We start from the raw sequence: 72,089 nt of genomic DNA, 5'->3' as shown, positions 1-72,089 counted from the left end.
TCTTTGTACTGCCCCTTTACATAAATTGATTCCATTTAGGTAGTAATCTGCCTTCCTGTTCTTGCCACCAAAGTGGATAACCATACATTTATCCACATTAAACTGCATCTGCCATCCAGGTGTGTGCAGTTCTGGTCTCCAAATTTGAGGAAAGACATTCTGGCTATTGAGGGAGTGCAGCGTAGGTTCACGAGGTCAATTCCTGGAATGGTGGGACTACCTTACACTGAAAGACTGGAGCGACTGGGCTTGTATACCCTTGAGTTTAGAAGACTGAGAGGGGATCTGATTGAGACATATAAGATTATTAAAGGATTGGACACTCTGGAGGCAGGAAACATGTTTCCGCTGATGAGTGAGTGCCGAACCAGAGGACACAGCTTAAAAATACGGGGTAGACCATTTAGGACAGAGATGAGGAGAAACTTCTTCACCCAGAGAGTGGTGGCTGTGTGGAATGCTCCGCCCCAGAGGGCAGTGGAGGCCCAGTCTCTGGATTCATTTAAGAAAGAGTTGGATAGAGCTCTCAAGGATAGTGGAATCAAGGGTTATGGAGATAAGGCAGGAACAGGATACTGATTAAGGATGATCAGCCATGATCATATTGAATGGTGGTGCAGGCTCGAAGGGCAGAATGGCCTACTCCTGCACCTATTGTCTATTGTCTTCAGGAGGTGGAGTGGAGGGAACACCCGGTCTGTATCAATGGGGCTGAGGTGGAGATGGTCAAGAGCATCAAATCCCCATGAGTGTTGATCACCCACAGTCTGTCCTGGTCCAAAGACACTGACGCTAAGTTCAAGAAAGCACAACAACACCTCCACTTCCTAAGGAGGCTAAGGAAATTCAGCATGTCTGTAAAGACTCTGATAGATGCACCATAGAATGTGTTCTATTCTGATGTATCACACCTTCGTACAGCATCTGCTCTGTCCAGGACCGTAAGGAGCACAGCCCAGTCCATCTCTCAAACCAAACTTCCATCCATTGACTCTGTCTACACTCCTCACTACCTTGGAAAGGTAGCCAACAATATCAAAGACCCCTCCCACCCCGATTATAATCTCTTCCAACATCTTCTATCAGGCAGAAGACACAAAAGCTTAAACACATGGACTAACAGATTCAAGAACAGCTTCTTCCCCGCTATTATTAGAATTCTGAACAGACCTCTCAAATTTCAAATCTAATGTTGATCTTGCTTTTTGTGAACCTTTGCAGCTGTAGCTTTGTATCCCTCACTCTGTTCTATCACCCTATGAACTTTGTATGTTATGATTTGCCTGTACTGCACACTAAACAAAACTTTTCACTGTACTCAGGTAAAACAATAAATCAAATCAAATAAAGAGTGACTTAGTGAGGGAATACCGGCTCCTGTGGAGTTATTTCACCCAACGCTCCCCAGCTTTCAGTGTGAGACAGGGCTTGTATGGAAACACTCTCACCTCTCTGCTCTGGGTTCAAATCTGACTCCAGGATATGAACATTGAAAACTGAGCCAGTGCAATAGGTGTGGAAGTGCTGCACTGTCAGAAATGCTGTCTCTCAGATCAGATGATTAATCGGGGCACTGTAACTTCTAATGTGGATGGAAAGGTTATACGTTTGAAGACAGTCCTCTGTAATTTGCTCATCAATATTTATTCCACAAACAACACTGTAATATCGCAGTGATATCACTGTGATATCTCTGTAATATCACTGTGATATTGCTATGTTATAATTGTAATATCACTGTGATATTGCTGTAATATCACTGTGATATTGCTGTAATATCGCTGTGATATCACTGTAATATCACTGTAATATCGCTGTAATATCGGTGTGATATCGGTGTGATATCACTGTAATATTACTGTAATATTGCTGTGATATCACTGTGATATCACTGTAATATTGCTGTGATATCGTTATGATAACACTGTAATATGGCTGTGATATCGCTGTGATATCGGTGTGATATCACTGTAATATTACTGTGATATCACTGTGATATCACTGTAATATTGCTGTGATATCGTTATGATAACACTGTAATATCACTGTGATATGGCTGTGACATCACTGTGATATCACTGTAATATCGCTGTGATATCACTGTGATATCGCTGTGATATCACCGTAATATCGCTGTGATATCGCTGTAATATCATTATGATATCACTGTGTTATTGCTGTGATATTGCTGTAATATCACTGTAATATCGCTGTGATATCGCTGTGATATTGCTGTAATGTCGCTGTGATATCACTGTAATATCGCTGTGAAATTGTTGTGATATCACTGTAATATTGCTGTGATATTGTTGTAATATCACTGTGATATCGCTGTGATATCACTGTAATATCGCTGTAATATCATTATGATATCACTGTAATATTGCTGTGATATTGCTGTAATATCACTAATATCACTGTAATATCGAAGTGATATCACTGTAATATCGCTGTTATATTGTTGTGATATCACTGTAATATCACTGTGATATCGCTGTGATATCACTGTAATATTGCTGTAATATCATTATATCACTGTAATATTGCTGTGATATTGCTGTAATATCACTGTAATATTGCTGTGATATTGCTGTAATATCACTGTGATATCGCTGTGGTATCGCTGTGATATCACTGTAATATCGCTGTAATATCATTCTGATATCACTGTAATATTGCTGTGATATCGCTGTGATATTGCTGTAATGTCGCTGTGATATTGCTGTAATGTCGCTGTGATATCACTGTAATATTGCTGTGATATCGCTGTGATATCACTGTGATATCACTGTGATATCACTGTGATATCACTGTGATATCACTGTAATATCGTTGTGACATCACTAATATTGCTGTAATATCGCTGTGATATCACTGTAATAGCGCTATGATATCACTGTAATATCGCTGTGACATCGCTAATATTGCTGAAATATCGCTGTGATATCACTGAAATAGCGCTATGATATCACTGTAATATCGCTGTGATATCACTGTAATGTCACTGTAATATCGCTCTGACATCACTAATATTGCTGTAATATCGCTGTGATATCACTGTAATAGCACTATGATATCACTGTAATATCGCTGTGATATCGCTGTGATAACAGGTGAGAGTCACCCACTTTACTTAAGGAACACAAGGAGATATTCAAAAAGATACTGCAGGGAGGAGGGAGTTAAAAGATTCCACACAACCAGCATCATTCAGGGATTAATGTTCCTCTGAATGTGTGTGTGAGAGAGAGAGAGAAAAAGAGTTAATGTTACTTGGGACACAAGGAAAGATTTCCTCTGGTCGCTGTGTGTTAGTGACGATGAAGAGTTAACCTTTTCCAAGATTTATAAATGAACTGATAATAATATCCATAAGGGAATCATGGTGTGCTAATGCTTTCCAATTTTTCACCTTTCTGACATATTTCTCAGGGATTTGAGTTAATAGATTGAGCTGATACGAGGGTGTTGGGACTGGCAGATGGAGCCTGCGTATGTTGAAGTGATCAGAAGGAAGTAGAAATGATTAAAAGAGCAGGGCACGGCCCTTTTGTTGATTTGGACAGTCATCGCGATGACTCCACAATTAACACTTTGAAAAATTCAAACTAAAGAATCAGAGAAGCCAATGTTTTGTGAACAAACAGGATTGCTCACGGACAAAGTGCTACCCTGGTGAGTTACTGATAGTATATTATTGGCATATTACCTCATGTGAAAGTATCAGCCTGCGCTCACTGCATGAATAGACAAGCATCACCTCGGCCCTCAATGTCACATCACAGCCCAGCAGGGCAGTCATTTCACCCTCTCTCATTTACCATTTCTGATGTGTGAATATCTATAATCTGTACACAGTCATATGCAGAGAATCAAAAACTAGAGATACACACACACAGAGAAAAAACTTTATACACACACAGAGAAAAAACTTTATACACACACAGAGAAAAAACTTTATACACACACAGACGCACACACACTCTCTCCCTCACACACACTCACACACACTCTCTCTCACACAACACACAGATGCACATACACTCTCTCCCTCACACACACACACTCCCTCCCTCACACACACAGACGCACACACACTCTCTCACACACACACTCTCTCCCTCACACACACACACACACACTCGCTCCCTCACACACACACAGACGCACACACACTCTCTCTCTCTCTCTCACACACACACAGACGCACACTCTCTCTCTCTCACACACACACAGACGCACACACTCTCTCTCTCTCACACACACAGACGCACACACACTCTCCCTCACACACACACACAGACGCACACACACTCTCTCTCTTACACTCACACTCACACACACTCTCTCCCTCACACACACACACTCACACCCTCACACACACACACTCACACACACACACTCACACACACTCTCTCTCACACACACAGACGCACACACACTCTCTCTCACACACACAGACGCACATACTCTCTCACACACACACAGACGCACACACACTCTCTCACAGACACAAACACTCACACTCTCTCTCACACACACACACTCACACACTCACACACACTCTCTCCCTCACACACACACACTCTCTCCCTCACACACACAGACGCACACACACTCTCTCCCTCACACACACACACACACACACTCTCTCCCTCATACACACACACTCTCTCTCACACTCACACACACTGTCTCCCTCACACACACACAGACGCACACACACTCTCTCTCTCGTGCACACACTCTCACGCATTCTCTCTCACACACGCACAGATGCACACACACTCTCTCTCTCACGCACACACTCACACACACTCTCTCACACACACACAGACGCACACACTCTCTCACACACACACAGACGCACGCACACTCTCTCACGCACAAACACACACACACAGACGCACACACTCTCTCTCACGCACACACACTCTCACACACACACAGACGCACGCACACTCTCTCACGCACAAACACACACACACAGACGCACGCACACACTCACACACACTCTCTCCCTCACACACACACAGACGCACACACACTCTCTCTCTCACGCACACACTCACACACACTCTCTCTCTCACACACAGACGCACACACACTCTCTCACACACACACAGACGCGCACACACTCTCTCACACACACACAGACGCACGCACACTCTCTCACGCACAAACACACACACAGACGCACACACACTCTCTCTCTCACACACAGACGCACGCACACACACACACTCTCTCCCTCACACACACACAGACGCACACACACTCTCTCTCACGCGCACACTCTCTCTCTCACACACACAGACGCACACACACTCTCTCTCACACACAGATGCACACACTCTCTCTCTCACACACACACAGCTGCACACACACTGTCTCTCACACACACACTCACTCTCTCACACACACACTCTCTCACACACACACTCTCTCTCACACACACACACACTCACACACACTCTCTCCCTCACACACACAGACGCACACACACTCACACACACTCTCCCTCACACACACACAGACGCACACACACTCTCTCCCTCACACACACACTCTCTCTCTCACACACACACTGATGCGCGCACACTCTCTCCATCCCACACACAGACGCACACACACTCTCTCCCTCACAAACACACACTCACACACACTTTCTCCCTCACACACACTCACACACACTTTCTCCCTCACACACACTCACACACACAGACGCACACACACTCTCTCCCTCACATACACAGACACCCACACACTCACAACACAGACACACACACACTCGCACACACTCTCTCCCTCACACATACACACACACACACGCTCTCCCTCACACACACACACACTCACACACACGCTCTCCCTCACACACACACACTCCCACACTCTCTCCCTCACTCACACACACTCTCTCCCTCACACACACACACTCTCTCCCTCACACACACACACAGGTGCACACACACTCACAACACAGACACACACACACTCTCACACATATTCCCTCCCCCCAACACACACACTCTCTCTTTCACACATATCCCTTCCCCCATACATACAGACACACACACACTCACACTCTCTCTCTCTCACATATTCCGTCCCCCACACACACAGACGCACACACACTCACAACACAGACACACACACACACGCTCACTCTCTCCCACACACACACTCTCACATATTCTCTCTCTCACACACATTCCCACTCCTTCTCTCACAGACACTTTCACACACACTCACTCACACACACTGACGCACACACACTCACACTCTCAGAGAAACTGCAGAAAGAAACTCACACATTCCTCCAAAACTTCTACATGCCCATAAACGCATAGCAGCTGTAAACACACTCGTACAGGACTGTTGAATGGTTTACTGTGACCAATGCTTGGTCAGTGAATACCGAAATTAACTTGTGTGAACTCCCATTGATGCTGAAAGGACACAAACTTCATATTGCTTTTCAGTTTGGATGATTGTGGTGTTCAGCTGAGTGCAACATTTAACTCTGAGTCTCTGAATGGCCAGCAGGAGGACCAATAGCAAATGTGTGTGTATATGTGTGATTGCGTGTACATGTCTGTGTGTGCTTATATGTGAGTGTATGTCTTGTGTATATATATATATGTTGGTTTGTGTGTGTGTGTGTGTACACATGAGTCGGGGGGGGGGTCTGGTGCTTGCCAGATAAGGGATACCGAATTCATTGCACTGAATGTACTGCTAGATGTCTTTAGGGTGAATGATTCTTAGGTGAGGGGGACACAAAGCCTTATCAAAACTTATTATAAGGGTAAAGAGTACAAGAGCAAAGGGGTTAAACAACAAAATAAAACAAAGAACTATAGATGCTAAAGATTTGAAGCAAAACAGAAATTACTGGAGAAACTCAGTAGGTCTAGCAGCATCTGTGGAGAGAGAAAAACAGTTAACATTTTGAGTCCTTCCTCAGAACTCCAACGAGCTTATGACTGACTTGTATATAATGCTGGATTGAGAGTTAGCTGGAAGGTCTGGCTGCTAAACTTCATGTAAGATGCGAAGGTGTTAGAGGGACAGCAGGAGAGATTGGTGAGAATGGTTCCTGGGATGAGGAATTTCAGTGGCATCGATAGATTGGAGAAACTGAGTCTGCATTCCTCAGAAAAGAGAAGGCAAAGAGGAGATATGATCAAGATCATGAGATTCTACACAGAGTAGGTTCAAGAAACTGTTACCATTGGCAGAAGGATTGCAAATCAGAAGGTAGATGGTTAAGGTAATTGGCCAGAGAAGGAGTTTGGAGGCGTGAGGAAGATCTTTTGGAGACATGAGGAAGAGCACAGCGAGTAGTTCAGATCAGGAATGCACTGTTTGAGAGTGTGGTGAAGGCAGAGTCAATCAAGGCTTCCAAAAGGGAATTGGACTATTAACTGAAGAGGAGGAATGTGCAGTGTTACGGGGAGAACACAGGAGAATGGTGCTGAGTAAATGATGGACTCGGCGAGCTGGTGTAGGCAGGATTGACTGAATGTCCCGTGCTGTGCTGGAACAATGCTATGAATCTCCCAGATGCAGTGACTGGAGATTGCCAGGATGAGGAAAGCCATCTTTCTGAGGCTCAGCAATCAAGTACAGTCAGTGGAGTGGGAGTAGCTGGCCAGGATGACCAACTCCTGAAATTCAGACTGACAACCTGACAGCAGACTGCGTAAAACATTCAATGAAATCTTGTGGCTGGTCAAGGTCAGTGAATGCAACTTCAAATAACCATCCTATAGGCGGTACAGTGGCTCAGTTGGGAGTTAGCACTGCTGCCTCACAGCGCCAGGGACCCGGGTTTGATTCAACCCTCGGGCGATTGTCTGTGTGGAGCTTGCACGTTCTTCCCATGTTTCCTCTGGGAGCTTCAGTTTCCTCCCACAGTCCAGGATATGCAGGTTAGGTGGAGTGGCCATGGGAAATGCAGGGTTAAAAGGAGGTGATGGGTCTGGGTGGGATGCGCTTCAGAGGGGCAGTGTGGACTCAATGGGAGGAATGGTCTGCTCCCACACTGTAGGATTCTATGGTTCTATAACCTCTCAAACAACAGCAAAATACTGCAGATGCGAGAAATCCACAAGGAAGTGCTGGAGAAACTCTGCAAGTTTGGTGGCATCTGTGAAGAGAGAAACAATCATATTAGACTGAAGACATTAACTCCGTTTCTCCCTCCACAGATTCTGCCAGACCTGCTGAGTTTCTCCAGCACATTTTCTGTTTTATCCTGGCACCAACTTCTCGTTCTGCTCAGTGAGCCCCTCACAGAGAACCACGCCCCTGACACGGTGCCCAGCGTCAAGCATTCAGAGACACCATCCAATCCTCACACATCTACCAATGATGCCAGCCTCAACCCCTCACCCCTTCCCCCTCTCACTTTCCATTCGCCATTTACCAGCTATAGGAGGCCATAAAGCCAAGACCGTTCAACGCAATCATTAAAACTCTCCCTTATCTCTCACAGGAGAAGGGGGACTAGAACAAGTGAGAGTGGAGCAGGGTCAGGCAAGGGTCATCCACATTGGGAGACACATTGGTCATTTTCCACATCTCCGAACAATGCATCCAGTTTCTAACTGTGCAAGAGTTTATTTACAAAAAGAATATGTCTGAAGCCACAGAATGTCTGCACTCATGGTAATAGAAAAGCTTCTCATAGTTTTGTGGTATTTGTTTACCTTTCTTTGAGTCCTGTTATGAAGATGTTTCATTGTTGATATTATTTGGAGGCTTTTAACTTTTGAAGACTTCATGGATTGATTTTAAGTTTTGTGAAGATACTTGCAGTGGTTTCTTTTCAATAAAATGTCATTGGTGAGTCACTGTCTTTTGTAACAAGACTTCTTTGATTTATTATGACTGGCAACTACTGCTTGCTTTACTGTACTCTCTACTGGGGCTGTTTGAATAGGGACCGTCTCTTAAATGGGCCTTGATTATTTGTTCCTCATTTGAGGAACAAGAACACTGTATGGTTGGGTTGCCCAGCTGATCTATTTTGTTTCTGAAAATAAATTCCTTGTTATGTTTAATGTGAAACCCATGTATTCTTCTGGAAGAGTAACGGAATTTGTCAATATTGTTTTTTTTCCTGAGCAAGCTGTGTCTGCCAAGACTCCAGAGGCAATTCTGGGTGTTTGGTGATTTGACAACACATGCCATAACATTGGAATGACAGACTTGGAAACGGTGGCACCATATCCTTTTTGCCTTAAAGAATAATCATGATGATCAGAAAGTGTTTTTTTAAGTGAATCCCTGCAGACATAAATTCAGTTTTTTTTTGCTTTTTTTCTGAAGAATGTGTGCTTTGGGTTATTTAGAGAGATGACCATTCATACTATTAGTTTACTAGCTATCTGTGTTAACTAATTGTTACATCGTCATGGAGTAGATTAGGTCTTGATAATAAATCAATAATTGCATTTATTAAAGAAAAATGTCAACCCATCCTTTTATTTAAGACCTGATTTAGATCAGCTTTTTAATTATCCATCTCAGTAACTGGGACATATATTTTGATTTTATGTTGTGATATGTGGAGGGGTGGGACCAGAGCAATAATGTATCCTCCATCCCTGGTTATAACAGTTCACTCAGGTTTACTTAAACAAACACAGTGAGCAGAGATTCACATTATCACATTCACTATACAGGTCGTTCTGCTACAACGTGTGTTCCAATTACACAAATTCACTATAACACGATTGATGAATTGGAGACATTGTTTCGAAAGCGCAAAGTTTTTAAATGTGCGTTGGTTGTAACGCAATTACGACGCCAACACTTTAAGCGCTGTTTCTAAAACATGGTTTTTCTATAACGCAAAGTTGCACAAGAACACACCATTGTATTACAAAAGAACTACCTGTACTCACATTATCAAATGTAAAGCAAGTAAAGCATTTGGGGCGGCACGGTGGCTCAGTGGTTAGCACTGTTGCCTCACACTGCCAGGGATCCGGGTTCGATCCCAGCCTCGGGCAACCATCTGTGTGGAGTTTGCATGTTCTCCCCGTATCTGTGTGGGTTTCCTCCCGCAATCCAAAGATGTACAGGTTAGGTGAATTGGCCAGGCTAAATTGACCATAGTGTTCAGGAATATGCAGGCTAGGTGGGTTAGCCATGGGAAATGCAGGGTTATAGGGTAGGAGTTTGAGTCTGGGTTAGATACTCTTCGGAGGGTGCTGGTGTGGACTCAAAGGGCTGAAACCATTGAACATGACATAAATCATGGGCCTCTTGCTTTCCAAACCTGCCCCAGATTCCTCACTCAACCCTCTCCTTCTGATTTTCCATTTTTAGATAGCCAAGAGTTACCATCTAGATAGTCACTGCAGGTGAATGACGAGAGGTGAGAACTACAGCAGAGCTCTGATGAACCGACACCATCACTTGGTCTGGCCACAGCAACCACCAGCAGCTTGGATAATGGCACTGTGCATACTTCAGAGAGCTGCACAGAGTCAGGATTGCCAAGTGGTTACGCATTGGGCATGAGTGGGTAGACGGGAAGGAACTCTTCCCCTTGATGGCGGGTCAAAGACCAGGGTCACAGAGTTAAGGTAAGGGGCAGAAGGTTTAGAGGAAATTTGAGGAAATATTTTTCACTCAGAGGATGGCAGGAATTTGTAACTCACTGCCTGTAACATCGAAGAAGCATTTAGAGGTGCACTTCTATTGCCAAGGCATACACGACGGCTGGAGGAAGAGCGCCTCATCGTCCGCCTAGGAACCCTCCAACCACAAGGGATGAACTCAGATTTCTCCAGTTTCCTCATTTCTCCTCCCCCCACCTTGTCTCAGTCCCAACCCTCGAACTCAGCACCACCTTCCTAACCTGCAATCTTCTTTCTGACCTCTCCGCCCCCACCCCCACTCCAGCCTATCACCCTCACCTTATCACCCTCACCTTAACCTCCTTCCACCTATCGCATTTCCAACACCCTCCCCCAAGTCCCTCATCCCTCCCTTTTATCTTAGCCTGCTTGGTACACTTTCCTCATTCCTGAAGAAGGGCTCATGCCCGAAACTTTGATTCTCCTGCTCCTTGGATGCTGCCTGACCTGCTGTGCTTTTCCAGCAACACATTTTCAGCTCTGATCTCCAGCATCTGCAGTCCTCACTTTCTCAAACAAGGCTATCGGCCGAGTTCAGGAAAATGGGATTAGATTAGTCAGGTGGCTGTTTTTGACTGGTGCAGACATGATAGACTGAAGAGGCTTTTTCTGTGCTGGAGACCTTTATGACTCTAAAACATGGCTTTGCTTCACATATATATGCATATACTGTATATACACACACACACACACACTCTCTTTCTGACTCACACATACATTCAGTGCTGTTTGAAGCTGGTATTTTTAATAATCTGACTTTCATTGCTAATGATGACACGCTGTAAGAAAAATGAGATTTGATGGTGGATTTTCAGAATCATGAGGGACTGGTCAAAGGAGATCGAGAGTCATGTGCCCATTGGCAACAGGGCTAAAAACTACAGAATAACCAGCATTCCATGTGCTGGGATGATTTTTCATTCATGCCTCCATCTGGAAAGTGACCACATCATAGCTCACATGACTATGGCAAGTCGCATTGTTAAAAACAACATATGCACTAAAGTTATTCAGAGTACGTGATCCTTAAAGGAATTTCATCACAATAAAAAAAACTTGATTCTAGTCAGTCCGACTTTTGCCTACCACTGCACATGCATCGCATACATAATATTTAAAGTATTTAGATCTTCTAAAGATACAGATGCAAGTTGTTGTTGACTGTTTGTCTGGTATCTAATCATGGGTGTCCTGAGTGCATCCGCGATTTACTGTCCTTACCACATCACCTTGCAGGGTGACTTCATCACTCACATTGCCAGCACTAGTTGGTTGACATATGAGTGAAGGCTGCTTCATGTTCTGGAGCCCAGTACCACTACACATCCTGTAAGTGAGCTCCACAGACGTTCACATTCTAATGACAGCACTTCACACAGTGGCTTCACACAAATCCAACAAATCAATGCATTGCTTTCACATCGACTGGGTGCTGTATGTTCCACTACAGGTCTCACCTTATCAGAATCCGGGTGAATTCCTTCTGCTGTCAGCCCATTACCTATGTACTTTGTTCATTTTCAATTGCAGATTTTCTTTTGTTTAGCTCCAGGGTAAGGTGAGCTATTTCTAAAAGGCTCACTAGATTCTGATTGAGGTCTGCAATCGTTACTTCCACAGTATTCCATATCCGTAGACCATCAAATCATCCACAAGAGCTTCCACTCCATGAAAATCGTCTACAATAGCTTCCACTCTGGGGAGATTATTTTCTGACCCATGCTGTCAGTCTCGATATTCTCTAGAGCAAAACAGCAGCCATCTGTATCTGCAAAAGAGCATCCAGACTGGAGGAGACTGCTGCTTCCATCCAATGCCAGTATCCATTCCCTGCATCCAGGATCGTAAAGAACGCTCCATTGGCAGGTCCTAGTCTGTAGGAATCACTTGCTTGAATACTCCCCTCTTTTCCAACTCCTCAGGCTCGCCTTGAGGGCAGCTGGATCTCTCCTCAGCTGATGCTGAGTTGGTCTCACTCTCTCATCTACTTCAAGGTGATATTCACCGGGAAGATTTCCAAAACCAGTAAACACGTCTGTAACTTTTTATGAGCAATCAGATGCAGGCATGAATGCAGAAAATCTATTCCATCATATAAAGAGTCATCAGTGTAAACTTTAAACTTGCTTCAGTTGAATTGAGCGGGTTTTGTCCAGTGTTTACTCTCTGTAACAGCAGATGAGACTATAGGACTGCAAGATATAGGAGCAGAGTTACGCCATTTGGTCAATGAAATCTGTTCTGACATTTGATCATGGCTGATGTGCTTCTCAACCCCATGCTCCTTCTCCCTGCAACCTTTGATCCCCTTACTAATCCAGAACTATCCATCTCTGTCTCATACACTCAATGACTTGGCCTCAACTGTCTACTGCAGCAGTGAGTTCCTCAGATTTACCACCCTCTGGCTGAAGAAATTTCTCCTCATCTCATTTCTCCATCCCTTCACTCTTAGGCTGTGCCCTGGGTACTCATCTCTCCTACTAGTGGAAATATCTCCTCCATGTCCACACTATCCAAGTCTCTCAGTATTCTGTAAATTTCAATAAATCCCACCCCTCATCCTTCTAAACTCCATCAAGTACAGACCCAGAGTCCTCAACAACACCTCAAATGATAAGCCCTTCATCCCTGGAATCATTCTTGTACTCCCTCCAAGGCCCCAAAACTGCTCACAATATACCAAACTCCTTTCATCAGCTCCTCTCAAAGTTTAAAGATCTGCCACTCACATTCAACAGGATGAACATTACCTACAAGCCTTTCCCCATTTAGAAAATATTTAATGCCTCTTTTCTTTCTGCCAACATGCGTAGCCTCTCACTTTCCCACGTTGTATTTCAGCTGCCATTTTTTTTCTCATTCTCCTAACCTGTTCAAGTCCTTCTGCAGCTTCCCCACTTCCTCAACACTACCTGCTCCTTCAACTATCTTTGTGTCATCTGCAAACCTTATAATGCCCTCAGTTTTCCATCCAGATTGTCAATGTATGATTTGAATAGTTGTGGCCCCAACACTGACCCCTGTGGAACTTCACTAGTCACTGGTTGCCATCCTAAAAAGACCATTTTATTCTTACTCTCTGCCTGCTGCCAGTCATCCAATCCTCTATCCATGCCAGTACCTTGCCCCTAATACTGGGCTCCTATCTTATTTCGCAATCTCCTGTGCAGCACCTTGTCAAAGATTTTCTGGCAATTGAAGTAGATCACATCCACTGGCTCTCCTTCGTCTAACTTGCTCATTACTTCCTCCAAGAATTACATTGAACAGTACAGCACAGGAACCACCCCTTCAGCCCACCATTTCCATGCCAACCATGATGCCATTCCAAACTAATCCCATCTGCCTGCACATGTCCCATATCCATCTGTTCTCTGCCTGTTGATGTGTCTATCTAAATGCCTCTTAAAGCTTGCAATCATATCTGCTTCTACCACCTTTCCTGGCAGCACTTTCCAGGCACCTACCACCCTCTGTGTAAAAACGTTTCCTTGCATTTCTCCTTTAAACTTTCCCTCTCTCACTTTATACCTTTGTGTCCTAGTATTTGACATTTCCACCACAGGAAAGAGAGTCTAACTATCCACCCTATCCATGCCCTTTCCATAGAATCCCAACAGTGTGGAAACAGGCCATTTGGCCCAGACTGACCCTCTGAAGAGTATTCTACCCAGACCCATTGCCCTACTCTGTCACTCTATGTTTCCCCTAATGCACCTAACCTACACACCTCTGACACCAATGGGCAATTTAGCATGGTCAATTCACCTAACTTTTATACACTTCTATCAGGTTGTCCCTCAGCCTCTGATGCTCCAGTGAAAACAATCCAAGTTTGTCCAACCTCTCCTTGTAGCTAATACACTCCAATCCATGAAACCTCCTGGTAAACCTCTTTTGCACTCTCTCCAAAGCCTCCACATCCTTTTTATGGTGCAGTGACCAGAACTGTACACAATACTACAAAAGTAGCCTAACTAAAGATTTATACACCTGCAACATGCCTTGCCAATTTTTATACTCAGTGCCCCAACCAATGAAGGCAAACATACCATATACCTTAATCACCTTATTGTCTTGCGTTGCCACTTTCAAAGAGCTATGACCTTGGACTCCAAGATCCTTCTGTACATCAATGCTCCGAAGGGTCCTGCCATTTAATGTACACTTCCCTTTTGTACTTAACTTCACAAAATGCATCACCTTACACGTGTCCGGATTAAAATCCATCTGCCGTTTCCCTGACTGGAATTCCATTAGGTGCTGTGGTGGGCTTTGAATCAGTGTGCCCAGACCATTGAGCTGGGGTCCCTGGACACTACGTCAATGAAGCCACCGCTCTTCCACTAGATTAGTAATTCTATCAGATTTGTCAGGCATGACCTCCCCTTGAGGAAGCCATGCTGATTCCGCCCTATTTTCTGTGTGCTTCTAATTACTCCATAATCTCATCCTTAGTAATGCATTCTAAAATCGTACCCCTCCCCCACTCCTGGTCACCTGTCCTGTGTCCTTCCAAAACTGCTTTGATTTTATTGAAATAACTCCACAGAGGCCCGTATGCCATCACCAAGTCATCCTTTATTTAAAGATGCATAGCACATGAGACTGACCCAGTTAGTTCACAGCTGGCTCCGACATTGAGCAGAACCCCTGACACTCCTGTTTATATCTGTCAGCCAGGGCTCCCGCACTGGGCGTTTTAAACTGGTCCAACTGGCTGACCCCATTGCAATCACTATAGTTACAATTTTCTGGTTAAAGCTGTCAGCCAGGGCTCCCTGATTGGAAAAGCAGCCAGGAGAACATGAGGACTGCAGATGCTGGAGAATCAGAGTCAAGAATGTAGTTCTGGAAAAGGACAGCAGGTCAGACAGCATCCGAGGGGCAGGAGAATCGACATTTTGGGCATAACACCTTCATCAAGATTCTTTTCGATCCACATTAACAGTCAGGGAACTCACACTCGAAGATATCCACCCGGCTGATCTCATTTCAATTGTTACAAACATTAGTTGGTTTTTATTAAAGCCTGAACATACAACTTCCTTTAAGTTGGTGATATTCGGGAAAATGGGGCTGAAGCACACAACAGACATGATCTAATGTAATGACGGAACAGCTTGAGGGATTATATGGCCTCCTCCTGTCCCAAGGTAAATAGGAAGAAAATTAAAGAAACAAAATAACAACAACAATTTGTGTAGCCCTTTTACCATTATCAAATATCGCAAGGCATTTCACAACAGCACCTTAGGCTGAGAGCTCATTTACGAGAAACCTACTTCTCATCTTCTTAAACTAATCCTGCTCCATTGCAAGAGAGTTGAAACATAAACGTGTTTGATTGCAAGTTTCTAGATTCTTCTTTCCGGTTTGCAGCAGTCCTTAACTCCAAGGATTTGACCCTTCCCCCATGTCTCAGGCTTCTGTTTCTCAGTCACTCGCAGCCTCTTGATGTTGAGAACCACTTTCCCAGGATAGAAGGTTCCTGAGTTGTGTAAAGTCCTGGGAGCTGTGGCAGTGCACATTCTAATGAAGCAGTGGCAGCTTTTTGGCAAGTTCTCTTGTCAAACGCCTGCTTCATTTTTATCATTTTCATCGTGGGGTATTGGCACATTTCCTCATGCTGTTCGTTGAGATGTTTTTTTTCTGTAACACTGATGGTTGGCTGTGCCAACACTGCCTGTGGTTAAGCCCTCTGCCAGTTATAATCACACCCAAAATCACAAAACAATTTGCAAAAGGAAAAATATGATCACAAACTCCTCACTTTGATTTTTTTTTCAATGTAAAAGTTAGTCTGTCGCTGTTAGCTCATTGTGTAAATATGTGAACCAGCCCTGGCACAGGGAGGGCTTGAGAATTTGACGAACTAGGCCGTGTTTCCATTGACCCCTCATTCCACTCTGACAGACACGGGGTTCATGCGTAGACCTTGGGCCAGGTTTGGACAAGCTGAGATCGATGATGCTCCTTTTCCCATTCCGCAGTCGGATTGGGAAACACGCTGTCAGTTTAAATGCTATGTGCTGTCTTTACAAACCTCAAGAAGGTCAGGCCTACCTGACTGAGGCAGTGATCAGTTTGGAAAAGGTGGCTTTGACATGAGAAAAAAATAAAGACTTGGAATTAAGTAGCTCCTTTAACGACAAAACATCGCCAATCATTTCCTGCCAGTAAAGTATTTTTTAAAGTGTTGTCAATATCATGATGAAGGAAGCACAGCAGCCATTTTGTGTCCAGCAAGATCCCACAAACAAAAAGATTGACCACGATGCCTGTAGGGATGTTGACGAGGGATAAATATTATTGGGGTGATGGTAAGGATAACTCCTCCCATCTCATTTGAAGTTGTGGCTGTGGCAGCTTTTGTATTCACGTGAGATTCAGTTTAGCACTTCATTGCGGAAGGCAGTATCTGTGACCGTGCAGCACTTGCTCAGCACTGCACTGGGAAACGTCAGCCCTGATGTTGTGCTGTGCACTTGGACTAAAACCCAGAATGCCTGACTCACAGGCCAGCTACTGAGTCAAAGCTGACACCTCCACAAATTAGGCACAGCGTGCTCAAAGTAAACAGACAATTCAGAAGGTTGTGGGTTCAACTCCCACTCCAAGATGTGAACATGAACTCCAGGCTGATACTCCAGTGCCAAGGAGTGCTGCTCTGTCATAGGTGTCATCTTTCTAATGAGGCATGAAACCAAGGTCCAGCTCCAAGACAACGTGAAAGATCCCAATGCAGAGGAGCAAGGGTGTACTCTCCAGTATCTTAGTTAATAATTAACCCTCAATCAACATCACAGAAACAGATTATTTGATCATTGCAGCATTGCTATTTGTGAGAAGTCACTGACCCAGAATGGCCATCACAATTACTTCTTTACAATAGTAAATATGAGGTCTCCATAATCCTACCAGACCTTAGAGAGTAACGACTGGTGGTGGTTTAACCCAAGGCTCCCACACCTCAGAGTTTGAGAAGGAAAGCCTGTCATGGTCACTTCAGTCAGTACCGCACAGTTGGCATTACTCTGCTTAGCAAACCAGCTGGCCTGCCAACTGAACTAACCAACACTATCCCACCTCCTCCGCAGGTAAGAGTGTGGGTTGAATTCCCACACCGGCTGAAGTTACTGGGAAATACTCTCCTTCTCAACCTCTCTCCTCGCCTGAGGCATGGTGACCCCTCAGGCTAAACCACCAACAGCCATCTCTCACTAATGAGAGAACTGCCCTATTACAACAGTAACTGCACTTCAAAGAAACTCACTCTGACTGTGATGTGTATTCGGATGTCTTGGGGCTGTGGAAGGCACCATCTAAATGTTGCCTCCAAATTACACAATTCAAAACTGGCACAAATCCTCCATGAGGGAGTAAGAGAGCATGAGGGTGATGCTTACAACAACAACTGGCATTTTTATGTTGCCTTTATATGAGTAAAACCTCTCAATAAGTTTCACAGATATGATTACCAAACATATGTTGACACAATGGGAACGTTCTGGACAGCTGACCAAGAACTTGGTGCAAGTGGGAAGATTTAAGAAACAAATCATTGCAGGCAAAGAGATTTAAGGAAGGGAATTTAAAAACTTAAGACCCCAGCAGTTGAAAGTATTGTCACCAATGTTGAGCAATTAGAATCAGATTTGGAGGATCTCAGTGATTTGGATAGGGGTGGTGGAGGGGGTGTGACTGACTGAGATTTTCAGTCAAACTTCACCCTGCCCCCAGTCAAATAGAGGCCATTAAAATTGACTTTACTGCAATAAATGATTTATTGAAAATTCATTAAGATGTACTGTTTCTTTCAGTTGTAAATACTCTGCCAACAGAAAACTGCAAGTTTGACAATTTGATTTATAAATATGTTCAGGAATTAGAAATCTATTTATAATCAATCGCAGTTTCAGCCCTGTCAGGTCGAAAGCTTTGACGTGGGAGCTGTTATTCAGCTGTCTGCTGCCAGAGAATGAGAGACTCGTCAAACTGGCTCTTGCTAGCTCAGTGGTCATAGAATAGACACCTCTGCTTCCAAAATACCAACCCACAGGGTGAATAAATCTCAAATATCAGGGGGCAACAAATGAAAGGATAAGTGGGAAAGGAAAGAGAACATCAGAGAAAGGCAGGTAGTTTTGTACAAAATAAGGAAATTGAGGAAAACGTTATTGATTGGATAGATTTGGGTAGATTGTTCATAAATAACAAAAAATCAGGAGTGAGTTACAGACTGGAATTTAACTGAAGCATTCTAGGGGTGTTTTATATATAGGAAAGCTAATTCCCAGGAGTGAGTTACAGACTGGAATCTAATTGAAGAGTCCCAGGAGGTTTATATATTCCAGACCCGAGGGCACAGTTTTAAAGTGTTTTGCAAAAGAAGCAAATGTGAGATGAAAAACAACTTTTTCACCCAGCAAGTAGCTCATGTTTGCAAATCCCTGCCTGAAGGTTTGCTAGTAAAGGTGAATTCAGATGTTCAAAAGGGGAATTAGATGATTATTTAAATACAAACATTGTGCAGGGTCATGGGGAAAGGCAGGAAATTTGCACAAAGTCAAAATGCTCTCAAAGCTGGTGCAGAAACAATAGAGTGAATGGCTTCCTTTGGTCTTATACCAGTTCAGTGATATAAAATAATAGTGAGTGAGTTACAGATTGGAATCTTATAGAAGGGATTTATACATAGAATAACAGATACCCACGAGTGAGTTACAGACTGGAATCTAATTGAAAACCTCAGTATTGGAGACTGGGAATTACAGTATATGCAGAATAACATACTCTGAGTGAGTTACAGACTGTAATCTAATCAAAGAGCTTTAGAGGTTTATATGTAGAATAACAGATACCTGGGAAAGAGTTACAAACTGTAATGTAATCAAGGGCTTTGGTGGGATTTATGTATAGAATGACTGATCCCTGGTAGTGATCTAATTGAGGGGGTTGATATTCAGAATAACAGATACCCAGGACTGAGTTACAGACTGGAATCTAATCAAAGGGTTCAGGGTGGTTTATATACAGAATAACAGATACCCAGGACTGAGTTACTGACTGAAATCTAATCAAGGAGTTAAGGGGTTTATACATGGAATAACAGATACCTAAGAGTTAGTGAAAGATTGAAATCTAATCAAGGGGTTCAGGGGGTTTATATATGGAATAACAGATACCCAAGAGTTACTTACAGGCTAGAATCTAATTCAGGTGCTCAGGGACTATAGCAGAGGAGATTCACAAGGATGTTGCCTGTGATGGAGCAGCTTAGCTATGAAGACAAGCTGGATAAGCTTGGGTTATTTTCTTTAGAAAGTTGGGGGGGATCCCGACACAGGCTCATAAGATGATGAGGGGCATGGACAGGGTGAATAGAAAGCAGCTGTTCCCCTTAATTGAAGGGTCAATAACAAAGGGGTATGCTTTTAAGGTGAAAGGGAGGAGGTTTAGAGGGGAGTTTTTTTTAGATTGGATTCCGTACAGTGTGGAAACAGGCCCTGGCCCAACAAGTCCACACCGACCTGCTGAAGTGCAACCCACCCCTACATTTATTCCTTAACCTAACACTACAGGCAATTTAGCATGGCTAATTCACCTGACCTGCACATCTTTGGACTGTGGGAGGAAACCAGAGCACCCGGAGGAAACCCACACAGACACAGGGAGAATGTGCAAACTCAGCACAGTCAGTCGCCTGAGTTGAGGGTTTTGTTTTCACCCAGAGGCTAATGAAATCACTGCCTGGAAGGGTAATGATGCAGGAAACTTCACAACCTTTAAAAAGCACTTGGATGAGCACTTGAGGTGTCATAACATTCAAGGCTATGGGCCAAGTGGAACTAGCATATATTTAATTTAGTTTTGGCAGTGCACACTCAATGGGCCAAAGTCCTTTTCTGTGCTGTCTACTGCAATGATTAACAGATACCCAGGAGTGAGTTACAGAGTGGACTCTAACTGGGGAAGTGGTGAAGTCATAAGGTGGGGGTTGGGGGTTGTATTATCGAAAAATGATACACTCAGCTATCTGGAATCTAATTTTACCAGTTGTGGAAACACAGTAAATTCTCCATTTCCTCATAGCCTTGAGGCAGCCAGACATTGTCACTGCAGATGCTCTCCAGGACAAAAGAATTGCCACGGTTTAGTTGAGAAGCAAGAATTCTATATTTCGTGTGGTCTGGATTAGTAGCATCCAGATGTTAGGTGTTAAATTAGATTGACGTTCGATCCACTGACACCAAGCTGCTGGGGTGAGCACCACAACAGGTGCTGCCGCTGAAGCCCTTTTGTCAGTTTAATAACTGTCTGGGTCCCAATATCTCTCCCCTTTTGTCCTTTCTCACGTTTCTGGCTCAGCCAGCAGACTAAACAAGGTCAAATGTTACTCCCGTGGTCATGAGGGATCATGCAGGACACAGCTCAAGGGTCACAAATGCCAGAGGTGGAAGATGAAAGGTCACCGTCTCACCATCCCCCCTCAGCCCTCACCCAGTAAACTTGCAACGTGTCAAATGGAAAGCGCCTCTTGACACTGATGTTATAATTATTGGATTAGGCAGCGACAGTCTTTAACCCTTCACGTGAGATTCGGTTTGCTTTCATTTTATAGAAAAGCAAGATTCCTCTCCCATTTCCTTGCCGGGGATTAGGGCTTCCTGACGCCTTCTCCCGAATAATCGTTCAGAAGGCAATGGTCCCGTGAGCCTATTCAACTGGGGCGGGCGGCATCGCAATCAGATCTGACCTTCTCTTCAGCTCCTTCAGGGATGCAAGGGCTGCACTGGATAGACATCAGAAGCTGAATGCCACTTTATTTTGAATGACTCCCTCCCTTCCCCAAGATAAAGCCCTGCCCTAGCAAAGATCGCAAAACCCTCTTCCAAAGTGGTCATCACAGTGAGACTTGCTGAATGCAAAAAAAAGGGGGGTTTCCTCCCTCGTTAAGAGGAGTTCTGATAAGGACATATTCCCTCCCACTCTAGATAAGAACAGAGTGATAGAGATGTACAACATGGAAACAGACCCTACGGCCCAACACGTCCATGCCAACCTGCTATCCTGAATTAATCTAGTCCCATTTGCCAGCACTTGGCCCCTCTCCCTCTAAATCTTTCCTATTCATATACCCATCCAGATGCTTTTTAAATGTTGTAACTGTACCAGTCTCCTCCTCAGGCAGCTCATTCCATACATGCACCACCCTCTGCACGAAATAGTCGCTCCCCTACCACATCCCCCCTCCCCCCCCTTAGGTCCCTTTTAAATATTTCCCCTCTCACCCTAAACCTGTGCACTCTGCTTCCTAATCTTCACAAGGAGTCCTAATGTTTTTGACCTGTCCCCTCCCCATGTAGAAGTGGTCTGTGCCTTTAAGAGGTCCACTTGCTGGCCCCTGTAACTTTAAAATAACAAAGCACTCTCCATAAAGGAGTTTAAAAATCACATAACACCACGTTACAGTCCAACAGGTTTAATTGGAAGCACTAGCTTTTGGAGCACCACTCCTTCATCAAGTGGAGCAGTGTTCCGAAAGCTAGTGCTTCCAATGAAACCTGTTGGACTATAACCTGGTGTTGTGTGATTTGTAACTTTGTCCACCCCAGTCCAACACCGGCCTCTCCAAATCATCCATGAAGGAGGTTCTATAATGAGCAGAATCCCTGCAATGAAAAAGGGCCCAAGTTGATAAACCCTCATTTAAAAAAGGGGATGTATGTGTTACACTTTCAAGCCCCCGAAGTGATTTCAGATGTTTGAGATGCTGTTTAGAGTGTTTGAATTGCAAGTACAGACTCTCTCGCCCAGCCCAGTGCATTTGACTGTTGCCAGCTCCTCAGCAGTTTGATTGGCACGCAGTCTTTCCCAATCTCTCTCTCTCTGTTTTGATTGCTCTGTGAACCTCCCAGTGTTGGGAACTGATCTCTCTCCACCTTATTAATCATTCGTTAGGACCGCACCAGTTTGAACAGACTACATTGATCCATTAGACCAGCCCCTCAGGAGGTGAGTTTACTCTGGTCCTCTCACAGCGCAGATCATCTTCCCAATAAGGTCCCTCACACACTTTGATCATTGAAGCTTCCCGGAAACTTGCAGCCAAAGCATTTCGTCCTTTATCTCCTTCTGTTAATGTGCCCCATCTTCACTGGGGTACCCTTTTTTCACCCCTGGAGGTAAATCAAGAGTTAATGCTCCATGTACCGTGACCCTGCTTCAGAACAGGATTGTTCAGTAATTTTTGTTTCAAATTTCCAGCAGCATTTTTTTTTGGGGTATTTTGTTTGTTTTTCACCCCCACGTCTGTGCCCCTACGCCACATCACCAACCAGTAACAAACCCCCTGCCCCCAATACTATCTTTATTTTCCTAGTTTAAAATATGAAAGACTTTAATATTAACTATTGCCTTTATCTTTATTTTTCTACTTTTCTGTGAAGTAATTAATGCTTTAATTCTCATTTATCGTATTACTTTGTACCTAAGTCTTTTTGCAGCTGGGTACCTTACACCCAAGATGGCACCACATGTGGCAACATTATACACTTTTCACTGTACTTCTGTACTTGAGTACATATGACAATAAAACTGAAATCTAAATCTAGAATCTACTTCACTATAAGTTACTGCTTCGTCACTCACAGTAAATTCTGAAGTTCTGCCCCTGTACACTTTATTATTCCCTGTGTTCAATGTAAATGGATATGCAGGTTAGGTGGATTGGCCGTGGGAAATTCAGGATTATGGGGATAGGATAGGGATATGGGTTTGAGTGGGATGCTCTTCGGAAGGTCAGAGTAACTCAATGGGCCAAATGGCCTACTTCCACGCTGTAGGGATTCCAGGATAAGTTGGTCTGGCGACAACACGATTGGAACATTTTCTTTTTATATTTAAATCCTACCCTCTCTCCATCATGCTGTTACTATCTACCATTTTTCCTTAACTTCCTCCAGCCCCATTGGTTCCCTCCACCAGCCTCCCCCAATTCCAAGTTCCTGTGCAACTCTGATTTTTCATTGCTCTATCATTGGCATTCAGCTGCCTGGGCCATGACCTCTGAAATCCCCCTGCCAAATTTGTCCACCTATCAAACTACCGTGCCCTGTCCCCCTCCCCACCCCACCTCCCCCCACCCCTTTCCCCCTTTGAAACCGGGCTTAAATTCCAACTCTTTGACTGAGCCCTGCTGTCCTCATCTCGCCTTGTTTGGTTCGGTGCCAAATTTTGATTGATATTGTCTCCCTGGAGAACTTTCTGGAGTTTTATCACATAACTGTTACTATATAAATTTATGTTGTTGTTGTTCTTTCCTGATGGTTTCACTCAGTTGAGCAGAGTCATGATCCCAGTGGATGGCAGTACTGGACAATTCAGAATGGAGAGTGAGGGGGCTCCTGTGATACAGTGGAAGTGTCCCTCCCGCTGAGCCAAGTGTATTGGGTTCAAGTCCTACCTGCTTTATGGGTGTGTCATAACATTGCTGAACCGGTTGTTTTAAAAATAAACTGGAGCAACTCCTTAACATCTTGACAGACCACCACTCTGACTTTTGCTGACCCTGGAACTCAGTCACTGAAAATATTCACAAGAGGCTGCCAATGTACTTTTAACAAAATAATAAAACTTTTATGGAACAAAAGAAAAAAAGCTTGAATCCTATTACACTGTACAAGAAATAGTGGAACAAGCTCATTACAAATATCAAAATGAAAGATTCAATTAATTCACGCCCAGCAATAACATTCCATACATTTAAACATTAGTGAAGGGTCATTCCTATCTCCGCACTACAGCTTTTTGCCCACTGACATGGCTGAAAGCAGTTACCCTTTCAGCAAGTTTATAAACATTCCCATTTTCTGCAATTAATGTTTTTCCTTAAGTCCTTTAAAAAAGCTGCTGACTCAGCTCACTATTACTGCTTAATAGAGATTCCTAAAATGAGAAAGTGAGGACTGCAGATGCTGGAGATCAGAGTCAAAACGTGTGGTGCTCAAAAAGCTCCTGGGCTCAATGTCAATTTCACCAGTTTCCTCATCTCCCCTCCCCCACCTTATCCCAGATCTAAGTGGGCGGCACAGTGGCACAGTGGTTAGCACTGCTGCCTCGCAGCGCCAGAAACCCGGGTTCAATTCCCGCCTCAGGTGACTGACTGTGTGGAGTTTGCACATTCTCCCCGTGTCTGCGTGGATTTCCTCCGGGTGCTCCGGTTTCCTCCCACAGTCCAAAGATGTGCAGGTCAGGTGAACTGGCCATGTTAAATTGTCCGTAGTGTTAGGTAAGGGTTAAATGTAGGGGTATGGGTGGTTTGCGCTTCGACGGGTTGGTGTGGACTTGTTGGGCCGAAGGGCCTGTTTCCACACTGTAAAGTAATCTAATCAAAATCTAATCTAATCTAACCCTCCAACACGGCACCACCCTCTTGACCTGTACGCTCTACCCTCCGCCCCGACCTATCACAATCACCCCCAACTTCATCAACCTATCACATTCCCAGCCCCAACCGCCTCGCATTTATCTCTCAGCCCCCTTGGGCTCCCCCCCCCCCCCCCCCCCCCCACCACATTCCTGATGAAGAGCTTATACTTGAAACGTCGACACTCCTGCTCCTCGGATGCTGTCTGACCTGCTGTGCTTTTCCAGCACCACACTTTTTGACCATAGTTCCCTAAAACTCATGTCTTCAACAGCCTTGCTCTCCACAGCATTCTGCTTCCAGACATTTCTTTTTCAGCAAGAGGCAATTTCTTTAAGATTAGATTAGATCAGATTCCCTACAGTGTGGAAACAGGCCCTTCGGCCCAACAAGTCCACACCAACCCTCCGAAGAGTAACCCACCCAGACCCATTTCCCTCTGACTAATGCACCTAACACGATGGGCAATTTAGCATGGCCAATTCACTTGACCTGCACATCTTTGGATTGTGGGAGTAAACCAGAGCACCCGGAGAAAACCCACGCAGACATGGGAAGAATATGCAAACTCCACACAAACAGTCACCCAAGGTGGAAATCGAACCCAGGTCCCTGGCACTGTGAGGCAGCAGTGCTAACTACTGAGCCACCATGCCACCCAATCTGGCTCTTTGGAAACCACTACTAACAGAACATCTGCTGCCGGCTTCTCTTTGAATGAGCCCGTTTCAACTCCTCCTCCCCCATTTTGCATCTCCTCTACCCTCTCACTCTGGGTTGATAACTTCCAATCAGCAAATGCCATAGTAATTCGCTGAAATCACATAGAGTCATAGAGATGTACAGCATGGAAACAGACCCTTCGGTCCAACCCATCCATGCCGACCAGATATCCCAACCCAATCTAGTCTCACCTACCAGCACCCGGCCCATATCCCTCCAAACCCTTCCTATTCATATACCCATCCAAATGCCTCTTAAATGTTGCAATTGTACCAGCCTCCACCACATCCTCTGGCAGCTCATTCCATACACGTACCACCCTGTGTGTGAAAACGTTGCCCCGTAGGTCTCTTTTATATCTTTCCCCTCTCATCCTAAACCTATGCCCTCGAGTTCTGGACTCCCTGACCCCAGGGAAAAGACCTTGCCTATTTACCCTATCCAAAGATATTCTGACCCTTTTAAAAAGAACAAGGTTGGCCATCACAGAACTGAAAATTAAAATCCATTTTTCATCCATTTTAGAATCTAAGTTCTCAAATAATAATGAAATATTATGAACTTTTATCACAGAAGTTTTCATGGGAATGTCACTAGGTAGGCCCTTAAAATGCCTGTGAGTTCCTGCCCCCATTCATATAAACTTATATTAACCAACTAAAGTCAATAATTACCAAAATTGTGGGGCACAGATTACAGAATCAGCACATATTGCAGCACAGAAGGAGGCCATTTGGCCCTTTATGTCTCTGCTAGCTCTTTTAAAAAGTGACGCAATTACAGACACTTTCTCAAAGATTCCCCAGGACCTTGCAAAACATTTTTCTAAGATTGTCAATCAAAGACATCTCAGAAATGACTGCCAGACTACTCAGACCTCTTGGCATCATGGTAACCCACCAATAAAACAGCAGCTAATGAACTTGAAAGACCCTGTAGAGACAACAAGCAAAACTAATGTCATCTACAAAATACTTTGCAAGAACTGTAACAAACGCTACATTGGACAAACAGGCAGAAAACTAGCCACCAGGATACATGAACATCAACTAATCACAAAACAACATGACCCACTCTCACTAGTATCCTTACATACGGATAAGGAAGGACACCACTACGACTGGGACAACACATCCATCTTAGGACAAGCCAAACAGAGACACACATAGGAATTCCTAGAAGCATGGCATTCCAACCAGAACTCTATCAACAAACACATTGACTTGGATCCCATTTACCACCCCTGAGAAAAAGAAAAGGAAATGACGTCACCACAGAAAATGATGTCACCACAGGAAATGACATAACCAGCTAAAGGAAACTCAAATATATAAATAGAAAGCAGGAATCATCAACAGTGCTTCGTCCGGAGACTCACTGAAGATTTACCTAGTATGGTGACGAAATGTCTGAAAACGAACCTTCCAGCTCAACGAGCAAACATACATTCAGAGACTCAACCTGAGCTACAAATCTTCTCAAAACTCGCTAATTGTCAATTAAAGCCTCACTAATTTTAAATTTGCTATCTGACTGGCAAACAGAGTTGAAATTCTCTTCTGAAATATCATTTGCTTTGCAAAGACGAGTAGAAAGTTCTCCCAACAGAACCTCACTGAGGCCTCGTTGTCAACCAGTGTGATCAAGCGGTCATCTGAATGAGCTTTTCTGTGGGATTTGCAGCTATCAGTATTAAAGGCATCAATGCACTGCCCAATGCATCACTTTATAGAGTCATACAGCATGGAAACAGACCCTTCGGCCCAACTTGTCAATGCCGACCAAGTTTCCTAAACTGATATAGTCGATTTTGCCTGCATTCGGCCCATATCCCTCTATACCTTTCCTTTTCCATGTACTTGTCCAAATGTCTCTTATATATTGTATCTGTACCCACCTCAACCACTTCCTCTGGCAGTTCATTCCATATACGCACCACCCTCTGTGTGAAATAGTTGCCCCTTAGGTCCCTTTTAAATAAAGAACAAAGAACAAAGAAAATTTACAGCCCAGGAACAGGCCCTTCGGCCCTCCAAGCCTGAGCCGATCCAAATGTACTGTCTAAACCTGTCGGTCAATTCTTAAACATCTGTATCCCTCTGCTCCCCACCTACTCATGCATTTGTCCAGACGCATCTTAAATGAATCTAGTGTGCCTGCCCCTCTTTCCCCTCTCACCTTAAACCTACGCCCTCTAATTTTGGACTTCCCCACCCTGGGGTGAAGACCTTGGCGATCCATTGCCCTCATGATTTTCTTACCTCTATAAGGTCACCCCTCAGCCTCCTCTGCTCCAGGGAAAAAAGATCCCAGTTTATAAGGCCTCTCCTTATAACTCATCCTCCAGTCTCGGTAACATCCTTTCACAATTGTTCCAGTTTAATAACATCCTTCCTGTAGCAGGGCAACCAGAATTGTACGCAGTACTCCAGAAGTGGCCTCACCAATATCTTGTTCAGCTGCAACATGGCATCCCAACTCCTGTACTCAATGCAATGTCTGATGAAGTCAAGCGTACCAAATGCCTTCTTCACCACCCTGTCTGCCTGTGATACCACTTTTAAGGAACTATTCACCCCCGGTGTCTCTGTATGATAACACTCCCCAGGGCCCGACCATGAACTGTGTAAGTCCTGTCTTACCAAAATGCAACACCTCACATTTAGATGAATTAAACTCTGCCTGCCATTCCTTGGCCCACTGGTCACTTTTGCCCAGAACAGGCATTAATATCCTGGCCACCATTCATCCTTTTTTGAGCTCATGACAGATACATTCATCCACAGACTCTTCATTAACTTGGCAGCCGCCTCAATCATTCAGACATTGAAACAACTGGGCCTCATCCATCTGCAGCACTGGATCCCATGTGTCTCCAGCAGCTACAGCCAGTGATCAAAAAATAACTTCAAACTCCATCCGAACTTTTCAATTTCAAACCCAGTGGTTTTCATGTTTGCAGACTGCAACATACATGCCCTGTACCTTTAAGTGATATCATTTTTCAAGTTGTGAATATTAGTTTTAAAATTACATTTTTATCGTATTATTCAGAAGTCACACATCACAACAGGTTATACTTCAACAAATCACAAGTTTTCGGAGTGAACTGCTCCTTTGTCAGGTGAAGTGTGACCTGGAGAAGGGGCAAAGCTTTAGAAGCTTGTGATTTCAAATAAACCTGCTGAGTTAGAACCTGGTGGGGTGTGACTTCTGAGCATATCCATCCCGGTCCAACCCCGGTACCTCCACATTCACCATGTTGGTTTGCAGTCAAACATATGCCTTTGAAATGTAATCATTGCTGTAATGCAGAAAAATGTGTAACTTTCCATTTTGGCAGGAAGAATTTTATTTAAACTGTCTTATCTCAATGGTGAGAGACTGCAGGGCTCTGAGATGCAGAATTATCCTGTTGTCTGAGTACATGCCTCACAAAAGACTAGTATGTAGTCCAAGCAGGTAATTAGGAAAACCAATAGAATGTTATTGTTTATCGTGAGGGGAATTGAATAAAATAGGAATGTTATTTTCCAGGTACACAGGGTATTGGTGAGGCCACATCTCAAGTATTATGTACAATAGTAATCTCCTCATTTACGGAAAGATGTAAATCTGTTGGAAATAGATCAGAGAAGGTATTACTAGACATGCAATGGGTAAGATTTGACAGTCTAGGTTTGTCCCCACTGGAATTTAAAAGATATCAGAAGTCACACAACACCAGGTTATAGTCCAACAGGTTTATTTGAAATCACAGGCTTTTGGTGCGCTGCTCCTTCATCACGTCACACTTCACTTTCAAATTTCAGATAAACCTGTCGGACTATATCCTGGTGTCGTGCAACTTCTGACTTTGTCCACCCCAGTCCAACACTGGCACCTCCACCTCGAGTTTAAAAGAATTGGAGATACCTTGATAGAAACAGGTTGGCAGGGATTTGGAAAGGATGTTTCCTCTTGCGGGAGAATCTAGAATGAGAGGACGCCGTTTAAAAATCAAGAATCACCCATTTAAGGCAGATTAAGGAGATTTTTATAGAGAGGATGAGCCTTTGGAATTCTCTTCCTCAAAAAGTGGTGGAAGCAAATTCTTTAGACTTATTTTCAAGGCAAAATTAGTCAGACTCTTAACTAACAAGGGGATGAAAGGCTATCGGGGGAAATGTGGAATAATAAGATCAGCCATGATTTTATTGAACGGCAGAGCGGGCTCAAGAGGCCAGATGGCTTACTCCCTCTCTTACCTCACATAATCACATATATGTGGACTGATACCCCAGAACCCCAGCATAAAGATCTGGGAACATGGGTTCAAATCCCATAAAGGCAGATGATGAAAATTCAATTCAGTAAAATTTGGAATGAAAAGCATGTCTCGTGGTGACCATGTAACACAGTCAATTGTAAAAAAAACCCATTTGATTCACTCCCTTGAAGGACGGAAATCTGCTGTCCTTACCCAGTCTGGCCTACTTGTGACTCGAGATCCATAGTGATGTCGTTGGCTCTTAACTGTCCTCTGAAATAGGACAACTGCAGATGCTGGAGATCAGAGTCCATAAATGTGGCACTGGAAAAGTACAGCAGGTCAGGCAGCATCCCAGGAGCCAGGGAGATGACGTTTCAAGCATAAGCCCTTCATCATGACATTCCTGATGAAGAGCTTATGCTTGAAACATTGACGCTCCTGCTCTTCAGATGCCGCCTGACTGGCTGTGCTTTTCCAGCACCACACTCTTTGACTCTGTCCTCTCAAATAGCCTAGAGAGCCAATCAGTTCATGAGAAAGACAAAGAAAAAACTGCAGATGCTGGAATCAAAGGTAGACAGGCAAGTGGTTGGAAGAACACAGCAAGCCAGGCAGCATCAGGAGATGGAGAAGGGTTATATCTGAAATGTCAACTTCCCCAGACTCCTGATGCTGCCTGGCTTGCTGTGTTCTTCCAGCCTCCTGTCTGTCTACCAATCAGTTCATGAGAAACAAAGAATGTGTTAACCCATTCCAGAATAAAACAGAGATTGTACTATAGGAAACAGGGCAGCCATTGTATGCTCAGCAAGATCCCATGTGATCAGGACCTGATGTTTATTGAAGGAGAAGTGTCTAGGACATCAGGAAGAACTTGCCTTTAAAACAGAGATGGTTTCCTCCCTTCGAGGAAGAGAAACAAGGCAGACAAATAGGACTGAGGTAAGAAATCAGCTGTGGCCTGGGACCCGGAGGGTGGAGATGACCGAGGCTTGCTGGCCAATCAGAGTTAGCAGCTGTTTTGAATGGAGGTGGTTTAGAATGGATCACAAAGACGGATCAGCGGTAACTAGGGAAACCATTTTGGGCTTTCAACAGACAGGAGCAGCTGAAAGGTCTCCAATGAACCCCAAACAAACCCCAGTAACACAAACTTTAATTAGCCATAAATAAACTTAAATACTAAATTATCCTAATGCTAGTAAACCTAAATAATCCTCACCCCAACAAACCCCAAAATCACCCTAACCCTAATGAACCCGGAATCTAGTTAAATCCCACCAGCTTTAATCTGAATTAACTCCAGTAACCCTGAACTAAAACAATTCTAACCCCAACAAACTCAAAATAACCCTCACCCTAAATAAATCTAACCGTAAACCCCACAAAACCCAAACCCTGATTAATCCCAGTAACATGAACCCAAAAATAGTCCTAATCCTAATGAACCAAACCTTAACGGAGCCTAGTCACCCCTAATTAACTACAGTAACCCTATCCCTAGATAATGCCAATTCCAATGAAGTAGGGAATCTTAACTAAACCTGAAATAACCCTAATCCTAAATAATCCCAACGCTAAACATCTGAGCCCCAATTAGCCTGAGTAACATTAACTCTAACCGTAATGAACCATAGTAACCATAAACCTAAATAAAGTGGAAGTGAGGACTGCAGATGCTGGAGATCAGAGTCAAGATTAGAGTGGTGCTGGAAAAGCACAACAAGTCAGGCAGCATCCGAGGAGCAGGAAAATCGATGTTTCGGGCAGAAACTCATCAGGAATGGCTGATGAATTCCTGATGAAGGACTTTTGCCGGAAACATCGATTTTCCTGCTCCTCGGATGCTGCCTGACCTGCTGTGCTTTTCCAGCACCACTCTAATCGTGGTATAAACCAAAATAATCCCACCCTCAATGAACTGGAAATAACCTTAATCCTAAATAATCTTCCACCTCGGAATGCTTCAACCCTAGGGCATCAATGTGGACTTCACCAGTTTCCTCATTCTTCCGCCCCCCCCATATTAACCCAGTTCCAACCTTCCAGCTCAGCACTGCCCTCATGACCTGTCCTACCTGCCAATCTTCCTTCCCACTAAACCACTCCACCCTCCTCTCCCACCTATCACTTTCGTCCCCACTCCCATCCACCTATTGTATTCTTTGCTACTTTCTCCACAGCCCCATTCCCCTCCCATTTATCTCTCCACCCTCATTCCTGATGAAGAGCTTCTGCCCGAAATGTCGATTTTCCTGCTCCTCAGATGCTGCCTGACCTGCTGTGCTTTTCTGGCACCACTCTAATTTCCAGCATCTGCCGTCCTCACTTTTGCTTAATCCTAAATAACCCCAACACTAAAATTCTGAGCCCTTAATAGCCCTATTAACCCTAACCCTAATGAACCATACTAACCAAACCACTAAATTATCCTAACCTCAACGAACTAGAAATTACCCTAATCCTAAATACCTCTAATTTTAACAAACCCTATTAACTCAAACCCCAGTGGTATCCAGTGTCAAACCGCCTCTGTACCTCCCCCTGGAGGAAGTGGGTACCTTCAGGACAATCCAGGAACCAAAGCAAAATCCGCAAAGTATGTTTTTTTTTCGCTGACAATTATCTTGGAAGTTGCAAATGGTCTATGTAGCCTCTGCTTCCTGTCTGTCTGTGTGTGTGTGTGGTCACGATTTCTATCCTCTTCTATTGTGGTCGCCAGAAATCTCACCCACTCATTTTTTTTGTCTCATTTTGAACTCTCTGTTGCTATGGCTCTGCTATCTATTCAAAGTGACTTTTGTAAAGTTTGTGCAATCATTCTTTCTTCCTCTCTTTCCCCCCCCCCCCCCGTCCCCTGGTGAGGGGGGGGGGGGGGGGGGTGGTGAACAAGGCGTGCACGCCTTTACTTGGAGAGCAGAAGTGGAACTCTATTGTATACAAGCAACATTTCCCACTCTTGGCTCCCTGACACCAAGCTCCTTTTAAGGCAGTCGTTTCCCTGGTAACCGCCCAGTTTCAATCGCACTGTCAAATCGCTACACACGCAGTCACTGACTCCCAGCTCTTTTCCATTCACCCAAATCGCCCTCATAACCTCTTGTAGACCTCTCCTCTCCCTCCGCCCTCCCTCTCTCCAACTCCCACCCTGATGTTACCTTTTATTCCACACACTGCCCCCCCCTCCCCAACTCCCTGGCAGTAACTTTTGCCGAGTCGTTCAACCACCGTCTCCCTCCCATCCTAAAGCTAGGATTTTTACCCTTTATTCCAATCCCTCCCTACTCTGTGTCAGTAACTTTTGCTGAATCTTCGCCCTCTTTCTCCCTCCCTTATTCCCATCCTCCAGTTTAGAATTTTTCAATTTATCCCCCCCCCCCCCCCTAGTAACTTTTGCCTAGTCTTTTCCTTCTTCAGCCACCCTCTCCCTCCCCCCCCCCCCCCATACAATCCCAGTCGCCCAGGTTGGATTTTTTTTGTCTGGAGAGGGGAGGATTTTCCCTTCTGAGGAATCGGAAAGGTGAGGGGTTTTAGGGAAGGAGGGAAGAGAGAGAGAGAGAGGAGGAGAAAAAAGGAATATCTTTACTAAAAGGTGTGGGGTGAGGAGTTTTAAGGAAGGGGAAGAGAGAGGAGGGGGAGAAGGAACATCTTTATGAAAAGTTGGGGGGTTAAGGAAAGAGTGAAAGAGGGAGGAAAAGGAAAATTTTTACGAAAGGTGGAGAGGTGGGGTGTTTAAGGAAGGGGGGGGAGAGAGGGAAGGGGGGGGGAGAGAGGGAAGACGGACAAAATCTTTACAAAAAGGCGGAGGGTTAAGGAAGAGGGAGAGAGAAGGGGAGAAAGAAATTCTCTACGAAAAGGTGGGGGAGTTTTAAGGAAGGGAGAAGAGACCGAAGAAAAATCTTTACGAAAAAGTGGGGATTGGGGGTTTTAAGGAACAGAGGGGGGAGAGAGGGAGAGGAGGGGGAGAAGGAAATCCCACCAAAACAAACTTTGGGAGTTTGGCGGAGTGTATTTTTGTCTGAGTGTATTGTCCGTCCCTCTAGTCCCCCGGGGCCGGGAGAGATGGGCAGGGGAGCCGGGCCGGGTTTGGTTGCGAAGTGATTGCGGTCGGTTGAGTCCCGGGGGTAGGTAGGGAGGTGGGGAGGTAGGGAGGGAGAGCCCTCGGGGCCGGGAAGCGAACCCCCGGGAGCCGGCGGCTGGTCGCTCGCTCTGGAGCCGGGATCACGATGCGCAGGAAGGGGAGGCCGAGAGGAGAGGAGAGGCTCCCGCTGCCGGCGCTGAGCCACTGACCAGGGGAGGGCCTGGGCGACCTCCTCATACTGTCCCCCTCCTCCCCAAAGCGCTCCCCCTTCCCTCCCGGTGCACCTCCTCCCTCCAGACCCCCAGCTTTTTTGACTCTATTTCCTTTTCACAAACTCTTTTCCCGATCCCTTTCTCCCCGGTGAAGGAGGGGAGGGAGGGAGGGGGGTCATGGCGATGGCCTCCAGCGACTGGGGAGAATCCCGGGACGAACCCAAACTGTACCCCCACAACGGGGGCGGGGGCGGCGAGGAATCCTCCGAGAGCCCGGCTCCATCCTCCTCACAGACCGGGGGCAGTGAGCCGGAGCTGGGGGACCAGGCGGTCCAGGTGGACTGTGTGGTGTGCGGGGACCGAGCCAGCGGCAAACACTACGGCCAGTTCACCTGCGAGGGATGCAAGAGCTTCTTCAAGAGGAGTATCCGGAGGAACCTCTCCTACACCTGCAGGTCAAACCGGGACTGTCAGATTGACCAGCACCACAGGAACCAGTGCCAGTACTGCCGCCTCCGAAAGTGCTTCAAAGTGGGCATGAAGCGAGAAGGTAAGCGCCCGCTCCTCTCACAGGGAGAGCCACAGGACACCCCGGAGGGGGGTGTGGGCCTGTGGGGAGTGAGCTCTTTGTCAAACTAGGGTCCGACTTCAGTAACCTCATACTAGTATGCCATTATGTCTGCGTGTAAGCAACTGGGTGCATTTAAATGTGTGTTTGACCAGTATTTGTATCTGTGTAAGTTCAGGTGTGTGTGTAACTGTGCATCCGCGTGTGTTTGTGTGTGTGCATCTGTGCGTATGTATAAGTGCGTGTAATTTAGGTGGGTGTGTAATTGTGTGCATCTGTGTATGTGTTTGTTGTGAGTGTGCATCTGTATGTTTGTGTGAGTGCATGTGTATTTAGTTGTGGGTAATTGTATGCATCTTAGTATTGTAAGCGTGTACATCTGCGTTTGTTGTGAGTGTGTACATCTGTGTGTTTATGTGAATCTGTGTAAATGTTTATGTGTCTATTCATACATTCGAGTGTGTTTATACAAGTGTGTGCTTTTGGGTTCTTGTGTGAGGGCACGTGTCTACATGTGTGAGCACTTGTGTGTGTTGGGGGGGGGGGAGATGGTATTGTTGTAGAGAGAGGAGGGATCCTGGACAATAATCGCCTGTCGTTTGTGTTCCACTGCCAGTTCTGTCTGCTCACCAGGCTTTGGAGACAGTCAGGGAAGAGACAGTCACCTGCAGTTTACCAACCACAAGAAACTCTCTCTCTCTCTCTCTCTGTCTCTTCAGGCTGATTTACAGTGAAGAGACCCCATGGTGGAGGAGAAGCTCCCTCTGCTACTGGGACTGGAAAGGGATAAAAGGGGAAATTAGAGTGTGCATGGGGAGGCTGGCTGAAGTATAGATAATATAACAGGGGAGATGGTGCATGAGGAGTCACTCAGAGTACACACATCTCCAACAAGCCAAATTTTGCAGGTGCTGTGGACAAAGTGTCACATAGCAAACATAAAATCAGAAACTGCTGGAAATACTCAACAGGTCAGTTAGCTTCTGTGGAGTGAAACAATTAACATTTAACTCGATAGCCTTTCATCTTAAAATTCAGATGAAAGGTCACCATTGACTCGAAACATGAATTGTTTTTTTTTTCTCCAACAGTTGCTTGATTTGCTGAGTATTTCCAACATTTTGTTTTTATTTTTTTCTTGTTTCTAGGATCTGTAGTATTTTGCATTTCTCACACAGTAAGTGAGCCCTTGTCCCCCTCTCACAGGCTTGACCGAGTCCACAAAGCTCATGCAAACACTTGGTACAAGTGGTAACCTGTCTCTGCAAGACATAGATACATCAGTGGAGATATCAGAGTTGTTGGGGCCTTTACAAAGTGAATTGGTAGCAGAGAGGGAGCAGCTAAGACCAAATCAAACATGGAGTGGACAAATCCTGATTGTTCATAAAGAAGAACTTTCACAATCATATAATTTAAAGGAGGACTGAAGTTGGATATGTTTAGAGTGCTCGGTAAAATTGTTGAACATAGTTAGTTGCTGTGTCACATCATTTTGACTTTAGCATCACTCTCCTGATTGTTAATATTTCTATCAAATCACTCAATGTCAAAGCTATCTGCCGATTATATATTTATGTATAATGTTTGGATATATTTGATAGGGGAGAAAGGAACATCTTCCAAGATATTAAAGTAAGTGAGTCAATAAATATTGCATGGATAACAGGATATCCATAAATTACATATAATGTAAAACACACAATAGCTTTGATGCAAAGTTACAAACAGTTGCTTGGTTTTAGGTTTGGATTGTGCAGGATTAATTTGGCTGAGCTACTTCTTTCCATCAAACTTGATCATTGGCGTCAGTAAAAATCAAATATTACAGTTTTGGTGCATGCGTGTGTCATTGCATACGTGTTAATGTCCGTGTGGATCTGCGTGTGCCTGTATATCCGTATGCTTCTTGTAACTGTGTATCTGTGTGTCTGTGGGCAGTGGGTGAAGTAAGTCCCTGCTTCACTGTGAAGACACTCCCCATTAAATGTCACATCAACATTTTTGCTGAGAAGGATTGCCAGTTGGACAAGGAAGTGGAGGGCAATTCTCCAAGAAATAACCTACAAATAAGATCCCAACATTCTATATTGATGTTAGATTAGAGGCTTGTTGTGTATTTTGACCTTTACTGCAAGAGAACTTTTCTTTAATAATTACTTAAATATTATTATCAACAGTATCTTAAAGTTCAGCTCATTGGGTGGAGTAAACAGTTCAGCAGTAATCCACTCCCGGACCTGTGCTCATCTTGTGGTTTGCTTTTGTCCTCAACGAGTTGGGACATGGTTTACTTTTCACAATGTGACACTGTTGGCCCCGCTCTCTTCACACCCTCATTCAGAAATCTCTCAGTCTCTGTCGTCTCTCCCCCCTTTCTCTCTTCAGCATACTCTCCTCTGTATTTTATCTGTATTGACCATCAAAACCTTCCCCTGTCTTGTCCTTCTCATTCCTCTCTTTCCTTATAAATCTAATTTTGTTTCTTTCTTGCCTTTGTCTCTCCTGTTTTTTATTGGGATATCAGCAGTCTTGAGGAAGTGTATTATCAGTCTGAATATTTTACTCATTCCTGTGTCTGTTCTTTGTTTCTGGATTTCTTCCAGATCTACTTCTTAATTTCTCCGACTCTGTCTGCTTCTGTTACATCTTTGCTTCTTCCAGGCTGCATTAGCCCATCATTAGATATTTCACTTTTTCTCCAAGTTCCATTAAAATGTTTTTCTTTCCCTCTGATCATTCCTGCTAATTCAAAGCTACAAAAGGCCCCTCTGATTGAAGTTACTTAAAAAAATGGAAAATTAATTGCCCCTTTCACACAGAAGCTGACTTGTACTGGGCCGCCTTCCATGACATACACTGACACACACTCAACTACATGCACTGCCACGCTCATACTCACACTCAATCACACGCATGAGACACACATACTCAATCACACTCACTGAGAGACACACACTCAATCACGCGCTGAGACACACACACACACACACTGAGACACACACTCACACTCACACTCAATCACAAGCATTTATGCACACCCACACAGGAGCACACACTTAATCACAACCATTTACACACAGACATACAATCAGATGCATTGACACACTCACACTCAATTACATGCACTAATGCATACACTCAATCACAAACATTTACACACAGTCACATACTGACACTCCATCACACTCACTACACACACTCAGTTGCACACACTCAATCAGGCACACTGACACACACTCAATCACACTCTCAAAGATGCACTCACCCACATGCACACTCGATCGCACACATACATGCGTGAATTCAATCACTCAGACTTGTACTCAATCATGCATACACAAGCAGATTCATTCACGCAATCAGTCACATAAACACAAATATAGAATCACATACACAGACACGCTCAATGACACAAACATCACACAACAGACACACACATTCTCTCTCAGTCACTCACAAACTGTGTTGTAACACTGGGTGCATTCACGCCTGCAAAGCTTGATTGTCAGTCTTCCCTGGGGCCTTCAGCTCTCACAGGGGTCAATGTGCCATTGACCTCAGAGCAGCCTGTACCCGCCCCTCCACCCACAGTCTCCTGACCAAAATCCAGCCACTAATCTATCGGCCACATGCTTTCTGCAGGAGTGTAAATTACAGAAAAATTCCTAAGTCCATGCTTCACACAGAGTGGTCTGTGTCACAGGATGTGACCCCTTTCTGTTTAAACTTATTTAAGATGTGGGATTTAGGTTGGATATTAAGTCTGTTATACCATTACTTACGATGAGTAAAGGGGAGAGATTGTTCAGCTTGCTCTCGGGAGTTAGCATATTTTAAAGGGGTACGAGTCCAAATGTCATAGGTCACCACATCACTGCTTCCTTTCTTTCTTTATGTCTCTCACTTTCTCTTTTACTTTTATTTCTTTCTCTCCTTTATGTTCTCTCTTTCACTTTCATTCTCTCTCTTACCATTGTATTCTTTTTCTTTCCGCTGCCACAGTTTTTGTTTTAACATTTTAACCTGTTTTTATTCTTTCTGTTCTCCCTTTTATTGTTGGATTCCTCTCTCAGCTCCCACTTCTCTCACAGGATATAGAAACCTGATACCAACTCACCATTCCAGTCACAGGGCATGAGGCTGCTATTTTGACCTTAAGAGGATTATTATAAATTCTCACATCACTGCTGGAGTTTTATATTACATGGGTTTTATGTACGTGAACTTTGCTCCGACAGAATTAGGAATTACTGACACCTGGAAGGATCAATCTGAAGATTTTTAGGTTCTTCCATTCTGCAATTGCTCCCCCTTCTTTATGAAACTGTTGGGGAACATTGCTGAAAATGTGTTGCTGGAAAAGCGCAGCTGGCCAGGCAGCATTCAAGGAGCAGGAGAATCGACGTTTCGGGCATGAGCCGAAGAAGGGCTCATGCCCGAAACGTCGATTCTCCTGCTCCTTGGATGCTGCCTGACCTGCTGCGCTTTTCTAGCAACACATTTTTCAGCTCTGATCTCCAGCATCTGCAGTCCTCACTGTCTCCTGTTGGGGAACATTCACTCACATTGTACATATTTTTTGGGTGCTTTCTGTATGGTAGCTCGGGGGTTAGCACCACTGCCTCACAGCAGCGGGTGCTCTGATTCAATTCTAACCTCAAGTGACTCTGTGTGGAGTTTGCTCATTCTCCCCATTTCTGCGTGGGTTTCCTCCGGGTGCTCCGGTTTCCTCCCATGGTCCAAAGATGTGCAGGTTAGGGTGGATCGGCCATGTGACCAGGGATGTGTGGGTTAGGTGGATTGGTCATGGGAAATCTGAGGTTGTGGAGATGGTGGATGCGGGTAAGGATGGGATGGTACATTCTCAATGGGCCAAATGGCCACTATCTGTACTGTAGAGATTCTATAATTCTTGGTGAGGCCAATAACTCAGTGTGCTGGTGGGCTGTACAAGAAGGGAGCTAAAGTAGAGATATCAACCGAGGAATCAGATGAGTTGTAGCTGCCCAGGGACAGTGCAGCAGAGCTTTACTTTCACTTCAAAAGAGTAGAGAAAGCTTTCGTCTGTATCTAACCCTGTGCTGTCCCTGTCCTGGGAGTGTTTGATGGGGGACAGTGTAGAGTGAGCTTTCCTTTGTATCTAACCCTGTTCTGTCCCTGTCCTGGGAATGTTTGATAGGCACAGTGTAGAGGAAGTTGTACTCTCTATCTAATCATTGCTGGTACCTGACCTGGGGATACATGTTGCTGACACAAAGTATAACAATTAGACACTCTTGGCTGGCCTCAATATTTTAAAAAATAAATTAAATATTTGACAATCCGACAGGATTGAAAATAAATCCATAAACTTTTTAACAGAAATTTGAATTCAATTTGTTTTCATTTCCAAACGGAAAGCCTGAGAGTGAGATTCAATAAAGTAAACTAACACTCTGCCTGTACTGAGGCCATTGGCTTTCAGGTTGGTGTAACCTCTGAAAGGAAATTAAATACTTTTGAAAGCGAATGAAGTTAATTATTAATTTGATCAAAGGTGAAGAGGGGTCAAGCTTTGTTTTACTTTGAAGAACCTTTTAAATTTTTACATAACCTGATTCAGTTGAATGCTTCTTAAAAGAAAGCTGCCTTAAAAACAAAGTTAAATATTCTCTTTGATTAATTGCCACTACTACTTTCCCAAATAAGATGTTCCGTTTGCGAGATTTTGTTCTGGGCAGTTCTTCTTCTGCTTAGCATCATACCCCCTCAGAGGATTGTGGGGTAACTCACTCCATCTCCTGGCTACTCTCTTCCTATTTTCAACTTTTGTACTTTCTCAGCTTTTTAACCTATTTTCCTAATCAACCTGTTCAGAGATGTTATTTCAGACCTTTGGAGCTGATGGGACTTGAACCCAGATCTCTTGGTTCAGGCGTAGTGACACTACCTCTGCACCACACTAGGGCCCAACCTATTGGTTGTGGGACAGCAGAAGGAAGTGCTTTCTAATCCAAGTCTACCCAAGAAAGGACCATGCATCGAATTGGCCCACAGTCATCAGGGCCATAGAATATAAAGCAGGAGTAGCCATTCAGCCCATCAAGCCTGCTACACCATTCAAGCAGACATCCACCTCAACCACATTTTCTCCACTATCCCCATATCCTCATTATCACAAAATCTAGAGATCTAGTCATGTGGTGGTAGAGAGCCTGTATATCACTGAAAAAAGACACATTTTGTCAAAGCTTTTTGTTTTGCACTCATCAGAAATTTCACAAGAATACTGATCGATAGGGGAACATTTAGTACTGAGGGCAGAGTGTGTTAATTTGTTGGCAGTTGTTCTGATTGGTAGAATTGTTGCCGTGGTGAATGGAGCAGTTGGACGATGACTGACAGTGAACTGCCAATGTTTATTTCAATTTAAACCAGACAAGTTGGTTCTGATTGGTCAAGACATTTCCCTGCATAATGATCCAGAGAATGGCCATTGCCCATTTTGTTAAATTGAAACAGACACAGGGTGTACGTGTTCTTGCTATCTGCAATGAACAGTGCCCTGTGTTAATATACATAGCTCCCAGTGTACACAAATGCTATGCATTGCAAGTGAGTTGCCAAATGTATTCTTCACACACTCAGGATTATTTAGCAACTGTTGTCAAATCGGCGTCACATCTAATGTTGGACACCCTGTCTTCAGTTTGTTAAGCTAGATACAGTCAGTACCTTAGCTGTTGCAAACAGCTGAAGGTACGTATTATTTGATACAATTCCCCAAACTGCCTACAAACCTGGCATTACACCCACACTGAAATTCATATCCCACATGACCTATTTGTATGATAGGCAAACCATTGGATAGCAGCGTGTGGTTAGTTGTGAACATCACCACTAGTGTTCAAGTAGCAGCATGAAACAGCTAACTTCACCTGTCGCTCTAAGCATCGAGATACCTTACCCTTCCAGGGCACTCTGAGGTAGACTAGGCAGTTTTCAGGGCTTTAGGATCTTTGATGAGTTTACATGATACAGCAAGAATTGATCGGATCTGGGTAACATCATCCTGCAGTATGTGCCCTATTTCAACGTCAAGTTTGCACAGTGACTGGATATACATCCAAATAGATGGTACTGCCGTGGGTTCCTATTGAGGCTAAGATCTATATCAGTTTCCACAAGAAACGGATCTCCGACGGAGGGATGCCTAATCTATGAGCCTGAACATTTTCCATTGCATAGATAATGCTTTGCTATCTTTTAACGCACAGGCTGCATGTAAGAATATCTTTATGCATCTTAATGAACTCCATACAACACTCAAATTTGCCTTTTAAAGAGAGCAGTCAAGTGTGCTAAATGAGAAATTGGCCAAGGGTTCTTTACTGCTGTCTCCAACAATCCTTCTTCTACTGCTCAATATACATTTCCACTCTAATACACACAATAAACTTCCAGGAAACTTCATAAGTAAGGCTCATGTACAAACCTGGAGAGAGTGAGGCCTGCAGAGGTTTACGTTGATCCTCCTTCTCGGACGCTGCCTGACCTGCTGTGCTTTTCCAGAGCCTTTTTCAACTCGTGCAAATCTGATGCTGAAGTAGGCAATGTCCAAACCATCCTGTGAGATAATAGTGACCCTGGTCAGTTCATTTCTTGCTGTACATCTTACAAATTCACAAGTATTGAAAGTGCACAGCCTACAACAGAGTGCCCTGGAAGGGTAAGGTATCTCAAACCTTTGAGCAACAGGTAAAACTAGTTGTCTCATGCTGCTGCTGTGTTGGAGCAACAAGAGTGGAGTTTGTCATGAACAGAACATCGCCATTAAACATTTTCTTCCTGTCACACACATGTGGTATATCAGTTTCACTGCTTGTGTGTTGCAGGTTTTGTAGTCTGTACGTCCCAAAGACGAGGAGCTTTCATCAAACAGCAAGCCCTTTTGTCAGTTCGCAATAAGCATGATAGTAGTTGTATCGAACCAGCCTGTGTTTACAAAACTGAAAATACAGTGTCCAACATTAGGTGTCATTCTGAGATTGGACAATATTAGCTAAATAGTCCTGAGTATGCTAAGAATTAAGGTGACAAATAATTTAAGATTGTCAGTCACACTCAAAGCCTGAGGAGAAATACTAGGAAAACACATGAACATGAGTGGAATTAAGAAGTTAGCTCAAAAAGTAAAACAAAAGATCATATGGATTAGTCTCTGAATTGTTTATCAAGTGCTCTGTGGCTATTATGGGTTATTCTGGTCATTAGCAGTTAAATTTTTGATCTTGATTTTATAGGCTGGTTGAAGTTATTTTGTCCTGATTCCATTTTAACTAGTTTGTAGAGCACTCGGCATAAGAGTGTGAGATCTTTGCTTTACCTGCAGTGCATGAGTGCTTTCTGATTGTTATCAGGGTGTGACTTCCACAGCAGCATGCTAGACACATCTGGTCCACCGCAATCTATTAACATTGCCAAAGCTGCCTTATAACTTCTTTATTTTGTGTATAATCCAGGAAGGGGAAACCCTAAAAATGCCTGCATTAGATGTCTGATGAGGGGAGGGAGATGGATAACCAGCCACCTCATTATCTCAAGTCACTGTCTCTCTCACATTTCTGTGACATCGCCAATTTTACATTCCTCAGCACTTGCGACTGAATTTACACCTGCAGACATTTTGGCTCTGTGAAATTTATCTTTTTAAGACATATTTTTGATTAAGGGCTATGTACAGCCCTAGTATTTTAAGATTTTGACCCAATGATGATTTTTCCTGGATGTGCACCAACGTCTAAAGCCATCTGGAATTGAGAATTTCAAAAGTCTAGCACATTGAGTGAAGAAATTCCTCCTCATCTCCATCTGTGTCAATCTGTGGCATTCTCTGCCCAGTGAAACAGTCGAGGCTTTTTTGTTTTTGGACAAAGATGGATAGATTTTTGAACAATAAAGGAATTAAGGGTTATGGTGAGTGGGCAGGTAACTGGAGCTGAGTCTATGAAAAGATCAGCCATGATCTTATTGAATAGTCAAGCAGGCTCGATGGGCCAGATTGGCCTACTCCTGCTCCTGGTTCTTACATTAATCTTTAGTGGGCTTGCCCCTTTTTCTGAGTGCAGCTTCATCCTAACATTGAGGTTGAGAGCAAATAGTCTCTGTTACCACTGATCAGCAGAGTGTTGGGATTTCCTGTACAGTACAGGAGGGGAAATTGAGGTTAGAGACCTTTGCCTTTCCCAATCCCAACCTCATTAATACCCACTTTATATCCGCAGTCTTGTGTACTGCAGGAAACCTGAGATGGGTTATTGAGGATGGAGATCTGGAGTAATGACTTTTAATTCACATCCCCTCATCGCTGTTCTTGCATTCCCCGGATTCAACCCAAGGTGATGAGAGTCACACTGACGCTTGTTTGTTGATAATAAACTCTCACAAGCCATTCCCAAAATGTGTCTGCTTCTCTAACGCTTCCTCCTCTTTTAAGACACACCTTACAACCTGCCTCACTGACCAAGCTCTTGGTGATTTGGCTGAACATCTCCTTACGTGGCCGAAGGAGGAGAGCGAGGGATGGAGGCTCATACATTTTGGAAGAGCCTTGCAGAGCTTTGCACGAACAAACAGTTGCCTCTTGTCAACCTGGTTCAATCCGACCAGCCCAAGCACAGTCACATTGAAAAAGTTGAGTCAAATTTTGTTTGATAACACTCCCGTGGAGTTTTATTTATTTTAGCAAGGGTGTCACTGACTAGACCTGCCATTTGTTGCCCATCTGTGTTTGCCCTTGAACTGAGTGGCTTGTTCAGCCATTTCAGAGAGCGGTTAAGAGTCAGCTGCATTGCCAAATGTAGAGCAGATGTTTCCCCTTGTGGGCCAATCTGGAATAAGGCATCTCGGTTTTAAAATATGGGTTGGCAGATTTAAAACAGAAATAAGGAGGAACTACTTCTCTCTGTGAAATTCACCCCCCCCACCACCCCACCCCACCCCACCGAGTGCAGTCTACACTTGGACACTGAATAATTTCAAGGAGATCCAGAAAAACTTTTTTTTTCCCCTGTCCTCCATCGTGGATTACCCAGAATCCTGAACTAGACAGCACAGGTTTAAGGTGATACGAGAAAGATTTAAAAGGGACCTAAGGGGCAACCTTTTCTTGCACAGGGTGGTACGTGTATGGAATGAGCTGCCAGAGGAAGTGGTGGAGGCTGGTACAATGACAATGCTGAAAAGGCATCTGGATGGGTACATAAATAGGAAGAATTTAGAGGGATATGGGCCGCGTGCTGGCAAATGGGACGAGATGAGTTTTGGATATCCGATTTGAATGGATGTGTTGGACTGAAAGGTCTGTTTCCGTGTTGTCCATCTCTGAGATGGACAGATTTTTAATTAGTTAAGAGTTAGTGATGTTGAGACTGAAATGAGATCAGCCATGATGTATTAAATGGTGGAGCAGACTCAATGGGGTTAATGACCTCATCCTGCTCCTGGTTCTTATGGAGTTTTGTGTTGGCCAGACCAGTTAAGGATGGCAGATGTCTTTCCCTAAAGGACACTAGTGAACCAGGTGGATTTTCACTACATTCAACAGTGGTTTCATGGTCACCATTAGGTTAGCACTTAATATCAGGTTTTATTGCAGAAGTTATTATTGGACATGTTTATTTCCAGTCAAGAATCTGGCTTGATAAATCATGTTTTTATTTTGAAGAAAGTGATCTGTTGCTGAGACATTGCCTGCATCGTTGTGCATTTTGCTTTAACAATAAAGTGAAGTTTATTACAAAAGGAGTGAAGATAAAAGAGAATAATCCAAACTACCTAATTACAATACAAAGATTTTAAACACAGTAAAACTATAAACCCATTAATTACAAAACATTCTGTTTTAAATCGAAAAGAAACAAACAGCTTTTGTGCAGTACCCTGAACACCGGTCCTGATACAGCACCCAAATACCACGTGTATAATACTCACACCAGAATCAACGTTCCCTCCTCACTGCACACGTGCGGCTGCTCCAATGTTCCGTGACTGATAACTGGCATGATCCAGAAGTTGTAAGCAGTTCAATGCCATGTGCAGGCCTCAGAGGTCTGTACAACCATTAAGAAAATTAGAGGGGTCCCTATCTACTGCCTTGGTAGGTTTGAATCACTTGTGACTTCAACTTCAAAACTAGAACTGGGGATAGCTTTAAACAAAAGACTGACAATTCAAGAAACACCTGGACACATACATGAATAGGAAGGGAATAAAGGAATAAGGATCCTGTAAGTGAAAACAGTTTTAGTAAGGAAGGGTAAAACATAAGCATGTGCGTAGGTTTAGAGGGCCAAAGGGCCTGTTTCTGTACTATATTGTTCTTTGTTCTTTTGTTCTTTCTATCACACACCTGACCTTCAGTGTACTGAATTTTCTGTTTTAAGGTTTTAATCCTAACTGTTCTGATAGAAAGATGTACAGCATGGAAACAGACCCTCCGGTCCAACTCATCCATGCCAACCAGATATTCCAACCCAATCTAGTCCCATTTTTCAGCACTTGGCCCATTTCCCTGTAAACCCTTCCTATTCATGTACCCACCCACATTTCTTTTAAATGTTGCAATTGTACCAGCCTCTACCACTTCCTCTGGCAGCTCATTCCATACACACACCACTCTCTATGTGAAAACGTCGGCCTTAAATCCCTTTTATATCTTTCCTGTTTCACCCTAAACCTATACCTTCTAGTTCTGGACTCCCCCCACCCCAGGGAAAAGACCTCGTCTACTTACCCTGTCCATGCCCCTCATGATTTTATAAACCTCTATACGGTAACCCCTCAGCCTCTGACGCTCCAGGGAAAACAGCCCCAGCCTATTCAGCCTCTCCCTATAGTTCAAACCCTCTAACCCTGACAACATCCTTGTAAATCTTGTCTGAACTCTTTCAAGTTTCCCAACATCTTCCCAATAGGATGGAGACCAGAATTGCACGCAATATTCCTGGTCTGGGACTAACACACACTCTTCATTCCAAGTGTAGACTAATTCATCATCTCTACCATTCCCTTCCTTCGAGCACTCCTTTATATCCCATCCTGTCTCAGAGTCAAAACTGAACTGAAAAGTTTCTTTTCAGCTAAGAACAGTTCCTTTAAGCTGAGGAAGAAAATATTCCAGACATTCTACGCCGGTCACAAACAATCTAAAATAACCAAAAATCTGAGAGTTCACTCTACAGTCAGGCTTTGAACACAATTTTTAAAAGAAATTGCCGTTGTTACAGAAATATTTAAAAGCTAATTACCAACTTCAGATACAGAGAAAACTCTACTGATTGCTAACTCAAAACCTGAAATCCAAGCTTACAACAAGTACCAAAAATATTATACACATAAATCCCACAGTTTGCATCATGTTTACCTTTAATTATCCCAGATACAAGCACATGACAAATAAAAGGGACAAAAACATTAGATTTCTCTCTGCAGAATCCACTCTGGAAGATCATGCTAAGTTCTTGACAGAAACAAAAGTATAGAGACAGAATGTTCAGACGGCTATTGGTCTGACACTGTGGCATGCTCAGACATGGCAGTTGTCTCAGAGGTCTTGATAGACACAGCTTGCTCAGGAAACACAGTACTGAGAAGTCTTCCTGCCACACTTTGGGAAGATTGTCAAGTTTCACACTGGATTCACCACAAAGGTGCTTCAGAAATTGGAAAGATGAGCTGTGCAATCTATTCTTCAGTTGCTTCCCCCAACTGAAATAAAATATGTTCTGACTGTCTGTAGCCATCAACCCAGTCATGTGACCTCAAGCAAACTGGTCCAAGCATGAGCTGAAATCACATGGTTTCCATGCCTTGTCTTTCTTTTATTCTGGTTGACCAGGGTATTTTGTCGATCTTTTTATCAACTTAACATCATCTCAGCAGTCAAGGAATGGCATCACGCAACAAACATTGTGATTGTTTCTATAGCAAAGGTAAACACATGTTATGGTCCCAGCTGATGGTAGTACTAGATAAGTCAGATCCCAGGGTGAGGCCTGGTTTGATATGCCATGCAATTACAGAACATATTCACAACAGTCTGTCAATGTACTTTTAACAAAAAACAAATTATTACACATACAAAAAAGCTAAAATTACAAAGTCTTAAATATCATCAGTTTGGAATGATTTCATTAGAAACAGCAAAAATAGAGTTTTGACCATATTCCCAGCAGAGTTCTTTACGGACACTCAGTCCCAGTGAGGTATCCCTCCTAAATTCACCTTGTAATTTCTTACTTCACAAACAATGTCACAAGTGTTTTCCTTTCAGTGCCTTTTGCAAATTCACCAGATGTAATTCTCCCTATCCCTTCCTGAGACACCTAGAGACATGCTAACTCATTAACATATCTCACTGAACTTTAAGGAAAATCATTAAGCTTGCTAAAAGAGATTAAGACTTCTTCCCCTCACTAATGACCTGAATGCTGTCAAAACTCAATTGCCCTTCTGTTGGCTGAGTGACTTTCTTTGGTAGTGCAACTCCCCTCTGGTTCCTGGCCTCTCAGTTTTGGAGATCATTGAGAAAAACCTCCACTGAGCAGACAATTCTGAAATATCTCTCCAGCTGGCTTTTCTCATCGTCCAGCTTAAATCACGTGTTTTCTTGGAAATGCTGTTTGATCTTGCTGTTCAAATGTCAATTCTGACATTTTCAAGAATAAAAAAAATCACAGGACTAAAACCAAAAACTTACTTTCATTTTTAAATACCTTTTTGTTCAAATAATGACCATACAAAGGTATTATTCAGTACTTCACCCCAGTGCACAGACACCCTAAATTTGGCTGCATTATCAGATTTTTTGGAATCATTGACAACAAAGAAGAAAGCTATTTGGTGCATCTACTGTAAGAGTAGTTTATCTTGTTCCACTCCTCTGCCTTTCTGTTTAACCTTGTAGACTTCTCTCTCTCTGCAGATACTGGTCCAATTCCCTTTTCAATTTGCTTTCAGCTTCCAGCTCGTTGCTGTACGACAGTGATGTTGCTTTTGCCTCTTCTGAGAATGTAAAAAAAATTGATGCCCTTGGCTTCTCGTTCCTTCCACTGACAGAAGTTATTGCTCTCTACTTGGTCTGTGCGGATCCCTCCTGATTCCGAATGCCTGTGTCCAGTCTCCTCTGAACTTTCTCGAACAAAAGCAGCCCGTGCTTCTCCAGTCTGTCCTCACAACTGAAGTTCCTCTCAGCCGGATCCATTCCCTTTCGTACACCATTCCTAAAGTTAGATGCCCACAATTGGATGCAATATTGCCGTATGGCATGAGATTGGCTGGTGATTGGTGATATATTTCCAAGGCAGGCTGGTGCGTGGTTTGGAAGGGAACGAAGGGCTCATGCCTGAAATGTCGATTTTCCTGCTCCTTGGTTGCTGCCTGACCTGCTGTGCTTTTTCAGCACCTCTCTAATCTCGACTCTAACCTCCAGCATCTGCAGTAGCCACTTTTGCCTTGGAAGGGAATTTGCAGAGGGTGGTGTTCCTATGTATCTGCTGTCCTGGTCCTTCCAGGTGATACAGGGCACAGGTCTGCAAGGTGATATTGAAGAAGCATTGGTGAACTTTGGCAGTGCATCTTGAAGATGGCACACACTGCTGCAACTGTGCATTGGTAATGAATGCAGTGAATACTGATGGTATTGAATGAAGTGTCAGTTGAATGGGCTATTTAGTGTTGTTGGAAGTGTACCCATCCGGGCAAGTGGGGAGTAATCCACAACACTCCTGACTTGTGCCTTGTAGATGGTGGAAAGGCTTTGGGAGTTGGGTGGTGGGTAACTGTACTATCAGGACAATATGAAAGAACTTGCATTTCTTTATCACCTTTTAAAGCTCGAGGAATAGGAGAGAACTGAACTCACTGTTGTAGGAAATCTGGAAGTCAATTTGTACACAGCAAGCTCCAAAAAGCTCTGATACAACAACATTCAGATGAACTAACTTTTTGTGATATTGGCTGAGCAGTAACCATTGGTCAGACCACAGTCATCACAATATTTACACAGCTATTTCTGTGTTTCTCTCTGGCCATTGGTCACTTCTCCATCACTTGATTCTAATTGATTTCTTGTGTTTTGTGTCCATTAGCAGTCCAACGAGGCAGGATTCCACCAGCGCAGGCCAGCCCCGGGGAGCTCTCGCTGTCTGGGGGAGACCACCTGAATGGAGGCAATATCTCGGGACTTATCTCCCTGCTGCTGAGAGCAGAGCCGTACCCCACATCTCGCTTCAGTACCCAGTGCAGCCAGTACAACCTCATGAGCATTGACAACATCTGTGAGCTGGCAGCCAGGCTGCTGTTCAGCGCCGTGGAGTGGGCCAGGAACGTCCCGTTCTTCCATGAGCTACAGATCTCCGACCAGGTGGCACTGCTGCGGCTGAGCTGGAGTGAGCTGTTTGTGCTGAATGCCGCCCAGTCGTCCCTTCCTCTTCACATGGCTCCCCTCCTGGCAGCCGCTGGCCTCCACTCCACGCAGATGTCTGCGGATCGAGTGGTTAGCTTCATGGACCAGATCCGAATCTTCCAGGACCAGGTGGAAAAGCTCAAGGTTTTGCAGGTCGACTCTGCTGAGTACAGTTGCCTGAAGGCCATTGCCCTGTACACGCCAGGTTAGTTTCAATCTGAGGGACTGCTGTGCTGTTGTGACACTCCAGATTCTATGTGAGCCACTTAGAGATGGTTAAAAACCACATAACACCAGGTTACAGTCCAATCACCTGATGGAGGAGCGGCGCTCCGAAAGCTAGTGTGCTTCCAATTAAACCTGTTGGACTATAATCTGGTGTTGTGTGATTTTTATCTTTGTACACCCCAGTACAACACCGGCTCATCCACATCATCCCTTAGATATCGTGAGAGTTCACAATCCTTCATGACAGGATTGACTTTTAATGTGGAGACATGTAAGCAATAAGAAACTGGCTTCAATAATTGCCATTAAATACTGCATTTTTCATCTTATTCATTCCTGGGCGGTGGACATCATTAACAAGACCAAACCTGTATTAGCAATTCTTAACTGGCCTTGAGAAGGTGTTGGTGAGTCACCTGCTTAAATACAATTGAACGGACTGCGGGACCATTTCCAAGAAAAACTCACATTGCTGAGGGTCTGGAGGGTAAACAGGGAAAGGACAGCACATTTTATTCTGTAACTGAGGGTAAACAGGGAAAGGACAGCACATTTTATTCTGTAACTGAGGGTAAACAGGGAAAGGACAGCACATTTTATTCTGTAACTGACCTACAACAGTCCACAAGTTCCACATTTGTTGTTACTGACACTAGCTTTATTTAGATTAGATTAGATTACTTACAGTGTGGAAACAGGCCCTTCAGCCCAACAAGTCCACACTGCCCCGCCAAAGCGCAACCCACCCATACCCCTACATTTACCCCTTACCTAAGGTTACGGGCAATTTAGCATGGCCAATTCACCTGACCTGCACATCTTTGGACTGTGGGAGGAAACCGGAGCACCCGGAGGAAACCCACGCAGACACTGGGAGAACGTGCAAACTCCACACAGTCAGTCGCCTGAGGCGGGAATTGAACCCGGGTCTCTGGCGCTGCGAGGCAGCAGTGCTAACCACTGTGCCACCGTGCCGCCCACTAATTAATTCACTGAGTTTGACTTCCTCAGCTGCTGTGCTCAAATCTGAAATCGGTACCAGTTTCAAACAAAAGCAAAACGCAGCAGATGTAATAAAACAAAGGACATGCTGGATATGCTGGTGATCTGAAACAAACAGAAACAGTAATTGCTAGAGAAACTCAACAGATCTGGCAGCATCTATGGAGGGAGAAAAAGAGTTAATATCTCAAGTCCTGAGACCCTTCTTCAGAACTGTGAGTAGCAAGGAGGAGTGGTATTGATGCTGGTGATGGGAGACAGAAGGTTGGTAATGGAGTGAGTGGACAGCTGGAGGTGGAGCCCAGATAGGGAGAGAAGGGGAGGCAGACAGAATACTGCAGGTGCTGGAAATGTGAAATCTGAAGAAATGTTAACTCTGTTTCTCTCTCCACAGATGCTGCCAGACCTGTTGAGTTTCTCCAACTCTTTCTGCTTATTTTTTTTTTACACCAGGTGGTTTCAGCTCCCTGAATTGTTGGTCCAGGAACATAGTCCCCGTTATTTCATCTCTTTCAGTGAGTTCGCGACTCGGAGCCCAACAACAGTGTCCTCATTTATTGAGTTTCAGTTGATAAGTCCACCACTCCATCTGTAGAGAGGAACTCTCAGCAGGAAGGTGCAATTACTGATTGTGTCCCTCCACAAGTGCATAAGGACAAGGTGATAGCCTAGAGGTATTATCATTGGACTGTTAATCCAGAGGTGCAGGTAATGTTCTGGGGACCCAAGTCTGAATCCTGCCATGGTAGAATTTCAATTCAGTTTTTAAAAATCTGGAATGAAGAGTCTGATGATGACCATGAATCCATTGCCAATTGTCGGAAAAACCCATCTGGTTCACTCATGTCTTGAACTGAATTGAATTTATTGTCACGTGTACCGAGGCAGAGTGAAAAGCTTTGAGTTACAAGCAATACAGGCAGATAACAGAGCATAGATAGCATAGATAAGCAAATAATGGGTAAATAATGACAAAAACAAAAGCACAGGTATAGGCAAATGCTAAGAGTTTGAGTCCATTCAGTATTCTAACAACAGTAAGGTAGAAACTGTTTCGAAATCGGCTGGTGTGTGTGTTCAGGCTTCTGGTGTGTGTGTGTACCTTCTCCCCGATGGTAGAGGTTGTAGAAAAGCATTGCCAGGGTGGAATGGATCTTTGAGAATGGTGGTGGCCTTTCCTGGACAGTGGGCCTGGTAGATGGATTCTATAGATGGGAGGTTGGCCTTTGTGACTGTCTGGGCTGAGTTCACCACTTTATGTAACAGTCTCCGATCTTGAATGGTACAGTTGGCATACCAGGTAGTGATACATCCAGAGAGAATGCTCTCGATGGTGCACCTATAAAAGTTGGCAAGAGTATTCGCCATCATGTCAAATGTCCTCAGCTGCCTGAGGAAGAAGAGACGTTGTTGGGCTTTTGTAACCAGTGTGTCCACATGAAGAGTCCAAGAAAGCTTGTTGTGGATGACCACTCCCAGGAGCTTGACACTCTCCACTCGTTCCACCTCTGCACTGTTAATGTCGGGGGGCATGAGTAACATCCTGCCGACAATCAACAATGAGTTACTTGGTTTTGCAAGTATTGAGAGCTAGTTTGTTCTCAGTCCACCATTTTTTCAGGTCTTGCATCTCCCGTCTGTAGTCTGTTTCATCGCCATCTGAGTTTTGACAGACTATGGTGGTGTCATCAGCGAACTTATAATTAGCATTAGTCTGGTATTTGACGATGCAGTCATGGGTATACAGTGAGTATATTAGGGGGTTGAGTACACACCCCTGGGGCGGGGGGACTCCAGTGTTGAGTATGAAATATTGTCCCCAACCTTCACTGATTGTGGCCTGTGGGTCAGGAAACTGAGGATCAGTTGCAGAGAGTGGGGCTTAGTCCGAGATCACTAGGTTTAGTAATCAGTCTCGAGGGGATAATAGTGTTGAAGACGGAACTGTAGTCAATGAGTAGGGTTCTTACGTAGCCGTTCTTGGTGTCAAGATGTTCTAAGGAGGAGTGAAGGGCAAGTGATATGCCATCTGATGTGGATCTCTTGGTCCAATAGGCAAGTTGGAGTGGGTCAAGAGTAGTGGGGAGGCTGAAGTTGATTAATGACCAGCTTTTCAAAGCACTTCATGACCACTGAGGTTAGGGCCACTGGGTAGTAGTCATTGAGACATGCTGCATGCACAGGGATGACGTTGGCCTCTTGAAACAGGCCGGGACAGCGGCCTGCTGCAGGGAGAGGTTGAAGATGTCTGAGAAGACCTCTGCCAGTTGATCTACACATGCCCTGAGTGCACGGCCTGGTACTCCGTCTGGTCCCATCGCTTTCCTTGAATTCACATGAAGGAAAACTGATCTGACCTCTGATGCAGTGACTGCTGGGATCAGTTCGTCAGGACTTGTCGGAATAGGTGTTACCTCTCCGCCGAAATTCTGCTCAAAGCGAGCATAGAAGGAATTGAGATGATCTGGGAGAGAGGAAACTGCTATCCTTACCTGGTCTGGCCTACATGTAACACCGGACCCACAGCAATGTGGTTGACCCTTAACTACCCTCTGGGCAATTAGGATTGGGCAATAAATGCTGGCCTCGCCCTGATTCCATGCATGAATTCTTAAAAGATTTGTACTGAGGGCCCAGGGGTGGAGGTTAATGGGCCCTGGCTGGTCCTGAACCTCTTTAGCACAGACCAGCCTTACCGAGGTTGTTCAGCCCTCAACATCTTTTGCTCCATACAGGGCACTGAGCTTCAAGGTGAGCAATTGAACAGATCATCGTGAGGTGCAACACAGACCGTTTCCACCCAGCTTGTATGTTTTGGTCAGTCAGCAGAGGTGCAGGACACTGCGTATGGCTCTGACAGAGGAAGGAGAGGTATTAGAATCCTTAAAGACAGCAGCAAAGCGGTGATATTGTGAGGTTCCCCTGATCCAGATGTAACTGTATAGTGTCACTACCAGGTTGGCACTGTGCAGCATGGTGCAATTTGAATTCATTCCAGTGGATCACCAATCTTTCGGCCTCTGTAATACAACTGCTAATCCTCATATGATTCTGATTCATTTATGGACTCACTACGTGGTCAGGCCAACAAGTCACTCCAGTCTTGGGAATGGCCTGGAGGCAGAACCCAGCACTTAAAGCCTGACCCCCTAGCCAATCAAATCCTAATCCGAACCATGGCTGAGGGAACATCCCAAAGAAAAAAGCATCAAGACATTCAGGAAAATTGCTTTATAATTTCCACTGAATCGTTCTGTTTATTTGTTATCCAACTATGGGGAAGAAATACCAACAGTCAGGAAATGACTGGAAGTTCTACTCACTCCCTAATTGGCTGTCATCATAAAGATAGATATACAGGTTGACCAATAGCAGGGCAGTGGGACTGAGGTCAGGAGTCGGGGGCCCGGGGGGGGGGGGGGGGGAGAGGCCGGGAGTTGGGGCCCTGGGGGAGGGGGGGGTGAGGCCGGGAGTCCGAGTCCATGCTAAGCAACCCTTTTCTAGCTTTGGTTGATTCTTCGCAGCACTGGGGAATGTCTGAGTGAACCAGTTCTGATGTAAAGCCAATTGAAAAAATGATTGTCAGCTGTGAGCAGCTGGGAATGTCGGCTGTGTCAACATCACACCCATCCTGAGAATAAATGATCGCCTCGTGACCCACCAATACATATGTCACAACTTTCTTCAAAAGCAAAGTCTGTGATCATTTTTAAGGCAATGACGGATACATTCTTAATAAACAAGGAGTGAACAGTTATCGGGATAGGCCAGAATGTGGAGTAATCAGATCAGTTATGATCATGTTGAATGGTACAGTGGGCCCGGGGGCTAAGTGGCCTGATTCCTATGCCTGTATGGAGGGGGGAGGGAGTTGGTTAGCTGAGTCAATTGGATGGCTGGTTTGTGATGCAGAGTGGGCCAGCAAAGATTCAAATCCTGCACCTTGAGGTCACCATGAAGGACCCTCCTTCTCAACCTCTCCTCTTGCCTGAGGTGCGGTGACCCTCGGGTTAAATCACCACCAGGCATCTGTTTGTAATGAAAGAGCAGCCCAATGGTCTGGTAAAATTGTGGCAACTTTTCCGGGTGGCGATTGAGCCAGCTCATTGTTCCAGAATTTACTGAATTCAAGTTTCACCATCTGCTCAGATGGGATTTGAACCCATTTTCCCAGAACATTGGCCAGGAGTCTTGGAATGCCAATGGTCACCATTACACCACTGCCATCCTTAAATGACAAAAGGTTTTATGGTGCAAGGCCCAAATGGAATGGTAATGAGACAAGGAAAGGAACATGCTATGTTTTTGTTGTAAGTTGTGGCCCCAAACACTGGGAGCTTGTAGCTTGTTTTAAAATTTGTTCACATGATGAGGGTGTTGCTGGCTAGGTCAGCATTTATTGCCCAGAGGGCAGTTAAGAGTCAACCACATTGTTGTGGGTCTGGAGTCACATGTAGGCCAGACCAAGTACAGATGGCAGATTTATTTCCCTAAAGGACATTAGTGAACCAGATGGGTTTTTTCAACAACGATTATCAGATTCCAGTTTGTTTATTTCCTCATAAACTGAATTCAAATCCCACCATGGTGGGAATTGAACCTGGGCCCCCAAGGCATTGCTGAGTGTCTGGATTAATAGTCTAGTGATAATACCACTGGTATTGCTTCCCTATTGGGTAGGGAGTTGCCACTAATCTCTCTTCTTCTATATTAAATACAACCAATTAAAAGTAAATCAAGATTGATAGCCCCTGACAAATGTCAAAATGGCAATGGGAATTGAGAATAAGATGTGGTTTTGAGAGGGGATGATGGCTCCCCATCCATTGTGGAAGGCCAAACACCGCATGCGCTGTCTCCAACAACATTCAGGGGCAGATTGCACTCAGCACCACGGATTGGAGATGAGCAGTTATCAGGACCTATCTATCACCACCTTGGCCAGGCCTTTGTGGAAACTCAGGATGCCCATCTTCACCCCTGTGCTGGGTTCCCAAAGATCAGGCGCATGGGACTGAAGCGTCTTCATTGGTGGTACCTGGCAGACGAGGATGATTCTCTCCCACTCAGGATGAGTCCGTAGGTGGCTGTACAGACTGATATGGCTGCTGCAGGCTCTGTTACACTGGGAGCAGAAGGTGGTCATGGGAAGGGGTGGGTGGGAGTTGGTGTGGCAGCGTGTTCCTTTCACTGTTTTGCCCGACTTAGAGTCTCGAGGTTCTCAACACCTTCCTGGATGCTCCTCCTGCACATCTTGGGCCAGTGATTCCCAGCTGTCTCTGGAAGTGCTGCATTTCACCAATGAGTGCTTGAGGGTATCACTGAAGTTTAATCAATCTTTCAAAAGTGGTCCCTTTCTTATAACAAAAGTCTAATCAGGGGCTGTAAAATAATCACAAATAAACATGGAAAACAGTCTCCTGCAACCCACAAAATCACCTGTGACCTGGCACAAAGTGGAAGGATGTAAGTGAAACATGGAACCTAAAGGCTGAATCTAACTGTGTCATCATCCCAGTCAATGACAAAGCCATTGGTTAACCTTCAGTAGCAGCTTTAACGTTAACCCTTTCAGCACCATTACATTTATCAACAGTGTCTGGAGAAGGTGTGAATGGCACATCTGTCATCCAAAAGCACAGGCAATGTGGTGTCTCAGTGGTTAGCACCGCTGCCTCTCAGTGCCAGGGACCTGGGTAAAATTCCAACCTCAGGCAGCTACCTATGTTGGGTTTGCACATTCTCCCCAGGTCTGTGTGGGTTTCCTCCCACAGTCCGCAAGTGTGCAGGTTAGGTGGATTAGCCATGATAAATTGCCCGTAATGTCTAGGGCTGTGCAGGCTAGGTGGGTTAGCTATGGGAAAATGCAGGGGTACGGTTGGGTCTGGTGGAATGTCCTTCAGAGGGCCAGAGTGTACTCAACAGGCTGCTTCTGCGCTGTGGGGATTCTATGAAATTGAAAGCACAAAGAGAGGAATTTGTGAAATGCTTACCTACCCTCCACCCTATCACAGACTCCACTGTTTGTTCATTTTGTGATGTAGAAAACTGTTTTTGAACTCAAACATGTCTCTTTCTCCTCTTTTCTCTGCCAGACGCCTCTGGTCTCTCCGAACCTGCACACATTGAGAGCTTGCAGGAGAAGGTTCAGGAGTCACTGGCTGAGTATGTACGATGTCAGTACCCTCCACAGCCCCAGCGCTTTGGTAAGCTGCTCTTACGACTCCCTGCATTACGGGCAGTGCCGGCCTCCCTCATTGGACAACTCTTCTTTATGAGGCTGGTGGGCAAGACACCCATCGAGACCCTAATCAGAGACATGCTCCTGTCTGGAGGTTCCTTCAACTGGCCTTACATGCCAACTCAATGACGAGCCTGATTCCTAACGGGTTCCAACTAGACTGTTACTGGGCACTGCCAAGTATGCCATCTAGCATACGTGAGATTAAACTGTTATCAATTGACTTCAGGCACTAACTAGATCCTGGGATGCAGTATTTAAATGAGTACTTTGCTTTTTTTTGTTTGCGAAAAGACATTACGCCAAAATGTGATAATGTTTCATGGAATAGCCGCTGTTCCTGGATGATGCGATGTTACAGGCAGAGATGCTTGTGAATTGTATGCCCCCTCCCCCGTCCGCCACACACCCACACCAACCCCAGGTTGGGATGAGGGAAATATTCAGCCTAATGACTGTCCTCTGGCTTCAGGAGAAGGTATCCAGGCCCAATTGAGTGTAGGATTGACCCCAGCGCTGTCTACCCAATTCACCGTCTTCCTTCACTCATGAGGATTGGCTGAGTGGACAGAGGTCCCTGGAGGCTCCTGATCCAAAATGAGAGAACCCACTGGGAAGGTAGAGGCATCAGATTTCATGCAGCGATTTGATTTAACAAATGGGCAAGCCTCACCTTCAGTGGAATCACATAATTAAGAAGTTTTGGCTGCATGATAAAGAAGTGGGCAGTGTTTGGTTGTGCACATGTTTGGTGACGTTTGAGAGCAGTGTTGGAAGGGGACTAGATTACTCAGTCTTTAATTCATAACGCAGTCCAAGTAGAGGATGTCACATTGTCACACCCCTCCTCATTGTCCCAACATGCTCTGCCCCTGCCAACCTTGAGGAGCACTTCACAATTCCCACGTACGGGAGGTTTTCACACCCAGACATTAGAAGAAGGAAACAAAGGATTGAGATTGCAGCATTGTTTAAAAAGCAATTGGAGAAGTATTTCAAAATGAAAGCGATGCTAAGGAAAAAGCAATGAAATAGAATCACATTAAGACCCCATACTAGCCAATTGAGGTGGGAAGGATGCCTATTTTTCCTGTGCTGTAATATTTCAGAATTCTGGTCAAATTGCTTGCATCTCCTATAGCTCACATCCTCCTGGAGCTCCTTTCAGAGTCACCTTTCAAAATCTAGTCCTGATATTGAACAATAGCATCATATTCATTGTGAGTGTATCCTTTAACTGTACCTTCTAGTTTGTGTGACATAGCCTCCTGATTTAATTGACTGTCTTGTTGCAATAAAATATTTTGAATCTTTTGACTTGCCCAATTCTATTTGTCAGGGCCAGGAGAGCGAGAAAGAGAATGGATTTTTATGTGTGTGCAGCTAACAGCTGTCAGCAGAAACAGTTCCTGACATCTGGGGGAGGTGGTAACATAATGGGGTAATCAAGCAGCCCAGACAGATACTCCAGGGACACAGGTTAAAATCCCACTGTGGTACCTGGTGGTATTTAAATTAAATTAATAAGTCTGGAATTAAAAGTTAAGGTGGTTGCCATGAAGCTATTGTCAATTGGTGTAAACACCCATAAGGTTCATTTTGTAGGAAGGAAATCTCACCTCTCCAAGTGGGATCTACAGACTCACAGCAATATAGTTAACCCTTAACTACCCTCTGAAAAGGAAGTCACCTACTTCTAAGACAATTGGAGAGGAGCAATAAATGTTAGCCATGCCCTGCGATGTACGTATTGAGTGGAAGAATTCAAAAATCTCAATACTGTCAACTGGAGGGAGGTGGATGCAAGGAGATAACCACTTCCTGCCATTAAAAAGCCTCATCAGGAAGCACTGACCTGGAATCTACAGTCCGTGATGGTGGAAATGTTAATCTGCCTCATCTTTACTTGATCAAAAGTGATGGTGCAAGAATAATGATTGCCTCACATTGACCAATGATTTAATCACAGAATGTTAGTAGGCAGATGCACAAAGTTGTTAGGAAAACAAGTGGATTGTTTCTTGCAAAGGGAATAGAAAAATATGAACATGGAGTAGTTTAACTGCAGCTGTATAGGCATTGATGAGACCACATTTGGAATATTGTGTACAGCCTGTATCCTTATTTGAAAAAAAAAGGATATGATCATGTTAGAAAGAGTTCAGAGAAGGTTCTTTCAACACATTGCTGGAATGCAGGGCTTATGAAGAAATTGTTTATGCCTATAGCCCTTGGACTTTGGCAAAATAAGAGATTATCTTGTTGAAATGTGCAAGATCCTGAGGGGTCTTGATACTATGGGTAACAGGAGGATGTTTCCTCTTGTGAGGGAGACTGGAATTAGCAGTCACAGTTTAAGCACAAGAGATCTCCCTTTTTAATATGAAGCTGCCATATTTTTTCTCTGAGGGTGTTGTTACTATTTGGAATTACTTCCCCAGAAGCAGCGGAAGTTGGCTATTGAATTTCCTGACAAAGGGCTTACCCCCAAAATGTTGATTCTCCTGCTCCTCGGATGCTGCCTGACCTGCTGTGCTTTTCCAGCACCACATTCCCGACTCTGACCTCCAGCATCTGCAGTCCTCACTTTCTCCTATTGAATTTATTGGAGGAGAAAGTGAGGTCTGCAGATGCTGGAGATCAAAGTTGAAACTTTATTGCTGGAACAGCACAGCAGGTCAGGCAGCATCCAGGGAACAGGAGATTCGACGTTTCGGGCACAGGCCCTTCTTCAGGAATTTATTAACAGGTAAAAGATAGATTTTTGAAGGAGTCGAGAAATATTGAGGGGCAGACAGGGAAATGAAGTTGACACCCTGTCCATGTAGCCAAGGTCTTTATTGAATGGTAAAGCAGTCTGATAGGACTGTGCAGCTCATCCCTGCTCCTAATTCCTACTCTCCTAAAATATCAAAAACAAATTCTGCTGCCAGTGATTCTGTGCTTCTCCAGAGGGGGCACTGTTGAGGCATTCTAATTAGATTCCCTACAGTGTGGAAACAGGCCCTTCGGCCCAACCAGTCCACACCGACCCTCCGAAAAGTAACCCACACAGACCCATTTCCCTCTGACTAATGCACCTAACACAATGGGCAATTTAGCATGGCCAATTCACCTAACTTGCACATCTTTGGACTGTGGGAGGAAACCGGAGCACCCGGAGGAAACCCACACAGACACAGGGAGAATGTGCAAACTCCACACAGACAGTCACCCGAGACTGGGTGGGCTCGGGCGACTGTCAATGGGCTATTTTCTGAACTGATGAAAATTTCCATTTTTATTTTAGTGTTGGTCTCACTGCAAAAGCTCTTAAATTACACCTTGCTGAATGGTTTCTTTCAAATCTCATATTAACATTTTAATTATTATTCATGACCAAGTAACAGGAGTAGTCCATTCAGCCCATCAAGCCTCCTCATAATTTAATGCAATAAGATGCAAATGCCATTCAGACCATGGAGTTTGCTACCCTCTTCAATGAGATCATAACTGATGTGACAATCCTTGACTTTCCTACCTTTTCCCCGTAATCCTTGAATCCTGATTAAATTGGATTCTGATTTAATGACCCTCAACAGCCCTCTGCAGGAAAGAATTCCACAGATCCACAAACCTCTTGAGAAGACATTCCTCCTCATCTCCATCTTAAATGTGCAGCCACTGATTCTGAGATTATGGTCCCAGACTCTCCCACAAGGGGACACAACCTTTCTACATCTCCCCTGTCATTGATATATCAGGCTCTGACATATAGTTACAAGAGGTAAGGACTAATTTGTCTTTGTATGTTCATGAGCTCTCAAGACTCTTTCTCCTTTTGGGGTATTCTAATTCTGCCCAGACTGTGTCCTATAAACATACGTTATATTAACCAATTTTTCTCATCAGCCTGTTCAGAGATGTTATTGCACAGCTCTGGACTAGGTGAGGCTTGAACCTGGACCTCTCGATCTGGCATTAGATACACTACCGCTGCACCACAAGAATGCCCTTTAAAAGCAAGCCATTTGGTTGTCTCAAACGCTCCAAAGTTTCAACGAGAAAATATAACCAGACAGCCCACTGGCATTGAGCTAGGCACTGGAAAAGACAACGGCAAAAAACAGCCCTGTTCACCCTGCAAGGTCATCCTCACTAACATCATGCCAAAATTGAGAGAGCTGTCCCACAGACTAGTCAAGCAACAGCCTGACATAATCACACTTCACGGAATCATGCCTGACAGACACTGTCCCAGACCCCACCATCACCACCCCTGGATATGTCCTGTCCCACCAACAGGACAGACCCAGCAGAGGTGAGGTACAGTCAGGAGGCACAGTGGGATATAGTTGGGAGGGAGCTGCCTTCAACATTCACTCGGACTTCAGGTTAAACACAGGCAAGGAGACCTCCTGCTGAGTATCAAGTACTGTCTTCCCTTGGCTGATGAATCAGTGCTCCTCGAAATTGAACAATATCTGGAGGAAGCACTGACGGTGGAAAGGGCCCAGAATATACTCTGGGTTGGGGATTTCAATGTCCACCACCAAGAGTGGCTCAGCAGCAGTATTACTGATCGAGCTGGTCAGATCCGAAAGGACATAATTGCTAGACCGGATCTGCGGCAGGTGGTGACTGAAAAATATACTTAGATTAGATTAGATTACTTAATCTCATCCTTACCAATCTGCCGACTGCAGATGCATCTGCCAATGCCAGTGTCAGTAAGAATGATCACCACACAGTCCTTGTGGAGACAAAGTCCCATCTTCACATTGAGAAACCCTCCATTGTGTTGTGTGGCACTATCACCCTACTAAATGGGACAGACTTCGAACAGACCTAGCAACTCAAGACTGAGCACCTATGAGGCACTTTGGGCCGTCAACTCCAGCAACTATCTGTAACCTCATGGCCCGGCATATCCCCCACTCAACCATTACCATCAAGCCAGAGGATCAACCCTGGTTCAATGGAGAGTGCAGGAGGGCATGCCAGGAGCAGCACCAGACACACATGAAGATGAGGTGCCAACTTGGTGAAGCCACCAAACAGGGCTACTCACATGCCGAACAGCACAAGGAGCAAGTGCAAACAGAGCTAAGCAATCCCATAACCATCCAATTAGATCTAAGTTCTGCAGTCCTGCCATATCCAGTTGTGAATGGTGGTGGACAATTAACCAACTTACTGGATGCTCCACAAATATCCTCATCCTCAATGATGGAAGAGCCCAGCAGATCAGTGTAAGTGCTGATCCATCTCATCCTCCTCCAGTGGTCCCCAGCATCTCAGAGACCAGTCTTCATCCAATTCAATTCACTCCACGTGATATCAAGGTACAGTAGGAGACACTGGATACTGCAAAGGCTATGGGCCCTGACAATATTCCAACAATAATAATGAAGACTTGCGCTCCAGAACTTGTCATTTCCCCTAGCCAAGATGTTCCAGTACAGTTACAACACTACCCTACAATGTGGAAAAATTCCCAGTTATGACTTGTACTCTAAAAGCAGAACAAATCCAACCTGGCCAATTACCACCCCATCTGTCTACTCTCCAGCATCAGTAAAGTGATGGAAGGGATCATTAACAGTGCTATCAAGCAGCACCTGCTCAGTGATGCCAGATTGGGCTCCCCCAGGGTCACTCAGCTCCTGACCTCATTGCAGCCTTGGATGAAAGAGCTGAATTCCAGAGGGGAGGTGAGAGTGACAGCCCTTGACATTAAGGCTGCATTTGACCCAGTGTGGTATCACGGAGCCCTAGCAAAACTGGAGTCAATAGGTATCAGATGGCAAACTTCCCACTTGCTGGAATCATACCCGGCACATAGTAATATGTTTATGGTTGGTGGAGGTCAGTCATTTCAGCTCCAGGACATCTCCGCAGAGGTTTTTCAGGATATTGTCCTAGCCCAACCATCTTCAGCTGCTTCATCAAACACCTACCCTCCTTCCAGGTGCAATACGGTGTCTCAGTGGTTAGCACTGCTGCCTCACAGCGCCAGGGACCTGGGTTCGATTTCACCTCGGGCAACTGTCTGTGTGGCGTTTGCACATTCTCCTGGTGTCCGTGTAGGATCCCCCCTTCTCCACCCCCTCCTCCCAGCCAACCCGGGTGCTTTGATTTCCTCTCACAATCCAAAGATGTGCAGATTAGATCGATTGGCTGTGCTAAACTGCCCATTGTGTCTGGGGATATGCAGGCTAGGTGGATTAGCCATGGGAAATGCAGGGTTACAGGGATAGGGTATGGAGCTGGGTCTGGGTGGGATGTGCTTTGAAGGGTTGGTGTGGACTGAATGGGCCAAATGGCCTGCTTCCACACTATAGGGATTCTATGACCATTTGGACAGCAGATCACATGATTTTTGTGACACCACACCACGTGGCCACATCAGATGACAGAATTGGTCACCAAGTCACATTCGCATTGGTCACTAAGCCAAATGACCATTGAATTGTTCAATCATATTATAATAGTGGGGCCAGATTAACAGAGAGGCCATCAGCTGAGGTGTTACTATCAGAGTACAACCTTCCCACAGTTACACAGGGAACTGAACTCCAGAGGCAGGGCTAAGCCATGACACTAATGTAAAGAACACCTCAGCCACCTGCTCGTTGGTGAAGTGACGTTGGCAGGTCTCGCTCCACCGGGTGAAGAATATTGTAGACAACCTGCAGTCTCGCCCTGCTTCTCACACTCTTGCTCAATTTCCGTTTGTTGTTAACGTGTTTTATTTTAATTAAAGAAACGGCATGATCTATAGAGCTGAAATGTCACAGCTGCTTTGCTCAGATCAGAAGATGCTGTTCGACACGTACAAACATTTAAATCTAAGGAGTTTGACCTTTTCAAATCATCCTTTATAAAACAATAATTAAACTCATTCTCATTTCCCGTTTCAGAAGTAATTACACCAAGAAGGTGCTGTTGGAAGAACTCAGCTCAGCTGACAGTTAGAGTGCTAAGAATTGTCCACATTAAGGACCAGACAACCCCAAGAATCCTTACATGGAAGAGACTGGATTTTTGAATAAGCTAGAAATCACATTTCAATTTCTATTTTTGGATCAAGTTTCATTATCAGACCCTCGAATCCTTTATAGTCCAGGTTCCCTTTTGCAGAAATGACGGCTGGAAAAATGGTTTCACAGGGTCACCGTTGGTCAAGGAACTAGCACAAGGCATCACCTTTTGACATTGGGGTTCCAAGCAAAAAAATGCAGATGCTGGAAATCCGAAATAAAAACAGAAGATGCTAGGAATACTCAGCTGGTCTGGCAGCACCTTTGGAGAGAGAAATAAAGTTGATATTTCAGATTGATGACCCTTCACCAGTGGCACCTTATTATTGAGGCATGGTCACTGGCCTTTACTGGCCTTCACAATGTTGTCTTGCTGCCCCAGTGACTTCTATTTGTTCCATTGATGAACGTGTTAATTTTCGTGCCATTAGTTTATCAAGCTCAGTGAGGTCATGCACTGGAAATCAAGTCCGACTAATCCCAATGTTGTCACAGAAGGTAAAGGTTGTAAAATAAATCCGCAAATTCCCAAACTACCTGATTTTCAGATCCAGGTTAATAGAAATCCAGGTTTCTATGCTTATAAAGAGCCACTATTTATTACAGCTAATTAGATTCTATAATTAGTTATAAGCAGATGACGTAACACTACTAAAGAAAACTCTAAGCTCACTCTCCCCTTTACAAATTCCCCCTTACTCGCACACAAACATACATATGCACACACAGACACATACGTGTAGTCACCCATGCACACACAGACACACAAACATGCACATGCACACACAGACACATACATGTAGTCACCCTGCACACACAGACACACAAACACACACATGCATACAGACACACACGTGTACACATGCATACACACGTACAAACACACAGACACACACAAACACACACATATGCACACCCAGAGACAAATGTAAGTGGGGAAAAAACACATGGGCAGACAGAACACTAGAAAAATTGAGAAGTTCTATAGTCTTTGATCACAAGATTGGTCTCAGTGATTAGCACTGCTGCCCTCATAGTGTCAGGGACACAGGTTCAATTCCACCCTTAGGTGTCTGTCCGTGTGGAGTTTGCACATTCTCCCTGTGTCTGCATGAGTTTTTCCTGGGTGCTCCCATTTCCTCCCACAATCCAAAGGTGTGCATGTCAGGTGGATTAGCCATAGAAAGTGCAGGGTTACAAGGATAGGATATAGGGGTGGGTCAGTATGGACTTGACAGCTGAATGGCCTGCCTCCACACTGTAAGGATTCTATGATGAAGATCTGTTAGCTTGGTATCTCATCGATTTACTTTTCACTGAGTGCTTCCACTGGTTTTTAAAAGGCACAGGGTGGCTGTTTTACTTGTGAAATGCACCTGACTTATTTAATTTGAAGTCGCAACATGCAGCAACTGTTAGTAAGTTGATTTTATTCAGTTTTAAAGTGACTTACTAAAGAGTATTAAGAGACAGAGAGCTTTTCACTGCTGCAGGTCTGTGTTTTCTTTTTCTCCAGAGTTTGTCTAGCTTCTCTTTATCTTGTTCACAACCCAAACTGTTCAGCTAGCTGACAGCCAATCCCAGTTGTTGACAGGCAGATGATCTTTGTCATTGATAACTGGCTCCTGGTTCTCACCAACCAATTTCACTTTGTAAATAAGCCCTGAGCTCCAGTTTGTCAGCACATTGCTGGGACCCATAGCTACAGAGACAGCATTCACAGTAGGTATCAAATTGCTGATGTTCAAATCACGCAACCACCTTGGTAAAACCCTGTATATCAAAACAGTTCTTTCTCATTTCACAAAAACATAAGTGTTATAAGCAGGAGTAGACCATCTGACCCTTCAAGCATGCTTTGCCATTTAATAAGATCATGGCTGATTTTTCGTGGCCTCAGCTCCACTTACCTGCTCTCTCACTGTATCCTTTAATTCCTTTACTGTTCAAAAAATGATCTACCTTAGCTTTAAAAACATTTACTGAGCAAGCCTCACTTACTTCCCTGGGCGGGGAATTCCATAGATTCACAACCCTGTGGGTGAAGAAGTTCCTTCTCAATTCAGCCCGAAATCTGCTTTCTCTAATTTTGAGGCTATGCCCTGTTGTCCTAGTTTCTCCCGCCAGTGGAAACATTCTCTCTACCTCTCTCTTATCTATTTCCTTCATAATTTTAAATGTTTCTATAAGATTCCCCCCTAATTCTTCTAAATTCCAATGAATATAATCCCAGTCTACTCAGCCTCTCCTCAGAAGCCAACAACCTCAACTTCAGAATCAACCAAGTGAACCTCCTTCTGCACCCCCTCCAGTGCCAGTACATCCTTTCTCAGTTCTCCAGGTGAGGCCTCACCAGCACCTGATTCACCTACACCATAACCTCCCTGCTATTAAACTCAATCCCTTTAGTAACAGAGAACCAAATTCCACTTGCCTTCCTAATTACCTGTTGCACCTGCAGACCAACCCTCATGCACAAGGACACCCAGGTCCCTCTGCACAGCATCATGCTGCAATTTCTGACCATTCAAGTAACAGTCCTTTTAACTGAAAATGGATGACTTCACATTTATTAACATTGTACTCCATATACCAGACCTTTGCCCACTCCCTTAAACTATCTATGTCCCTCTGCAAAGTTTCACTGTCCTCTGCACACTTTGCTGTACCACTCATCGTAGTGTCATCCGCAAACTTTGACACACTACACGTGGTCCCCAACTCCAAATCATCGATGTAAATTGTGAATAATTGTGGTGCCAATACTGATCGCGAGTTACTGATCGCCAACCAAAATAGCACTCTTTGCTTCCTGTTGCTTAACCAATCCTCTAGCCATGCTAATACTTTACCCATAATGCCATGCATCTTTTTCTTATGCAGCAGCCTTTCGTGCGGCACCTCGCTGAATGCCTTTTGGAAATCTCGGTACACCACATCTACTGGGCCCTGTTGTCCACCATGCTCCTGATGTCTTCATAGAATTCCAAAAGAGTAGTTAAGCATGACCCGCTCTTCATGAACCGATGCTGCGTCGGCCCAACAGGACAGTTTCTACCTAGATGCCTTGCTATTTATAGAATCATAGAGTCACAGAGATGTACAGCACGGAAACAGACCCTTAGGTCCAACCCATCCATGCCGACCAGATATCCCAACCCAATCTAGTCCCACCTGCCAACAACCGACCCATATCCCTCCAAACCCTTCCTATTCATATACCCATCCAGATGCCTTTTAAATGTTGCAATTGTACTAGCCTCCACCACTTCCTCTGGCAGCTCATTCCATACACGTACCACCCTCTGTGTGAAAAAGTTGCCCCTTAGGTCTCTTTTATATCTTTCCCCTCTAACCCTAAACCAATGCCCTCTAGTTCTGGACTCCTCAATCCCAGGGAAAAGACTTTGCCTATTTATCTTATCCATGCCCCTCATAATTTTGTAAACCTCTATAAGGTCACCCCTCAGTCTCCGACACTCCAGGGAAAACAGTCCCAGTCTGTTCAGCCTCTCCTTGTAGCTCAAATCCTCCAACCCTGGCAACATCCTTGTAAATCTTTTCTGAACCCTTTCAAGTTTCACAACATCTTTCCCATAGGAATTCCTTGATAATAGACTCAAGCATCTTCCCCATTACAGAGGTTAAACTAACTGGTCTATAATTCCCCACCTTTTGTCTACATCCCTTTTTAAACAGTGATGTCATATTTCCTGTTTTCCAATCTGCTGGAACTGCTCCAGACTCCAGTGAAATTACCACATGTGCACTTGTTATTTCCCCCACCACCTCTTTTAGCGCCATGGGATGCATTCCATCAGGGCCAGGAGACTTGTCTGTCCTTAGCTCCTTATCCTTTTCCATGATAATGATTGTTTCCAGGTCCTCACCTACCTTCGTCTCTTTGTAACTTACTGGCATGTTATTAGTGTCCTCCACTGTGAAGACCGACACGAAATACCGATCAATGCCTCGGCCACTTCATCATATCCTATGACTAAATGCCCCTTCTCATCCTCTAAAGGATCAATGTTTACTTTAGCCACTCTTTGTTGTTTTATATATTTGTTGAAACTTTTGCTATCTGTCTTTATATTCTGTATTAGTTTTTTTCTCATAATCTATCTTACTTTTCATTATCGCTCTTGTTGTGGATTTCTGTTGACCTTTAAAGTTTTCCCAATCTTCGAGTTTCCCATTGATCTGGGTCACTTTGTATGCCTTCTCTTTCAATTTGATAGCCTCCCTTATTACCTTAGACACCCACGGCAGATTACCCCATTTCCCACAGTCCTTCCTTTTCACTGGAATATACTTTCGCTGAACCCTGTGAAAATTTGCTTTGAAATTCCTCAACTATTCGTCAACTGTCCCACCATAAAGTGTTTTGCTTCCAGTCTATTTAGCCAACTCCTCCCTCATCATACTGCAGTCTCCCTTGTTTAAACACAGGACCCTGGGATTGGATTTTACCTTCACACTTTCCATCTGAATTCTAAATTCAACTATTCATTTTAGACCATTGGTTCTAAAAAGAAACAGCCTTTACAACTGACAAACAGCATTAATATTTTGTTACCAAACCACGTGGTCATTTGTAAAGCAAATAACTTTATTGCAAAAGCACCAGAGAACCTGCGTATTTGATCAAGCACATACCCTAACATTGACAACCACATTGGAACTTTCGTGCAGGAGAACTGTGTCTGTGAGAATCTTCTGATTGGAACATCGAACAACATCATGATTCCTTTTGTGAGGCATACAGTCAGTGAGTCACGTTACTATGAATTTGGCAGAACAAATAACAAATCACTAATGACCATAAGAAATAGGATCAGAAGTACGCCATTTGGACCCTCACCCTGCTCTGCCATTCACTAGGTTTATGGCTGGTCCAACATTCCTTTTGTCCACTTTCATGCCTTTTCCCCACAATCCTTGATTCCCCAACTAACCAAAAATCTATTGATCTCAGCCTTAAATGTACACATGGACTCTGCCCCCACATAGCCATGGAGTCATAGAGATGTACAAGGCAGAAACAGACCCTTCGGTCCAAATCATCCATGCCGACCAGCTATCCCAGCCCAATCTAGTCCCACCTGCCTGCACCCGACCTATATCCCTCCAAACCCTTCCTGTTCATATACCCAAGCTGATGCCTTTTAAATGTTGCAATTGTATTAGCCTCCACCAATTCCTCTGGCAGCTCATTCCATATATGTACCACACCTAGGTCTCTTTTATATCTTTCTCCCCTAACCCTAAACCTATGCCCTCTAGTTCTGGACTCCTCAACCCCAAGGTTTGCCTATTTTTCCTACCCATGCTCCTCATGATTTTATAAACTCTATATGGTCACCCCCCCAGCCTCCAATGCTCCAGGGAAAACAGCCCCAGCCTGTTCAGCCTCTCCCTATAGCTCAATTCCTCCAACCCTGGGAACATCCTTGTAAATCTTTTCTGAACCCTTTCAAGTTTCACAACATCTTTCCGACAGGAAGGAGACCAGAATTGCACGCAATATTCCAACAGTGGCCTAACCAATGCCGTCTACAGCCCCAACATGACCTTCCAACTCTTGTACTCAATACTCTGACCAATAAAGGAAAGCATACCAAACGTCTTCTTCACTATCCTGTCTACCTGCGACTCTACTTTCAAGGAGCTATGAACCTGCACTCCAAGGTCTCTTTGTTCAGCAACACTCCCTAGGACCTTACCATTAAGTGGATAAGTCCTGCTAAGGTTTGCTTTCCCAAAATGCAGCACCTCTCATTTATCTGAATTAAACTTCATCTGCCACTTCTCAGCCCATTGGCCCATCTGATCAAGATTCCATTGTAATCCGAGTTAACCTTCTTCACTGTCCACTACACCTCCAAGTTTGGTGTAATCTGCAAACTTACTATACTTCCTATGTTCACATCCAAATCATTTATATAAATGATGAAAAGTTGTGGACCCAGCACCAATCCTTGTGGCACTCAACTGGTCACAGACCTCCAGTCTGAAAAAGAACCCTCCATCACCACTCTCTGTCTTCTAACTTTGAGCCTGTTCTGTACCCAAATGGTTAGTTCTCCCTGTATTCCATGAAATCTAACCTTGCAAACCAGTCTCCCATGGGGAACCTTGTTGAAACCCTTACTGAAGTCCATGTAGATCACATCTACCGCTCTGCCTTCAGCAATCCTCTTTGTTTTTCAAAAAACGCAATCAAGTTTGTGGGAAATGATTTCCCACGCACAAAGCCATGTTGACTATCCCTAATCAGTTCTTGCCTTTCCAAATATATGTACATCCTGTCCCTCAGGATTCCCTCCAACAACTTGCCCACCACCAACATCAGGCTCACTGGTCTATAGTTCCCTGGCTTGTCCTTACCACCCTTCTTAAACAGTGGCACCACATTAGCCAACCTTCAATCTTCTGGCACCTCACCTGTGACGATCAATGATACAAATATCTCAGCAAGGGGCCCAGCAATCACTTCTCTAGCTTCCCACAGAGTTCTCGGGTACACCTGATGAGGTCCTGGGGATTTATTCACTTTTATACGTTTCACAGCATCCAACATTTCCTCCTCTGTAATATGGACATTTTTCAAGAGTCACCATCTATTTCGCCACATTCTATATCTTCCATGTTCTTCTCCACAGTAAACACGGATGCAAGATTCTTGTTTAGTATCTCCCCCATTTTCTGTGGCTCCACACAAAGGCTGCCTTGCTGATCTTTGAGGGGCCCTATTCTCTCCCTAGTTACCCTTTTGTCCTTAATGTATTTGTAAAAATCCTTTGGATTCTCCTTAACTCTATTTGCCAACGCTATCTCATGTCCCCTTTTTGCCCTCCTGATTTCCCTCTTAAGTATACTCCTACTGCCTTTATACTCTAAGGATTCACTCGATCTATCCTGTCTATACCTGACATATGCTTCCTTCTTTTTCTTAACCAAACCCTCAATTTCTTTAGTCATCCAGCATTCCCTATACCTACCAGCCTTCCCTTTCACTCTAACAGGAATGTACTTTCTCTGGACTCTCATTATCTCATTTTTGAAGGCTTCCCATTTTCCAGTCATCCCTTTACCTGCGAACATCTGCCCCCAATCAGTTTTTGAAAGTTCTTACTTAATACTGTCAAAATTAGCCTTCCTCCAATTTAGAACTTCAACTTTTAGATCTGGTTTACCCTTTTCCATCGCTATTTGAA

General features: G+C 44.4%; 1 protein-coding gene across 2 annotated transcripts; it reads left to right on the top strand.

Annotated features, from left to right (window-relative positions):
- The first annotated feature begins 34,008 nt into the window (after positions 1-34,008).
- LOC122565444 (nuclear receptor subfamily 2 group F member 1-B-like) lies at positions 34,009-59,161 on the top strand. 2 transcript variants are annotated; one of them, XM_043721433.2, is made up of 4 exons: positions 34,009-34,910; positions 50,060-50,581; positions 52,001-52,121; positions 57,702-57,834. In XM_043721433.2, exons 1-3 carry the CDS (start codon positions 34,538-34,540, stop codon positions 52,075-52,077), a joined length of 972 nt encoding a protein of 323 aa, XP_043577368.1. In that variant the 5' UTR covers positions 34,009-34,537; the 3' UTR covers positions 52,078-52,121; positions 57,702-57,834. The 2 variants fall into 2 exon arrangements, with proteins under 2 accessions (XP_043577368.1, XP_043577365.1); XM_043721430.2 differs by lacking the exon at positions 52,001-52,121 and having other exon boundaries at positions 34,021-34,910; positions 57,702-59,161.
- Positions 59,162-72,089: the final 12,928 nt, after the last annotated feature.

Source organism: Chiloscyllium plagiosum, unplaced genomic scaffold, assembly GCF_037043375.1.
Source record: "Chiloscyllium plagiosum isolate Xiang-an unplaced genomic scaffold, Cpla_swu_hap1 HiC_scaffold_28, whole genome shotgun sequence".
NCBI classification, from domain to species: domain Eukaryota; kingdom Metazoa; phylum Chordata; class Chondrichthyes; order Orectolobiformes; family Hemiscylliidae; genus Chiloscyllium; species Chiloscyllium plagiosum.
Note: the sequence above shows the minus strand (reverse complement) of the source record. Positions and strands in the feature narration are given on the sequence as shown.

Excerpts from the sequence above, each read along its gene's own strand:
- LOC122565444 (XM_043721430.2), top strand. The coding sequence starts at position 34,538 with ATGGCGATGGCCTCCAGCGACTGGGGAGAATCCCGGGACGAACCCAAA. Across the intron at positions 34,911-50,059 it reads AGTGGGCATGAAGCGAGAAG|CAGTCCAACGAGGCAGGATT; the intron begins GTAAGCGCCCGC and ends TGTGTCCATTAG. Across the intron at positions 50,582-57,701 it reads CATTGCCCTGTACACGCCAG|ACGCCTCTGGTCTCTCCGAA; the intron begins GTTAGTTTCAAT and ends TTTCTCTGCCAG.